Source organism: Heterocephalus glaber, unplaced genomic scaffold (genome assembly GCF_053883595.1).
Source record: "Heterocephalus glaber isolate CG9 unplaced genomic scaffold, H.glaber_assembly_v1.0 deba00001773, whole genome shotgun sequence".
Classification (NCBI taxonomy): domain Eukaryota; kingdom Metazoa; phylum Chordata; class Mammalia; order Rodentia; family Bathyergidae; genus Heterocephalus; species Heterocephalus glaber.
The window spans coordinates 2,303,301-2,375,389 of NW_028258463.1; the positions used below are offsets into that span (position 1 = coordinate 2,303,301).

General features: G+C 40.3%; 1 protein-coding gene across 2 annotated transcripts; it reads left to right on the forward strand.

Annotated features, from left to right (window-relative positions):
• The first annotated feature begins 25,866 nt into the window (after positions 1-25,866).
• Mmd (monocyte to macrophage differentiation associated) lies at positions 25,867-54,859 on the forward strand. Of its 2 annotated transcripts, none has more exons than XM_004859781.3 (7): positions 25,867-26,155; positions 33,178-33,259; positions 36,010-36,170; positions 39,218-39,292; positions 40,941-41,042; positions 42,877-42,946; positions 52,944-54,859. In XM_004859781.3, exons 1-7 carry the CDS (start codon positions 26,130-26,132, stop codon positions 53,142-53,144), a joined length of 717 nt encoding a protein of 238 aa, XP_004859838.1. In that variant the 5' UTR covers positions 25,867-26,129; the 3' UTR covers positions 53,145-54,859. The 2 variants fall into 2 exon arrangements, with proteins under 2 accessions (XP_004859838.1, XP_087058742.1); XM_087202616.1 differs by having other exon boundaries at positions 25,924-26,199; positions 52,944-54,518.
• Positions 54,860-72,089: the final 17,230 nt, after the last annotated feature.

Here is a 72,089-nt window from a genome sequence, read left to right on the forward strand (position 1 = left end):
AGCAGATGCTTCAGCTAACAAATATTCTTAGGCCTAGGGACATACAACCAATTGGATGCCTATTTCCATCTTCCACCATCATCCTGTCCACCTCCACAACATCCCCTTCCTTGAACCTCCAAGCATACTATCAGAAAACTTCCTCCCATAAAGGAAGAGCCACATTGTTAATTAGCAAGAATATAACAAAAAACCGTAAGAGGCACAGGAGGAGGAAAAAACTTATCCTGACCTCTTCACATTCCCTTACTTGAGCCTCTAAGGAAATACATGAACTTTGATACCAAGGAAAAAGGAAGAGTATTAGTTGAGCACCTACAATACACCAAGTCTTTTCCTATCTTCACAACAACCCTGTGAAATAGACATTATCAACTTCTTTAAAGATAGGGATACTACAGCCAAAAGGTGGAAACAACACAAATGTCCACTGACAAAGTATATACATACAATGGAATAGTATTCAACTGTAAAAAGGCATAAAGTTCTGACATGACCTGGGTGAAACATAAGACACTATGCTGGAATGAAGTGAATCGGACACAAAGGGACCGATATTATATGATTCTGCTTATGCGAGTTTTCTGGAACAAGCCAAATTCCATAGACAGAAAGAAGAGCGATTATTGGGACCTGGGGTGACTGGGCGATGAGACGTGTTCATGAAATGGGTAGTTTTTATTCAGCATTCCAAACCCATTCCAGAAATGGACAGTGATGATGGACAGCATCATGAAGGTATTAATGCTACTAAGCTGTACAATTAAAAATAGCTCAAATGCTACATTTGCTGTCATATCTATTTTACCATAATAAAACAGAAGGCTGTGTAAAGGGAGGGATTGATTGTCCAAAGCCACACACAGCTCTGTGAAGGGCAGCCAGGGTCTGAAGCCATCTGTGTGTTCAACACGTAATAAGTCCTCATAGGAGGAAGAAACCAGAAGTGATAAGATGAACCTCCAGGTGCAGTAGAGGGTGCCGTGCAATCACCAGATCCTGTTCATTCTGACCCCAGGCTGATTTCCTGGCCAGAAATTGTTTTTCAGATGACTATTGACTGAGTGGGTGGACTGTGTTCATTGAGCATTACCTAACCACATCCTCAGAAGCTGCTTCTGCAGATGGCCTCGTCTGCTACTTCCCCCTTGTGCTACCTCTGTTTGAACTTTGAGAATAATTAATGAACTAAAACAAAGATAAACATGGCTCCTAAAACCTACACACAATAGCAAAAAGAAAAAAAGAGAGAGAGAGAGAGTAAATATCGTGAATCCATTCTGGCAGGGTCACAGAATTTTCAGGTGACTAAGGGCAAACATGCACATCATGTTTTCTCCCATTCCCAGATGTAAGGCATAGTGACAGGACAATGTCAATATCTGGGATTTTTACTGAATTTTGAAAATTTAACTCCAACTGACAGCAGATTCTTTGCTAGTGTATATATTGAATAATCTTAAGTCTCCAATGGAAATCAGCCATCTAAGATTTTTTATTTTTATTTCCCTCTACTACCTCCACAATTACACACAGACATGAACTCTCATTTTTGGCACCATGCCCTGGGCATATTTAGTGAAAGGCCGCTTAAAACAGATTAAATATTCTACCTTTCCATGGTGATAATAATTGATAATATTAATGGAATTTGTGCTATGTGCCAGGCAATGTTCTAATTTTTTATATCAGCAGCTCATTTAATCTCCACAACAACTGCATGAGATAAATATTAATATTCTTCTCACTTGAGGAAATTGAAGAAGTTTGCTCTGGATCCCACAGTAGTTGAGGCAAACTGTCATTTCTGGCCACTTTGTATTTACTCGGTATTCCATCACACAGTATGGATCTCCCGAAGAAAGAACATGAGGTCATTCCAAGGCCAGTTTTAGAAGGCCTGCATTGAATTATTTCACTTCCAAGGAATGCCAAAACCAGATGTAGGGTACAAAGTCGGAATGAAAACCCCACCTGAATTCTGGATTACTTAGTGCTCTCCTGATCCATGCAACTCACCCGTCTCTTTATATCCCTTAAATATTCATGAATGTGGCTACTACAGTTGCTGACCCTCCACCTCCTAGGAAGTTGTGTAACAAGATGACTTAATTCTGCCAGAATATTGTTTCTAATTTAGAGGTCAACTCATTCTATCTTGATAGCAGGAAGGGAAAGCAGTGGAGAGGCCTCCGCAAACTCGGCCTTTTTTTCTCTCTCTCTCCAGCTAACAGCTGCAGGACCTAAGGGACTTACATTTACCTCTCCGGGCTCTTTCCTTGTGAAATCAAGAGAAGTTTTCAGCCACAGAAACTAAAAGATTTTTTCCAACTTACACTTGCTGTAACCAGCACTTAGAATAATCAGTTTCACAACCAATCTGTTCTATTTTGTTCAGTTATGGAATTTTTTAAAGAAAGTTTCTCAAGTCACTTTCCATCTAAAGTTTTGTGGTTCTATTTTAGAAGTGTCTTCAGTGGCCTCCTTTTACCCACAGGAACCTGTGCCTGTGATAACCAAGTGAGGAGACCCTGTGGGACCCAAAGCAGAAAGGTTTCAAAAACTGAAGGTTTAGGGGAGTGTTTTAAAAACAAGTCTGTCCTTCAGGCCAGAAATGGTGGAGACTGGCCTAGTAAGGTCAGGCCTCTATCTTCTTGACTTTCTAAATTTCTTTTTCCAACAACAGAAGGAAGTGCACCATAAGTCTTACGTGATCTACAGATTAACAAAAGTCAGGTTGGTTAAGGAGTGAGCAAAAATCGTGCTTGAACTGGTTCAGTCCCCAAAACTGTATCAGCCAAAATCTTTGCCACCAAGACTGATGCCTCCCAGCAGTTGCAGTTGACGAGGATCCTAATCCTCTCACTGAATGGTGGGAAGTCGGGCCTCAGTTTGGTTTCCATGTCTTCCATGCAGGGCCACAATGACCCTGTATTTCATGGAGAAGTTTACCATGAGGCAGTTTTCAGCACAGCAGACCTCCCTTGAACTGGGTAGTAAGGGCAGCAGAGCAGAATGCACCCTCCAGTCCGCTTCCCAGTGTCCTCCTGGCCCCAAACAGTGGTTGCTTGACATTTTCTCCCTAGAGAAAGCACCTTAACAACTTTGCATTGTGATTGATCTTTCACCTGTATTTTATGGAAAAACTAAACTGCTCAAAAATATTTTCACTGAGGGCACTTCAAACTTCTTCTGGGTGGATTGAGCATTGCCCACATTGTTTATTGTCATGGGTTAGTTTTGAAAATATAGCAAGTGTATATATCTGTATATACTTCAGTATGTAGCACTAAACCCGAAGAACCCACCAAAATGGCAGCATCCTTGAGCCACTGTCACCAGAACAGCAGCCACAGGAAATTGGTGGAAGGGACTCCCTGCTCCAGTTTTAGTACAACCTTTTCTCAGAGGCTGATCCCCCACCCTTGTTGCCCAAGGCTTCCAGCAGCAGTATGTCTAAATCAGGACCAAAGGCAACAAAGTGTAAACTCTACATTCCATTCCTTATGTAAGAAAGCCCTGTGAAAATTCCTTTCCTGGCAAGGTGGGACAGTAGAGGAGCTCTGGGGATTTGCCAAAGGACTGTACGTTTTAAAGGCAAATTCTCCTGTCTTCCCTTGGAAAGAGACTTTAAATGGAGGCTGGTTAGGGTTGTATATCATCTCCCAAAGCATCATGTTCAGAACAATTTCAGTTTTAAATAAGATTAGGGAGTAACACACATTCATTCTCTTGGAAGTCTCTCTGCTTGTTAACATGTTAAAGGTTCTGAGAAAGAACTGTAAAGAATCCTTCATGCCAGATTTCCAAAAAGCTATTTGACCATACATTCTTGTTTCTTTCTTTTATGTAACGCTATTAACAACTGTTCTGAGGACTGCACACTGGGAAATACTGGAATAATGGAAAATCCTGACCTTTGAAGTCAGCAAACCTAGGATGATATAGTACCTGATCCCTTATTAGGCAATTTACTTAATCTTGCTCAATCTCTGTTTTGCCATCTTCAAAATTAAGCTAGTAATTGTCAGTTTCATAAGGTGTGAGTTTGAAATCAGCAAGCCTGTTACTTGACACATGATCAGAGCCAGATAAATGGTCATTGTGATTAATAAAAACGACATCTTATGGAGTAGTTTGTCAGGCACTTCCCACATCCCTCTTCTGAAGTAAAGCAAGGATTTGTTCCCTCAGCTGCTGGAAATGCTGCAGGAAGACAGCCCTTAGTTCTCAGTCCTCTTCAGGAATTGCCTGAATTCAGGAAGAAGCACCTGGCCCCAGGCCACACCCCATCCTCAAGGCTGCGGTGGAGGGAGCAACAGTTCCACAGGTCCAGCTCCCTTGCTCTGCCTGGGGATTCAGCTTTAGAGAATCCACTGGGTTGTCTCAGGCCTTCTTGAGAATGTATTTTAGTCTATCTTCTGCTCTCTCCCCATCCTCTTTTTCCCTTTCCCTTTACTTCTCCTTCAAATCCTTTTTTTAAATTAATTTTATTTGTACATTTTAGGTACACAGTATAAAGACATTCATCATTGGAGATTTGTACCTTTACATAATATATCTTGATCCTTATTTTTTCCCATTCCCCCACCTTCAACCCCTCCAACCTTCCCTATTTACAAAGACTTTGCTTCCATTTTTTCATTATCTCATATGAATTCCATTCTCTTTTTTCCTTTCCCCTGCCCCTCCCACTTCCCCTTTGCAACTTTTCTTATTTCATATTATTTATTATACATTTTGATCCTTATTTACACTTTCAGTTTCTCACACCAGAGAAATTATTTGGTATTTACACGTGTGTGTCCTATTTATTTCACTTAAAAGTATCACCTCAATGTGCATCCATTTAGCTATGAATGTCTCTAGTTTATCATTCTTTATAGCTGAGTAGTACTCCATTTTATTTTTTTAAAAAAACCCACATTTTCTTTATCCAGTCTCCAGTTCATGGGCAATTGGGCTGTTTCCAAGTTTTAGCTAGTACAAACTATGGCACTATGAACATGGGTGCACATATATGTCTGTGGTATGATTCTTTTAATTCTTTTGGGAAGATACCCATTTGGGTTTCAACCTGCCAAAGATTAAAACTAGAGCCATGTCTCTCACTATGCACTAAACTAAAATCTAAATGGATTAAAGATCTAAATATTAAATCAGAAACACTAAACCTGCTGAAAGAGAGGTTAGGTAGAACTCTTGAAGATATTGGTGTAGGAAAAGATTTCATGAACAAAATCTGTTGCCCATGAACTAGCACAAACAATCAACAAGTGGGATCTCTTCTTATTAAAAAGCTTCTGCACAGCAAGAGAAACCACCAACAGCGTGAAGAGACAACCACAATGTGGGAAAAATTTTTTAAGAGCTGTTTCTCTGCCAAATTCTTAGCCCTTCCCCACTGGGTGTTAATAAAAGAGACTCCTATAAATAAATAAATAAATAAATAAATAAATAAATAAATATATAGGGCCGGGGATTTAGCTCAGTGGTTCCAGCACCTGCCTCACAAGCACAAGGTCCCTAGTTCGATCCCCCGTACAAAAAAAAAAAAAAAATATATATATATATATATATATATATAAAATAAAAGAGACTTCTGCAAGCAAATTCCCTAGGGACTCATCTGATACCATGTTGATCCTCAGAGCCTACCTGTCATCTGGACTTTGAAAGGCAGGGAAGAAAGACCTGCAGGGCTCAGAGGGGTTCCGTAAGATCCAGGCTTATGCATTAAAGTATAAATGAATTCCTTAAAGAAATGCATCACATACTAGAAAAGTGTCTTCCCCATCAAGGAACAGTTCCCTCACTAAGGCAGGGAGGGGCTGGCTTTGCTCCTCACAGTGTGGCTCTTCAATGGAGCGTTCCAGGTTCACCCCAATTGTCCTAAGAGTCAGTCTCAGACAACACTGGGAATCAGCATGTATTGCAAACCTCCAAGTGATGCTAATACAAGCTAACCTTGAATCACCCTTAGAAAACCAGCACTGCAAACCTTTTCTATAAAGGACAGACAACAAATAGGTTAGGACTGGCAAGCCATATAATCTGTCACAGTTTTCAACTCTGCTGTCATAGCACGAAAGCAGCCATAGACAATAGATTAGATGAATAAATGTTCTGTCTTCTGATAAACTTGCGTCATTTGTAGGAATATGGATGCACCTTGAGACCATAATGTTAAATGAAATAAATCAGACACACAAGCTGAAATATCACATGGTTTGTCTTGTATGAGAACTCAAAATATAAAGAGCAAAATAAAAGATAGATGATGGGAAATAGGGAGATAGATCACTTGCAAAAGGGAAGGAGAACAAAAGATAGAGGGAGGAAGAAGGGAAGAGAAGGGAAGGAGATGAAAAATAATGAAGGTGTGTCATGCACAGGTACCAACACCTCACAAGAAGCAATATGTACCGCGAACATGTACCAATAAAATAAAATGTGCAGCATTCCAATAACACTGTATCTACAGAAAGGGCAGAGGGGCAGATTTTGCCTTAGGTCATGCTTTGCCAGCCCCTGTCTTAGTCCCTTGCTGTTCAAGCTTGGTCTTAGGTCTATCAGCATCACCTGGGACCATGCTAATTATGCCAAATCTCAAGCCAGGCTCCCAAACTGTGAAGTCAGAATCTGTAATTCAGCAAGATCCTCAGGTGATTTCTAGTACATTTGAGTTTGAGAAGCAATGCCATATGGTGTCCCCTGGGACATGGCCACAGATCAATATCACCGTGAGCCACTTAGCTTCTCTGCTTGGTGATTACAGAGGAAAGCTCGCAACGGAGGCTGCACCAGCTGTCTTGGAAAAGTGCTAAACAGAGCAGGCTGTGTTCATGTTCCCCTGCATGGGCCAAACTGAGTTCCGTTCTGACTAACTGGAGGCCAGTGAATAATTACTAGGAAGGATGCACATTTGTAAAGAGATGCAATCAAACTGATATGGGGGGGGGGCTTTCTTCTCTTGCAGAGGAGTAGGGTGGAAGAGAGAGTCTCAGTTGCCAGGCACTGGAACTTATCTTCCTGATTCACACCAGCCTGTTTTCCCAGTACAGACTCTGCAATATTGCATTAGTCAAATGATTCTGCAACATTGTTTGAAGGACATAAGGTCTCTGCTTGTGTCTGAGCATGATTCTGAGGGCGGACTTGTGCCAACCCATCTGGTTCCACAGTTAATTCTATTAGAAACTCAAAAACAACAGGCTGGCTTTGACATGATGACCCTGGCAAGTGGACATAAAAGGACGGTGTGCCCAAAGATACATCATGTCCTCTCCTCCGCCCATGCCCGTGAAAAGCCCCACAGATGCGCTCTTGCTTGGACTTATGAACCACTGTGTCTTCTAAAGTGTTGGTCAGATTTCTCAGATAAAGAAGTTAAAGCAGCAAATAAACATGTGAAAAAATGTCCAACATCACTGGTCATTGGAGAGATGCAGATGAAAACAACACTGAGATTCCACCTCCCCACAGAAAGAATGGCTGCAATGATGAAATCAACCCATAACAAATACTGGCAGGGTCGTGGGGAGAAAGGAACCCTTCTCCATTGCTGGTGGAAGAGCAGACTGGTGCAACCACTGTGGAAATCCATGTGGAGATACCTCAAAGAACTAGGACTAGAGGTCACATTTGACCCCGCTATTCCTCTGCTGGGGATCTTCCCAAAAGAATTAAAAGCATCATACCACAGTGATATATGCGTATCCATGTTTATAGCAGCACAGTTTGTAAAAGCTAAAACTTGGAAACAGCCCAATTGCCCATCAACTGGGGACTGGATAAAGAAGGTGTGGTTTTTAATAAAATGGAGTACTATTCAGCCATAAAGAATGAGAAACTAGAGACATTTATAGCTAAGTGGATGGATGCACATTGAGGCCATACTCTTAAGTGAAATAAATAGGACAAATGTGTAAATACCGAATAGTTTCTCTTGTGTGAAAAACTAAAAGTGTAAATAAGGATCGAAATGTATAATTGATAATTGAAATAGGAAGAAAAGTTCAAAAGGAGTAGGGGAATTGGGAGGAGTAGGGGAAAGGAAAGAAGGGAAAAGAAAAAAATGAGAAAAGGAAAAAATGGAAACAAAGTCTTTGTAAGTAGGGAAGGGTGGAGGGGGTGAAGGGAGGGCAAGGAAATGGGGAAAAAATAAGAACCAAGATGCATCATGTACAGGTACAAGATCTCAATGATGAATGTAACTGTATTGTATACCTAAAATGTACCAATAAACTTAATGGAAAAAGTAATAAAGTGTTGGTCAGCAAACTGTTTCTAGAAAGGGCCAGGTAGAAAATGTAGGAGAGGTAAAACTATCCTCTGAAGAGCCCTGGCTGGGTCACAGAGTTAAATTGACATGGGATAGAGTAACAGGAGAGAAGCATAGCCATTTAATGTGAGTTTTCCATAACATGAAAACCCTCATAAGGAAATGAGAGCTCAAAGACATGCTGAAAACTACAGACTTTTAGATTATGTTGAAAATTGTGGAAAAGTAACTCAACTATGTGAAGAAGCTAAAGGAAGATAAGGAGTATTGTAACAGCATCCGTTTGTGCAGAATTCTCTGGACTATCACTCCCAACCAAAGGACATTTCTTTTCTCCTGGTTCAGGGAGGGCATCTTTCACAGGGGAGTTTTAATCTCTTTTCAGGGGAGGAAAAGGAAAGATTGGCATGTCCTTCTTGCATCTACTATCTTTCTGATGCCTTTAGCTCCAAGTAATCTTTATGTCAAAGCAGCATATTTCAGAATGACTCATTCTGCCAGCCTTTGTAAATATTTTAGGCTTTGTCAGCTATTAGACCAGTTACAGCTACTCATTTCGGCCACTGTAGCCCCAAAGCAGCCATAGACAATCTGCAAAAAACTGGGTGTGTTTCTGTTCAGTAAAACTTCATTCACCAAAGCAGGCAGTCAGCTGGATGGAGTTGGCCTCTGGGTTTTACTTCACTCACTCCTGCTCTAGAGTCTGATCCAGGCCTTTGCTTGTCAAATCTTAGAAGTGACCAGGGTACCTTGTTAAGATACAGATTCTGGTTCCATGGATGGAGCTTGGGATTCTGCCTTTTTATCACGTTCTTGTGTGATGATGACAATGATGGTCCAAGAAACACATTTTGAGGTGCATGAATGATGTTTAAACCAATAATCTTCAACCTCGGGTGCAGTCTAGAATCACCAGGTGAGCTTTAAAACTACCAATGCCTGGTTCTCACTCTCCCTACCCCCAGTCCCCAGATTATGATTTCATTATTCTCTGATATGGCCTAAGCACCAGGAGTTTCTAAAGCTCCCCAGGTGAGTCTGATACGCAGATAAATTAAGAACACTACAGCAGATGAATGAAAGATTTAGAAGTTTCTTTCAGAGGGATTAAATTCACTACTTAAGTTTCTAAAATGGAACATTTGGTCAGATCATAATTATTCTTTAAGGAAAGAAAATATTTCTACTCAAGAGAAACAACACCATTTTTTTTATGTGTAAAATAATCAGGTCCTCAAATTAGCCAAACAGGATTGGATTTAAAGCCCAAGTAGATGAATATGCCTTTATAGAAGGGAACAGCCAGTTGCTCTGAAATTGGGGAAAAAAGAGAAACAGAGATTTCATTAGGGTACAGTCTAGAAGTTGGGTGTTCAGGGCATCTGTTTAGTAAAGGAAAAGATAGCCAGCAAACACTTTCTGAGCACTTACCCTGGCCCAGAGGAGGTCATCTGCTCAGCGTGGGACATGGAAGTAGAGTAAAAGACTTGAAAAGAATAGTGAAATTTTAGAATAAGCTCTATGAACACTAGGGAAAGATGCTGAGCAGGGCACAAATGGATCTCCCAGTGCTGTTGTGGGTCAGCTGCAGTTAGAGACACTTTTCAACTGAATAAAAGGAGGAATTTGCAGACAGTGAAATTGTCCAAAGTTGTCCTGGGTTTCCATTGGAAATGGGAGACTCCCAGTAGCAGCATATCAGCTACAGGTGAGATCAGCAGTTTTCATTCAAAAAAATCCCTGCGTGTTAAGAACAGCCAGGTGGTGCGTTACTAGGACATTTGGCTAGTAATGGTTAAATTGCCAACCTTTGCTTTAAAAATACACTTTCACAATACAATCAAGGGTTTCTCTGTAATAGCATCCTTCTTAATTAGCTGCATTATTGCTTCACTTTGAGTGGAAGAAGAAGGCAAGGCAAGGGTGCCAGGAATTGCTTATACCCCACAATCTCTTTTCTCACCAGCAGAGGTAATGGATTTCACAAATGAATATTATTCACTGAGTTTGGAGGAGGGCATTAAGAGGGCGGGGAACTGCTGAGGAGGTGATGGGAAGCACGGTGGAGCTGGTAACTGAATGTGGAGAGGGGATGTGGAATTGAACAACAGTTCAAAGTCCTTCCAACTCTAATACTCTGTGATTCTAAGAAAACACCCGGGCTTCTGGATGGTCTTTTGGTTTGAAAGTAAAAGCTTCATACAAGAGAGAATGAGTCACCACAGAAATTATTCAGAGCTTGAAATCCTTTAGAGAATTGCTGTCTGGTCTCTGATTGAGTCAAAGATCTTCTTATCCCTAGTCTGGTCTCTTACATCTAGAGAAAGGCCACAGGTAATTAGGTCCTAAGCATTATCCTCCCCCCTCTCCCTGCCCTCTTGTTTCATTATGATCATCAAAAGCATCCTTTCCAACATAGCTTACAATAAATTCTTTTCCTCAAAGCCCAGAATTGTTGTGTGATCTAGATTTGGTGGATTTCATAGCAGGATTACACAGCAGTATGTCTGAGTTTAGCTATCAGCTTTACCACATTCTAGTCAGTGTCCTTAGATAGGGTGATTTTTGCTTAGTGTTAAGCTTGTCATTGATAAAATAAAGGTAGCCACTCCTCCAAGGGTTATGAGACCATAATACATGCCAAATACTTACCACCTAGGTATAAACGTGAGCTTCAGCTTTGTTAGTTGAACAATTCCCACCTCCTAGGCTCTGGAAGAAAGATAGATGCACATACTTTTACAGCACATGCAGCCAACAAAATAAGCATAAAACAAGCACAAAATTATCCAAGCATCTTATTACTTTTCTTCTGGAGATTCTCCTTGTTTATAAAATTAGGCACTGTTATGCCTTGTGTCTAGAGGTCCTCAAAGCCTCATGTGGTCATAGTAGGCTTTTTCAGAGGTGGCTGGATCTAAAGTGTGTGATGCTGGGATTAAGGATGTATGATTAGTAAATTAGTTCACTGATTGGTTTAGCATAGTTCTGGGTCGGATTAAAGGTGCCTCATCCTGGATGTGGTAGCCTGGAGAAAAATATAAGGGGCAGAAAGAGGGCTAGTGTGGTCATTTGTCACTAGTAGCTCACTTTCTTGGTGCCTTCTTCCCTCTGTCCTCTGCCCACCATGAGCTGTTTCTCCTCTGTGATGCCCCTCTGTCTTGCCACCCTGCCTTGGAGACAGCTGATTATAGACTGAAACCTCCACAAACTGTGAGCCAAAATAAACCTTTCCTCCTTTAATTTGGGGTGCTGGGTATTTTGTCTTGGCAATGAGAGAAGTAACCAAGGCAGGCACAAACTCTTTAGCTTGGCATCAAAGTCCTTCATAATAGGATGCCGCTGTGTCTACACACATACTAAACCCTTCCCCCTTAAGGAAATAACCTACACTTGAACCAAGCCAGACCATTTGTTCTGGTCCCTATGGACACCATACCTCCCCATTTCTGGAAGCCCATTCATGATATTCATTCCCCCGTAACATGCAATATACTTTTCATTCATTTTTGTGGGTATCTTCCTATCTTTCACTCTCCAGGCTAGATTACTTTCTCCATGAGATTTTAAGTGCCTTAAAAGTCAAAAACTGTTCCTTTCTCATCATTATATCCCATCCTCTTCCCAAACCCACCATCGCCACTCCCACAATGTGCCCAGTGCAGGCCATGGTGCCTCATATACTGCAGGCATTTGATCATCTGGGCTGGGGATAGAAATGTCTGCCGTAAGAAAGTATGTAGTTAAAATGGGGAGTAAGAGCTCTTTAGACCAAGTGGGAGAAATAAATGAATAAAAGCAGGTGAGTATAACCTAGGAGCTGTGTGCACTTTTTAAGATTAGATATTTAATGTCTGAGAACAAATTCTTGCATACACTTACTATTAGGCATCTGTCAGAGCTCAGAAAATGATAATGCAAAGCAAGGCATTTTGACACACTGACTATTTTGAATGTAAAAGAAAATCTTATCAAAGCCAGTTTATCTTAGCTAACTCAATGATCAAACCCACATATGGCAGAAGGCAAGGTGCTTCTGGCCTACAAAGCTGCTATTAGACCCAGTAAGGAAACTGAACATAGTTAAATCTGGAGTCAAAGTCAAGCCATCTATCTCCAGTCTATGTTCTTAACCACTGTGCAGAAACACATTCCCCAGGAAGGGCAGGCCAAAATGAAACATCCTGAAGGTTTGAATGCAGAACCCCTTTGAGGGCAAATAACAAGCCATGGAGTAAGCAGAAGAAGCCAGTCTACAAAGGAAAAAACAACTCCCAGGGAGAAGCAAAGCAGAAACATAAATGAAAGATTAAGAAGCCACAGCAAGACATGAAACAGCCCCATTTTCCTGCTGGCTATAAAATTCCCAGGGTTTTTTTTTTTTATTGCAATATTGTGTTCCCTGACTTAGGATTTTGTGAACCCTACTGAGTATGATAAACTGACCTTTGCACCATCTAAAAAATGGTGCAGTGAAAAGAAGCCATGTATGCACTTGCTGCAAGCCTACAAGATCATATTTATACTGGACGCGGAAGTCATGCTCATGCATGGTCCTCACCTTCTGGCAGGTAAACCAGACGGCTTTGAACTGGTCCTTAATGTGTTTGAACCTCAGCAGCTTCGTGTAAAACATGATCCTGGGGAAAAGGGATAGCTGGTAAGAAAATATTTCCTCTGCCTCCAGCCAAGAGTTGTGGGCGCAGCTCAGTTAAAACTGAGTGGGTATGCAAATTAAACTGAGTGGAGGGCTGGTGATTTAGTTCAGTGGTTCCACTGCCTGCCTCGCAATCCCAAGGTCCCAAGTTCGATCCCTGGTACCAAAAAAAAAAAAACAAACAAATGGAGTGACTATGCAAATATGGAGTTTTTGTTTTTGTTTTTAATTAAAGGTAGATTTCCTTGGGGCTTGTGTATGAACCATGGCTGTTATCAGTGTTACTGGGCCAGTCACTAAAGCCAAAGGTAATGTTATCCATCCCCAGTAGTATTTCCCTCTCAGTCTCTGTTTACAAAGTCACAGGTACTGCCAGAAAATACTCACATTCCTTTGTTTACCCTAATGCGTCAAGTCTGGAAGCACCAGTCACTTAATCAGTGAAAGATCTATTTTTCCACAGCTCTGTTTGTTCATCAACAAAAACACTTCCCTGGGCGGGGTGTCTGCTTTTTGGCAGTAAGTCTTCCTCTAAACCAGATCTACTTCTCTCCTTCTTTGAACCTAGCAGTGCCTCTTTCTTCTCCCTTCCCCTCATAGACCAGGAGAATCATAATAGGTAGATTGCTGGAGGAGAAGCTAAATTTACCACAGAAGTGGATCAGATAGATACCAATTTGAGTTCAGCTAATTGTCTGACTCCCTCATACAGTTAAGTTTACAAGCACGGAAATGTAATATTGAATTTTGTAGTGGATTCATTTGTAAGTGAACCATGCATCCCTCACAATACTACTTATATAAGGTTGCTCTCAACTTCAGAAAGGTTTTGTGTCTTATCAAAGTCATAAAATTCCTTAGCCATGGTTTTCCTATCTTGGAATGCATGATGACAAACTCCCACAAATATACTATGAGATAGTTGAAGCTTCCGTTACTAAGTTATGGAGTGGGAAGGATCTTCCGGAGCAGAGTTCTGGGTAACAATTGGCACATAAAGTACAGGATGCTGAGTTAAATTTTAATTTCAGATAAGTAATGAGTTAACAACCAATATTCCATTGGGTGGACATACTAAAAAATATGTATTGTTAATTGAAATTCAGATTTTGTTACAGGAAATAATACTGGGGATGAAATATGAAATATTATCTCTCCCAACCTGTTAAATGTATGATACACTGAGTTCTTGTTCTCTAGAAATCAAAGAATGAGTCCTAGGAACAACGGAGGTTAAGAGTACGAAGATATTTATTGATAGGAAAGCTCCTGAGGGGCAGAAGGGGTCCCGAGTGGGTAGCCCAGGGACCCCACTTTACTGAGAGGAGTTTTACAGGGTGAAACCCATGTGGGTACAACGGGGGCCACAGCCATGAACATCCAATAAGGTTACAGTATAGTCACTTAGGTAACAGCGGTCCAACCGGGAAACGAGTCACGTAACATGTGTGGATGGAAAGAACAAAGATTCTCCTAGGAAGTGGTGGGTCCAGAGGTCTCTGGTCACCCACCGGGGTGGCTGATGTGTGTCTAGACTTCATTAGGCCCAGTGTTTGTTCTTTGACGAAGTATGTAGGTCTGGTCATCTCGTTTTTATCTTGAGGCCTGGTTTTCAGCTTATGTGTTTCCAGTGCAGCTGTGGTGTGTTTCACCCTTGTCCTGACCCGCTGGAGAAACTAGCCCTATCTGACTGCTTATACTATTTCTACCTAGATCATCTATCTATGATAATCCCAGCCACTCAGGAGGATTGCAAGTTCATGGCCAGCCCAGGCATCATGAGCTCGTGTCGTAAAATAAAGATTTTTCCCTCTTGAGTACTGGGAACTAACTCAGGGCTCTTTCACTGAGCTACATTTTCAGTCATTTATTTATTCGTTCTTTTATTTTGAGACAGAATCTTACTAAGCCGCTATGTTGCCCAGGTTGGACTCAAATTTGCCATCCTTTTGCCTCAGCCTCTCAAAAGAAAAGATTTTTTAAAGGTTGGGAATATAGCTGAGTGGTAGAGTGCTTGCTGCTCTGGGTTCAATCTCCAGTAAAGGAGAAGAAGAAGGGGAGTTGGGGGGAAGAGGGACAGGACAGAGAAGAAGGAGAAAAAGAGGAGGAGGAGGAGAAAGAGGAGGAGGAAAAGGAAGAGGAAGGAGGAGGAGGGGAAAAGAAAAACTATAAGATGAAAAGGCTACACAAGAGGAATCCTAAGGTTTCTTTTTTTTTTCACGTACCGTGGATCGAACTCAGGTCCTTGCGCTCCTAAGGTTTCTTAAAGCTCAATAATTACGTAACTCAGCGACTTAAATACTAAGGAGTTACAAGTGTGACACTGGGTAAGTTATTTAATCTCTTGATGTATCAATTTCCTTATTTTCAAAATAAGGATGACAAAGCCCATGGCACAGAGCAATTGGCTGAATGGACCTGACTCATGTCTCTGTCACAGATAAACAAAGCTGAACATTAGTGACAAAAGTGAAGATGGATTTTATTTGGTAACTCCCGACCATGAGGGAAAGAACTGAGCTGCAAGTGAATTTGTATAGGGATGCTGGGTATTTTAAGGGTGAATGAGGAGGTGGAGAGCAGGAGCATGCTGAGCAGAGCCAGAGAAGGGAACAATTACAGCAGGCTGATCAGAGTGACTGTGATTAGCGCAGCTGTGATGCTAGCCAGAAACTATGGAAGTAGAGAGAAGGACCCAGGCCCTGTCCTTCCTGATGACTGCATTTCAAAGGAATGGTTTGCAGATCCTGGGGCAAGACTCAGTGTTAGGAGATACATGTATGTCTCAAGGGAACAGGGAAAGGACTTATAGCTCTGAGCCCTTTCTAAATACATCGGGAGCAAAGACAGGTAAATGACCCATTGTTAGTTGTTGGGTAGAGCTAACTTCAGTTCTTCTGACACCTTGAACACAAAGGGTGACTGGGTTGTCCCAGAATGCCACCTCAGGCTGCTAAAAACCACGCTAAGGGGCCAGTCTCAGTGCAAGGGTTTAGACTGGTTCTTACCTGCTAAGGGTTCTTTGCAGTTCCAAACTTCAAAGTTCTTGGCATGGGTCACTTAATAAATCATCATTCATTTTTTTTTCATTCACAATGCAGTAAGATCCTACATATTCAAGCTAAATCTAACAACAGTTTTTTATTACTTAATTCTGTATGGAAGAAGCAAATTGGGTACAAATTTTGAATATTAAAATAGAAAAGCTGCCTAACTTGCTTAAATAATATTGCCAACTTCTTGCTGCAGATTAAAATCTTATTTTTTCACTAAGGCACTTCTTAAAACTTATCAGTCCTTTTGTTGATATTGAATTGGTGATTTAAAGGCAAAAAAATGTATGTATTTAAGTTATCCTAGGGTTTGAATGTTAGCTCTCAGCTTGCCTTCCCCTTGAGTGGTCTAAAATAAAAGATTTCTCAGTTTCTGAATAGGTTAGGACTCTATATTGTTTTAATTATGCCTATACTGCAGCAGACCTGAGCTGGATCTGAGGAAAAGTATTGCGTCCTATTTTTGTTTCTCTTTACTCATTAGATTTCTATTTTTAAATGGTACTAAATTGCAAGTTGAGTACAAAGCCACAGAAGCAGTCATGGATGGAATTGACTTCCTCTTTGGCTCTAACGTGTTTCCACAGATTTATGCTTTGTACAAAGAACTCCTTCACTTCTTTCAGTGCTATAGTTTGAAACTTGAATGTTCCTCAAAGTTCCAAGTGTTGGAGGTTTGGTCCCCAGCCTATGGTGCTATTGAAAGGTGAGGCCTACTGGAAGGAAATTAGGACAATGGGGGTGAACCCTTGAAGAAGATATAGGGGCCCCAGAACCTTCCTGTGTCTCCCTTTACTTCCCAGTCACCATGAGATGAGCAGTATCCTTTATCACATAACCTCCATAGCATGATATGCTGCCTCACCATGGGTCTAAAGGCAACTGGGCCAAGTGACCATGGTCTGAAATCTCTGAAACCATGAGCCAAAACAAGACTTTTCTCTACATTAATTGATTACCTTAGGTATTTTGTCACAGTGATGGAAAGCTGACTAACAGACTCAGATTATCTCCCTTTTCTCCACTGCATTGATGTTGGTTTAGTTCTGGCCTTCATCACCTCTTGCCTAGGCTATTGTAATCCTTTGTAACCATTTCCTCTTCTTCCAACTTTACTCACAGTGTTTGTTAGGATGAATTGTATGTGACAGAATAAGAGTGGTATGAATGATATGGAAATGTGCTTCTCTCTTATTTAAAAGTATAAGGTGGCATCACAGCTCTGGGCCAGTGTCACTGGGGCCCAGGTTCTTTCCATGTCATTGCTCTGCCATGCCAGAGAGTTACCCTTGTCCATCACATCCAGATGCCTAAGTTCCATGCCCACATTTTTTTGTTTGTTTGTTTTTGTGGTTGTTGTTTTTTTATTGGTATATTTTAGGTATACAATTCATTTACATTTATCATTGGGTGTTTGTACCTGTACATGATATATCTTGGTTCTTATTTTTTTCCCCATTACCTGTTCACCCTTCACCCCCTCCACCCTTCCCTATTTACACAGATTTCGTTTCCATTTTTTTTTCTTTTCTCATAGTTTTTCCTTTCCCTCTTTTCCTTTCCCCTTCCCCTCCCTTCACTCCTTCGTCTTTGCACCTTTTTTCCTATTTCAAATTATCAATTATTCATTTTAATCATTTTAACCCTTGTTTACACTATCAGTTTCTCACACTAGAGAAACTATTCAGTATTTACACATGTGTGTCCTATTTATTTCACTTAAGAGTATGGCCTCGGTATGCATCCATTTAGCTATAAATGACTCTAGTTTTTCGTTCTTTATGGCTCAGTAGTACTCCATTTTATAAAAAAAAAAACACACACACATTTTCTTTATCCAGTTTCCAGTTGATGGGCACTTGGTCTGTTTCCAAGCTTTAGCTATTACAAACTGTGCCGCTATGAACATGGGTGCACATATATCACTGTAGTATGATTCTTTTAATTCTTTGGGGAAGATACCCAGCAGGGGAATAGCTGGGTCAAATGGTACCTCTAGCCTTAGTTCTTTGAGGTATCTCCATACTGACTTCCACAGTGGTTGCACCAGTCTGCACTCCCACCAGCAATGGAGAAGGGTTCCTTTCTCCCCACAACCCCGTCAGCATTTGTTATTTGTTGATTTCATGACAGCAGCCATTCTTTCTGGGGGGAGGTGGAATCTCAGTGTTGTTTTCATCTGCATCTCTCAAATGATGAGTGATGTTGAACATTTTTTCATATATTTGTTTGCTGCTTTTACTTCTTTGTCTGAGAAATGTCTGTTCATTTCAGATGCCCATTTTTGAATTGGGTCTTTGAATTTGGAGGGTCTGATTTTTTTCAATTCTTTATGTATTCTAGATAGTAGTCCTTTGTCTGAGGTACAGCTGCTAAAATTTTTTTCCCATATTGTAGGTTGTCTGTTAGCTCTGTTGGTGGTTTCTTTTGCAGTGCAGAAGCTTTTTAATAAGATGAGATCCCAGTTGTTGATTCTTTCTGCTAGTTCCCGTGATGATGAGGTTTTGTTCATGAAGTCTTTTCCTATGCCAATGTCTTCAAGAGTTCTACCTAACTTATCTTCCAGCAAGTTTAGTGTTTCTGTCTTAATATTTAGATCTTTAATCCACTTCAATCTTAGTTTAGTGCATGGTGATAGGTATGGGTCTAGTTTTAATCTTTGGCAGGTTGAAATCCAGTTTTTCCAATACCATTTATTAAATAGGCTATCTTTCCTCCAATGATGGTGGTTGGCTCCTTTGTCAAAGATGAGGTAGCTGAGCATGTCTGGAGTTGTTTCTGCATCTTCTAATCTATTCCACTGATCCTCAGGTCTGTTCCTTTGCCAGTACCATGCCGATCTTATCACAGTAGCTTTGTAGTATAGTTTCAAGTTGGGGATTATGATACCCTCAGCCATGTCTCTGTTGCTTAGAATCATTTTAGCTATTCTAGGTCTCTTATGGTTCCAAATGAATTTTTGGATTGTTTTCTCTAGTTCTGTGAAGTATATTGTTGGAATTTCAATTGGCATTGCATTGAATCTATATAGTAGTTTTGGAAGTATGGCCATTTTCACTATATTTGTTCTTCCTACCCAGGAGCAAGGGATGTCTTTCCATTTTCTTGTATCCTCTTTGATCTCTTTTTTCAGAGTGCTGTAGTTTTCAGTGTAGAGGTCTTCTGCTTCCTTTGTTAGATTGATTCCTAGATATTTCATTTCTTTGGATGCTATTGTAAAAGGAATTGTTTCCCTAATTTCTCTCTCAGTGAGTCTGTTATTTGTGTACAAGAAGGCTATTGTTTTTTGAATGTTGACCTTATATCCATCTACTCTACTGAATCTGTCAATTAAGTCTAGACGTCTTTCGCCATGCCCACATTTTAACCTGTCCAGAAAGAGAAGTAGACAAGGGGACTTACCTTTAAAGTTATGACCCAGAAATTGCATTTCAGCTCAAAGCCCCTCATCCAGAACTTAGTTCAGTGGCCACACCTACTTGTAAAAAGGTTGAAAATATGATCTTTACTTTGAGAAGTCATGGTTTCAGCTAAAAACTTGGAGTTTCCTTTAGTATAAATAAAGAGAAAAAGGACATAGAACTGTGCTGCCCTATATGGTAGCCAGTATTCACATATGGCTTATCTAAATTTAAATTTATTAAAACTAAATAATAGTAAAAATTCAGTTCCTCATGAGACAGACTAAGGATGTATTGCATCCTACCCCCACTCCACCAAAGCTTTGTGTTTTCTAGGTAACTATGTTACAATCACCAACTTCCTTCTAAGCTTATAAAGAGACTTTTCTATAACCATCACATCTGCGGAATGCCTGGCTTTGACTACTACACTGCCGCATAACTTCCTGGGATGGCAGTCGTAAGCACAGGCAGACCCAGAATGCATGAGCAGATCGCCATGTCAAGTACGAACCTTGGTTCTGAGAGCAAAAGACAGACGCTATGTGCACAGAAATCCTGGAATGTGTGCTACAGCCGTCAAGTACACCTGCACAGCACAGTAGCAGGGTTATAAAAGCTCTGTCTAGGGCCAGGGATTTAGCTCAGTGGTTCCACTGCCTTCCTTGCAAGCCTAAGGACCCGAGTTTGATCCCCGGTACCAAAAAAACCCCAAAAACCAAAAAACAAAAAAACATCTGTTTGCAGTTGCCTTCTGCAGGGCTTGGGTATCAAAACTGCCAAACATCTTCTGAGACAAAGAAGATAAAAGCTTTGTCTAAAGCCTCCACCAAGAGCCAATCTGAGAACCCTGTCTTGTGTGCTGATTCCCTTGTGTGTGACTATAAACCGTCAAAGCCTCTTTCGGTTGGTATTGTTCGCCTATTTGTGAATTCTACCTGAATTGAGCAAAAGAACACCGGGGTGAATCTAGGCGTGGTGACATTTTCCTGTAATCCCAACACTCTGGGAGGCAGAAGCAGGGGGATCATAAGTTCAAGCCTAGCCTGGGCAATTCAATGTCTTAGTGAAACCCTGTCCCAAAAATGAAAACTTTTAAAAAATGGCTGAGGATGTAGCTCAGTATGAAGGTCCTGGGATCAATCTGCAGTACCAAAAAAACAACCAGTCAACCAACCAACCAAACAAACTCTGTGCTGATTGATAACACTCATAGCACTTTTCAATGGCTTAAAGGCCACAAGTGGCAATGCAGATAGAGAACATATCAATCATCATTAAAAGCTCTACTGCTAGAGCTGATATAGACAATTCAACCAACAAATTCACCTGTACTCTTTCAAGCCACTCTTCATATAAAGTTTTGCTTTTTTTAATTTTTCTTTTTATTAGTACATGTTTGCAGTATGTAATGATTACATTCATCCTGGTGAGATGGTACTTGTACATAACACATCTTAATTCTCGCTTCATACACATTCAATCAGGGAGGTCTTTCTAAATATAAAACTGATCACCTTATTTTATGTTTTAAGCATTTCAGTGGATCGCTCCTACTTTCAATATAAACTCTGTATCTCCTTAGTGTAGTAACAATCCACATTACTTATTTGTGTCTTGAGTATCATTTAGGTTTGTGTTTCTTTCAAGTCAAGTTGTCCCTTGATATCTATGCAGAACTGGTTCCAAGGGTCCCAAACTCCATAATCTGAGGATACTCAAGTCCCTTATATAAAATGACAGCATAATTGCAAACAACTTATGTACATCCTTCTTTATATTTTAAATCATCTCTAAATTACTTACAATATCTAATATGATGCTTACCCCTCATATCACTTGTCTGGATTCAGTGTAGTCCTCAGTGCACACCAAATTCTAGTTTTGCTTTATGGAATTTTCTGGAATTAAAAAAGTATTCAATCCACAGTTGCTTGAATCTGCAGTTACAGAGCCCATGGATACAGAGAATCACTACTGTATCAGGAAAGTGCAAGGTCTTGTCCCAGCAAGTGCCCCGTGCCCCGTTGAACTTGAATTACAAGTGAGTGGTGATACATTGTATCTGGATGATCTATAATAACAGGTGAAGTTTCAGGATAGAATCTTTCAGTGTGTGCAAGTTTAGAAACATGCATGGACATTCCCAGCATGCTCTGGTTTTTTCTCTTCAAGAAGAATTATGCTTCGTCTTTGCCATCACTGCTTATTTATCATGAGCAAAGAGAATATCTGAGACCACTTTTCCATTCATGGTTGGCTTTGGCAGAATAAAAGAATCAAGGTTGACTACCTCCACTGGTTTCCCATTTCTTCTACCTTAAAAAGTAAGAAACATCAGGAGCAGAAGGATTAAGCAGTCATGAGGCAGTCAATATCCTACATTCAAATAATGCTAACTTTGGGGAAAGCAGATGTGGGGGAAATAACAAGCACAGCCAACAGAATGTCGCTTATTGATTGTCCACTGAGAATAGAGCACTGCTTTGTGCAGTGAGATATGACACAGCCACAGAGGAGATGAGGACGGGAGGAAAGGCAATGATCTCAAAGTCAGAAAACCTGGGATCAGAGCTTGGCTTTTTCACTTACACTTAGAAATTTAAGCAACTCCCAAAACTCCTTAAGTTTTCACTTCCTTGTCTATAAAATAGACACAGCGTTATCTACCTCACAGGATGATTTTAAGGATAAAGTGAAATCATGGGTATAAAAGTTTTAGGACCATGGTAGGCACTCAGAAAGTACATCTGTGGATTCACTTTCCATTGTGTCCCCCTTCCATGTGGTCTCATGCCAGAAAGGAGTTAACTTTCAAATCAGCACAACCAAGCAACTGAGAATAATAATACTTTTTTTTTAAAAAAGGACTTATACTTTATTTGTTGGAAAATACTAGAGCATCTGATATATACTCTTGGTAAAATACACATACTCTCAGTAAAGCACAACTACTTTCATTTTCTTCTCGTGCTTCTCAGTCCACGTTCTATGAATCATCTTCCTTTGCTAAATCCCTTCCCTCATTTCTTCCCCCAGATCTTTTTTCTCTTCCCATTGTTTTCTCCAATTATTTTCATCATGAAAGTCTAGAAACTGGAACGTTTAGGAACTCACAGCTCAGCAATGTGGGCAAAAGACCAAATAGGAAGAGACAACATTCTTCCTTTGAGGAAAGGAGGAAACGCTGGGAGCATCTACATTCAAATACTTATTTTATCGTATTTGGAATAGTTGCTTTATCATATTTGTAACGGGACAGATTGAGAGCCAGCAACAGTCTGAGATCAAAAGATTAGTTAACTTTCCCAGGGAGTCTAGAGTCCAAGTTGGGAACAGATCTGCTATTTTCTGATTGGCTGGTCACAGACAGGTGATCAGGTCCCAGGTGTTTCCTAGAATGGTCAGCATCTTGTCCAGGAACTTGGTGAGCAGAGCAGGTGCTCTCCCCCTGCACCTGGTGTCTGCTCCATTACAAATCCTTTCTTAAAGGCACAGTCTTTTGTTCATGCAAATGTGTGTCTGCAGTTTTGCAGGAAGTACTCCAGCTCTGAACTTTATAAAAAGGTCACATTTTGCTAATGAAAAAAACTTTCCACTGTCTTCTGCTCCCACGACTTCAGATCTCTAGATTGACTCTAGTACCTCTTTTCTGCAAATATACTTGAGATTCCTCTCCAGAAACAGATGGAAAGGGACACCTCACTAAAAAAGTGTGGCAGGTGCTTACACGATACATTTATTCAAATCTGTCTCTTGTGTTTTGTTTCTGTCTTTTGAGGCTTGGTTTTACCTGGGAAAGTGAGATTCAGGAACAATGAGGCTAATTTAATTTGTGATCAGATTTGTTTAAATAAGCCACTTTCAGTTAATAGTCCTGCATTTCTGCGGAACACTGTGGGTCAAGGCACTTTATTCTATCCTATTTAAATTTGATCTTTTTTAAATCTCACTATTTTTTCTTGAGTAAATATCAGTGACATGGCTGCTTCTAAACCCAGGTAACCTTTCATATTTTTCCTGTACTGATCACTTCTCATCTTCTTGCAAGCCATTCTTCGTGTGTGAAAGGATATGCCAAGTTGTGCCTGTCATTCTGTTCAAAATCTGTCTCTTGATTTCCTTCTTTCTAGTAGTCTTTTCCCTAATTATCCCCATCTCACTGGGGTCACTTTTTATCTCTCCATATTCCTAAATTGACAGGATATGGCCAGGTGTCTGTTGATTCATCGTGTTGTTATTTTCAGGGTTTTTTAAAAACCAGATTAATGTGAATAACTATTTCTTGAGTGCCAACTACAGTATGTGTGTGGTTCTTAACATTTTTTAAGAAGCACAAACAAGAATAAGATCATCTCCATACTCCAGACATTTTAATCTGTTTCAGTTTTGGTTGTTTTACAAAAACTGGTGTTGGTCAAAAAATTCTTGACAGCCTTATTGTGACATAATTCATATACTACACAATTCACTCATTTAAAGTGTATTATTATTTTTTAAAGTGTATTATTAATGGCTTATAGGTCCCTTTCCATAATTTTACAACATTTTCATTAGCCCTCCAAAGAAACTGTACTTCTAAGCCGTCTTCTACCCCTCATCTCTTCCTTCTCCCTTTTCCTAGGCAACCACTACTCTGTTTTCTGTGTCTATAGATTTGCCTAGTCTGGATATTTTGTTTAAATATAACAGTCCAATCTGTATCTGGTTTCTTTAATTTAACACAATGTTTTCAAGGTTCATCCGTGTTTTAGCATGTATTAGTACTTCATTTCTTTCTTTTTTTAAGACAATTTTCGAGCAGTTTTAGGTTCACAGCAAAATTGAGAGGGAAGTACAGGGGTTTCCCATACACCTCTTGTTCCCACCCATATATAGCCTTTCCATTATCAACATCCCTCAATGGAGTGATACATTTATTACAACTGAAGTTTTTAAACCTTATGTTGTTTCATATGGCTAATTTTCATCTACTTTTTTTGTATGTGTGTGCCAGGGATCGAACCCAAGACCTTGTGCTTGGAAGGCAGGCATGGTGCCGCTGAACTAAATCCCCAGGCCAATTTTAATCTACTTTTATTAATTACTTCCTTTGTTACCTTTCCATTCCCCATTGATCATTCGGCTCAGGTGTCCCAAGTAACCAATTAATCATAGTCTTTCAACTCTTTTTTTCATTGTCCTACTTAATGGGGGGGGGCAGTGAAGTGTCTCTTTTAAAAGACTTGTACTACTTTAAAACTTGGGGAGAGGCAATCTGTGTACTGAAAAGATTCAGGACTTTAATGTTAGAATGCTAAATAGGAATTTTAGTTTTGCATTTGGCAAGTTTCTTAACCTCTAAAAGCCTCCTTATCTGTGAGAAAAATAACACGATGTCTATCTGGAAGAGTTACTGGCAAGACTAATGCAATCTTCAAGGAAAGCACCCCTCTAAATTCTGGCACTTGGAGGTGAAAAAAAGAGGAAACTAGAATCACAGGAGACAATTCTCTAGCTTTCCAATGCTTCATTACAAGCAAACACTGTGAAGAGGCGGGCCTAAAGTTTGCCTTTGAGTCTCAAGTTTGAGGAGTGGGAGTATGGACAGGGTAGGACATGGTGGTGATGCCTCAATTCCAGGAAGGATTTACTGAAAGGGTCAAGAAACTAATAATTTCATGCATTTTCCTCTTCCCTTCTTTTACAAGAGCGCCCTGACTCAAGTCTACTTTTTCATTTACTTGGAAGCAGGGACCAGAATTTTAGCTCAGTGTTTCTGCCGCCTGCATTGCAACCACAAGGACCTGAGTTCGATCCCTGGTACCAAAAAAAAAAAAGTTTGCTCATTTACTTGGAAGCTGCTTGGACTTTTTTTAAAATGGAAAATAACATAAAAGGGTACCTGCAGAGGATTCCACCTTTGGTGGTTCTCACTAAATCTCGGGTCTACATCATGCCGTAGACGGAGATTTCAACACCTTCATATGTCAGACAAGCAAAGATTTTAAAATCTGCTCTGGAACCTCTGGCAATGGGCAAAGTGATGAAAGAATAAATGAATGGAAGACTGGAGAAATAAATGACGAGGGATGAATGAATGACAGTCTAGACAAGAAGGCAGACAGGGATCCTTCTTTGCTGCTGTTTCCTCTACAATTTCATTTAAGAGCCTTGGTCTGTCTCCTATATAATTCATCTCCCCTTCCTCTGTCTCTGTTCACTCCATCTTGACGCTTCATTGAAAGCACCGCCCTTTCAGCGCTCCTCCCCTTTCCTCTGGCCCCGCCCCCCAGAGCGAGGCCCCGCCTCGCTGTCCCCCCTCCTCCTGAATGAATGGCCGTGCCCCTGCCTGCCGCTCCAGGCGCTGATTGGCCGCTCGGAGCGATGACGCGCCGCTGCTGCGGGCGGACGCAGGCGGGTGAGGCGGCTGGGCGGGGCGGGCGGGGAGGGGCCGAGTTGCGGGGCGGGGCTAGAGCTGCCGGGGGCGGAGGAGCCGGGAGGCGGGAGGCGGGAGGCGGGAGGCGGGAGGTGCCGGGGCCGTTTAAGCGGCCTCCCTCCCGCCCCCAGCCGCCGGGTCTGGCCCCGGCCCTGTCCCGACCCCCGGCGTGGCCCACTCCGGCCCTCCCGGGTAGAGCAGCTCTGCCGGGCTCGCAGGCGGCCGCCGGAGCAGCCCAAGCCCATGAGGGCCGCGCGCCCCGCCACCGGCGCTGACGAGACGGAGCTCCGGGGCCGCGCGGAGGAGCGGAGGATCAATGCGGTTCCAGAGTCGATTCCAGCGGTGAGGGAGCGCCGCGAGCCAGGAGCCGGTCCCGGGGCGCCTGTGCGAGCGTGGGGCCCGCTGCTCGCCCGGCCCGTCCCCGTGGGTCCCGGGGTTCCCGCCGGCTGCCCCGGGCGATCCCCCTCCTCGAGGAGCGCGCTGCGCACCCGGACCCCGCGCCTGCTTTTCCTTCTTGGCTCCCCCCCCCCCCCCGCCGGCTCGGTCCCCCGACCCCGACCCGGATCCAGGCGGGCCTCGTGCTAGATCTGAAGACCCGAGCTCCAGCTTAGCGCCGCCCCCGAGTCCTCGGACCTAAACCCTGGCCTCCATCCTTTCACCCCAGGGTTGGGGGGTCTCTCAGGGGTCGCTACAGCGCCCTGCGAGATCTGTCGTAAAGCAGGGGGCAAGATGGTCCGGGCCTTTTCGGTGCTTCTTCTGGGAACCGCCCTCGCAACGGGGAAACTGAGTCACGCACTTCCTGGCCCAGCCTTGCCTGAGGTGTAGGGGTCTCGCTAGGCTCAGGCTTAGAGTCCCAGGGCGGTGCTATTTTGGGCTTTGCCAAGGAGCAAGCTAGCATTCCGGTGGAGAGACCTGCTCTTGGGGCGCCTGGGTTAGGAAACCAAGCGGAGGAGGATCCTCGGAGGCGCCACCAGAAGGCCCGCAGGTCGAAGGAGAGCTGGTGGGAACCGCAGGACGGGTCCCCCAGGGCCTCGACCGCCTCCAGTTCTCTGCCCACCAGCGGTGGATGGAGGCTGCTGGCTGGGCTTCCCAGAGGAAGCTCTGCGCTTTTCTGTTCCACTTAAGTAGGTGAAAGTTCACCTCTCCTGTGTTTGTGGGAACTCTCCATCCCTTTGTCTGAACCAGGCGGATGTCTCACTTCCAGACCTTCACCACCAGCAGGCTTCCTGTTCGGGGGCGAGGAATTTGGAAGAAATGCATGAAATCTTCCGAGGGGGTTATTGTTGAGTTTTTTGACACTGCCTTTTATTTCAAAGTGCATATTTTTTTCTTTCCACTCCGTCTGCTTAACTGCCCACTCACTCACTATGTGTATCTCATTCCGCCTCCAGTCTCCAAAGGTGAAAGAGCCAACAGAAAGGTAGAGGCTTGGTGCTCCGAGCTGTCAGGGGGATCAGCCTGCAGACTTGGACTGACATCTGAATATTGCTCATCTTTGGGAGTGTTGAACGCCTGGCACTCTTCCTCAAGGAGGAAGTTCAGACCAGTACTGTTAAGGGAACCATGGCGTCCAGGGTTTAGAACCTGTTGTCAGGACTGAGACTGGAGGGTCTTAACGCAGAATGGAACATTCCGTCAGGCAGGATCAGTGAGGCTTTGTGCGTGCGGTTTGTTTGATTTGGTATTACTTGTCTGCACATCTGTGCTCTTCCTGTTTTTAGAGAACAGTGGCTATCTTGGGTGAAATTACCCCTTCCCTAGTTGATTGAGGGCCGGGGATTTAGCTCAGTGGTTTCGCCGCCTGCTGCGCAAGCTCAAGGACCCGAGTTCGATCCCCGGTACCAAAAAAAAAAAAGTTTTCATTTCTCTTCTACCCATTTGAATTCTTGTATGAAAAGAAAAAGCCTGCTTTATTGTTTTTGCACAAACATTAAAACAGTGCTAAAAGAAAGGGAAACAATTACCATCTCAGCCAATTGCACTGTCTTCTTTTTGCTGGACAGTAATCTCTCTAGTCCTTATTAGCACTATAGTAATGTGATTTGAGACTATCAGACATTTTCTTTGGGTGTAGCAAAGACTAATTTTCTCAGTGGCTGTACATTATTGCACTGCATGGATATTTACCAGTTTTTATTGGTGACATCTAGATCTAACCTGATTTTTGTTTGAAGATTTGCGTGATCCCATAATTTCTTATTTCTCTAAAATAGGTTAGATTGGAAAGCTATTTCTAAGCATCAATTTGATCTTGTAAATAAAGCCTGCAAATAAAAAGTAATAGGACGAGAAAGTCCTGACTTTTGTGGTTCACATGTTAAAATGTTGAAAATACTATTCTATACCTTGTCAGGCTGTGTTCATTACACACCCTTCTGAGCATTCACTGTAGTTGCAGGTAGGCAAATTACACAGACACTATTGGAAGAGACACACTGCCTTTGAACCGATGTGCTCTTTCCCCTCATGCGTGTATCAGTACTCGATTGAGGAGTACTTGATTGCAGTAAAAGCATTTTATTAGGCCATACTTTGTAGCTATGTCCAAATTACAAGAACACCTTGCTGGTGTGTTCATAATGGAAATTTGGTGGTTATTGTGGCTTTGGGTCAGCATCCAGAGTTCTGCCATTTTTATCGAGAAAAGCTGTAAAACAACCTGCTATCCTAAGTGGAGGGCTTTATACAATCAAAGCTTCTCAAGAAGCTTAGGGTGTGAAAAGTTCCACTGTGACACAGCATATTTTCTTTCTTTCTTTCTTTGTCCTTTTCACAGTTGAGTCTCCCAGGACACCTAAACACACATACACACATAAACAGTCATTCTTTCCTTTCACAGCATTTCTGCCTGATGATAATAACAGCAGCATTCATGAAAGCCTGTTTATGCCAGGACACTGGATTGGGTACCTGTGTATTACTCATCTTGTCCTTAACTGTAATCCTGAAAGATATAAATTTAATATCCATTTAATAGAAGAACAAGTTTAAAGAGTAACAGGCCTCTAGTCACACAGCTAGGACAGGGCAGGCTCAAGAGTTCAGTTTCACGTCTCCCTCTCCCACCCTGATTACTACTTCACCTTTTTTTTCTTCCTGCGGACACTATACCTCTGTGTTCAAGGGAAAGGATGCTGTCCCTCAGCTCCAGATGTATGACTGGTGGTTTGCTTTAAATTTGAATATATGGGAAAGCATCTAGTTTAAAACATTGGGAAGTCTTCCAGAGCTGTGTATTGTCTTTTTAGTGTGTTCTTAGAACAACTAATCATAGTTGTAGTCTCTTGGTGGGAGTCTACCAACATATAACATATTATATTACCCTTTAATATAATAATTGTCAAGTGTGCCACTGTTGGCACTGGACACTTCCTGAACTAGTATCTTGCTTAGTCCTAAAGGGGCACTAATAGTAAGGACCCGTGTACAGGGTAGCTTAAGTTGCAACATCAAGTAATGAAGGGCCCTTGGGATAGCTATTGACTTGGCCTTTGAGTTTTCTTATGAGATTCAGAGCCCTTGGACTCTAAGACAAAACCTGCTGAATCCCAGTAAAACTAAATTGACTGGAATAGCTCTCCGTTGAAATAGTTCAGCAGTCACTGGAATGTCTTTTTTGATTCATTCATTCATTCATTCATCAATTATTTACTAAGCTTCACCAATAAGCTGGGCATTGGGCTTGGTATTGGAAAGGAAATGGTGAACAAAACAGCCTTCATGGACTTCATATTACAGTGGGGAAGATGAAATACAAAAACAAGCTTAAAAAAAATTGTTACTAATTATGATAAGGATTCTGGTTGGACGGGGAGGGATGAAATCATAATTTAGCTAGGAGAGCCTGAGAAATCTCTGAGCAGGTGACTTTTGATCTAAGCTTGAATGGGTAAGAGGAGAGCTGAGGATGCTGGGGAAGAGGGCACTAGGCAGAAATAAACAGCTTGCGCCTTGACATAGGTAAGACCTTGACTTGTAGACTGAGCAGAAAGGAGGTGGCATAGCTGGAGGATAGGGGAGAGGAAGGTGGCATCCTGAAGAATAGTGAGAGCCAGCCCACTAAGGGTGTGTGGGCCATGGATGGGGCACAGTGCTTCCTTAAGCACTGTGGGCTAGGGCTGTGTGAGGTGCTGTGTGTGGCAGGGGGTTGTTTCTGATACTGACCATTGCTTGTGCATACTAGGCAAGTGCTCTACTACTGAGCTATACCACCAGCCCATTTTTATTTTATTTGAAATTTTGAAATTTTGAGATGGTCTGATTTTCCCAGGGTGGTCTTGAACTTAGGATCTTCCTGCTTGAGCCTCTGATTAGAGGTTTTACAGGTAAGTGCTACCATGCCTGGCATGAGCTGGTTTTAATAGACTCTTGGAGCTGTATAAAGAAGAGAGTCTGCACGGGGACAAAGCCCCAAAGCCAGTTAAGAGGTTCTATCTTCACAGAATTGAGATGTTGGCATCTTGATCTGAAGTAGGAACTGTGGAGTAAAGAGCAACAGACTGATTTGGAAGCTAGGGTCGAAAATACTTGCACTAGGGGAAAGAAGAACACAGAGGAATCAAGGAGCAGCGCAGGATTTGGTCTGATCGTAGCCTCTGCGGCCTGTTGGTGGGTTACTTAGGCTCATCCTAACTGCTGGACGCTAGGCAAGGGGGACACAGAGAGAATGTTGAAAGTGAGGTGAATGAACAAACCCTGTCTACCTAATAGCTTTATTAAGCACGGTTTCTATTCCCAGGACTGAATCACTTTTGTTTAGGTCCTCTACGGCAAGCTGGTTACCCTTTTCGGAGCACTAGGTAGCCACTAGGTTACTCCACCTGAAGTGGAGATGACTTCCATAAATAGCATGTGAACTTTTCCCTTTTTTTGCGGGGTGGGAGGGACTTTAGGCTCCTGTGTGGGAGTTTATTTGCATTTTACATCTGCTCTTCCATTTCGGTCTTAGAAGAGATTTCTTCAGAAAGCTGTGGAGGAGGCTTGATTGCACGCTGGCAGATCAGAGAGAAATGGAAAAATTGCGTTATAATTTCCCAGAAGAACAGTTATGCTGTCTATCCCACTGAGCCCCAGACATTAAAATGTTGCGGGATAGTTGCTGTCACCTTTCTTTATGGCCCAAGTCTTGCACCATCCATCAAGAGACACTGCCTTAAGTCACTAGAATGGGCCGTTTTTGTTTTTTTGTTTTTTGACAACTTCTTACTTTGTTTAACCTAAATTGGTTCAGGTGGGCAGTGACTAAGCTGCCAGAAACCCAACCAACCAGCTTCTTCGCTTGCGGGAGAAAATGTGAAAGTCTGTCCCTGTTGCTGTGTAATGGCCTGGCTATTTTTAGATTGGCCTGCCAGAGATATAAATTGCTATTTTAGTCTGCAGCCTGGTAGTGGGTAGAGAAATCCTCCTTACTGTATCCTCCACAGAGCACTTTGAGTTTAATCCAGCTTCAACCATTTTTGGAGACTCACCCTTTACTCTGACATTCCCGCTAGGCTATGCTGTCCATAGGATTGTTGTTATGTCTCAAGGTATCGATTTGGTCGATCCTTCAGTGCTTGGAGCACTTATAAAGCATTCTTCCCAAGAGGGTAATTATTTTTCTTTTTACTAATAAGGACTGTATAGCAACATTCTCATCCCTTAGGAAATTAGTGAAATTATTTAGAAGATTATCAAGGGAGAAAGGATGATGCTTAAAATTATTTATCTATGTACAAAAATAACTTGGATAAATTCAGAAGCTGCTAGCTGCATATTTCTCTAGACAGTTTCAAGTCATTTGTTGGATTACACTCAGTAAATAGTTATTTTTTTCTTATTTTATTTTGGTTATCTAAGCCATTGGTAGCCCCAGAGAAATATCTTCACTGTCCCAAATTTATCCTGTAGATATTCCACCCAAACCATTTATGGGGTTAACAAGCACTGCCATTTACTTCTTATTTATTTGATCGAAGGATAACAGCCCCTTCTTAATCAGGGAGGTAGTGTTAGCCTTACGCTCATAAACCTGGGTTTGTTCAGAATTGCTCGTTTGTGGGTTTTAGCCAACTTTGGGCAGCACAGCTCTGCCATTTTGTCGGCCTGGTACTATTGCCCATCATATCAGTAAATAGTGTGTGACTAATCGAGAAATCATCAGTAGTAAAAAGCACCCCCCTCCTCCAAATCAGTTTGAGCAAAAGGATAATTTATTGTGCAAAGTCTGCTGACAGGATGGCCGCTGGAGACCTGAGTGCTGTCAAGGTTCTTTAACCTGTTTGTTTCTCTGCATCTGCTTCTTTGCTCTTTTATTTAGACAGCTGCTTTTCTGCACCTCCTTAGAGCAGTCAGACTGATCCAGAATCCCCCAGGAGACCCAGTGTGGGTGTGAGTGTGGGTATGCAATGGGGGAGGCATTCTCACCTGAAATAAGACTGCTGCCGTTTCGTTTAATCCTGTGGCATTCAGGTTTCCATTCTGTTGCTGACTAGGAAAAAGTTAGCCCCAGGGAAAGTATGGAATATGGGCATGGGCCTGTGTATGGGACAGGTGTTGATATTTCAATACAGACATTCATTTGTGTGTACATGGGAAACTTATAGACACAATATCAGCCTCTCATACATGTTTGATTTCTGAAGCAAACCCTTTTAATTCAGGAAGAATGAAAGTGAAAATATACCTCCTTGCTTAGGTGGCCTAGAGGTAGCCAGGTATCACGGTAGTGGTGTGGTGCTGGAACAGGTAATACAGTATAGGGAAACTAGTCGGACAGGCCTCTTCATCATGGACATTGATTTTTAATATCTGCATAAGTAAAGCTTTATGCATTCTGAGAGAGAAAATGGAAACCTTTCAAGCGCAGTGTATACCTTTTTCGTTTAATGACAGTGGCTAATGTGCAGAAGAATTCCCTTTTTTAATCTGTTAAGATATAAAGGCTAGGATGTAGCTCAGTGGTAGAGCATGTGCCTAGCACATGCAAGGCCATGGGTTCAGTCCCCAGCACTGTACACACATAAAAAGGATTTCAGATTTGGTTGTGGCTTTTTTTTTTTATTTGTTTCTTTCTTTTTATGATTGCACGGGTACCAGTGAAATAATCGGATATAGTTTTTGATTGCTTTTGGGTGGTGTAAGGTTATCTTTTGAGTAAATGGAAACAATACTTTATCTAATAAAGCAGAACATTTATTTTGCTTTAGAACCATTGCTGCTGACCCAGTCTATAACTTTTTAATGGCTTTAGTTTTCTTCTGGTAAGGAGATATTTTCAGTAGTGACCCCTTTATTTAGAAAAGACCAAACAACCATTGCAGGCTTCTGCATTGTTCTTCACAGGCTTTAAGCATTTCTCACATGATGGCTTTTTGTTTCTGCAGTTTCATGAACCACCGGGCCCCAGCTAATGGCCGCTACAAACCAACTTGTTATGAACATGCTGCTAACTGTTACACACATGCAGTGAGTATAAGTTTTCTGCTATTGCTGTTCTTCCCACAGGGATTCAGCAGGAGGAAGGGGTTATTGTCTCCAGGGTCCTCAGCACAATTAGTTGGTGACCTTAGCTACCAGACCCAGTGGTGGTCCTGTCAACAGGAGTGGTGAACATGTCGAATGCTTTGTGTTCTGACCTGCTCTGTTCTGTCCTGGGCTTGCCTTCCACAAACAAGTCTCCTTTAAAAGAGTACAAAGACCTGTGTACCCTGGATATAAGACAACAAGAGAAACTTGTTTATGAAGATTGTTACCCCTCAAATGAAATAACTATCCACTGTGCATTTGGCAAGGAGAGTTCACAATTGGTTGAAAAAGATGTTTTTTTGCTAGGTGAACTTCTGAAATAGGAAACTACGTCCTCTCACCCTCACAGTAGCCCTTGCTTCTTGGAACATGTTATTCCATATTACCAAATAAAATGGTTTTTTGTTGTTGTTGTTGTTTTTTATTAAATTCTTTCATTGGTACATTGTAGGTATACAAGACAATTACATTTCTCATTGGAATTGTACCTTTACATAATGCATCTTGGTTCCCATTTTTTCCCCATTCCCAGCCCTCCCTTCACCCCCTCCACCCTTCCCTATTTACAAAGACTTTATTTCCATTTTTTTCCATTTCTCATCATTTTTTTCCTTTCCCTTCTTTCCTTTCCCCTGCCCCTCCCACTACCCCTACCCCTTTGGACCTTTTCTTCCTGTTTTACATTATCGATTATTCATTCTAATCACTGGTACATTTTAGGTATACAATATAATGACATTCATCATTGGAAATTTGCACCTTTACATAATCTCTCTTGGTTCTTATTTTTCACCCTTGCCCAGCCCTCCCTTCAACCCCTCCAGTCCTCCCTATTTACAAAGATTTTGTTCCCATTTTTCCATTTTCTCATATTAATCCCATTCCCTTCTGTTGCTATTCCACTGCTGGGGATCTTCCCCAAATAAAATGTTGATATGATCCCTAAGCTCTTGATGAGTTTCTTCTTATAAAAGCAAAACATGCTCATGATAAGAAATTTGAAAAATACTGGCAAATATGTAAGCAAACAGAATGACCCAGAAATAGACTGGTAACACTTTGGTACATTTCTTCCTTTTGTGTGTATAGTATTTGTCTATATATTATTATTATTCATAGGGTTCCTATTAATGTCACATAATTGGCATTTTTTTCTTACATGATCATAAATTCCACTTTGGTTTTATTATTTTCTTGAAAGTTACATTGTGTGAGACTTCTGAGAAGAAAATGGTGGCTGAGATATAGTCTGGAAACAATAGAGAAGACAATTTATTCCATTAGTGGCAAGTGTTTAGAAGAAGCCAGTGTGGTTACCATGGATAGTATTGGTGCAGTATAATGATTTGGATATTGAGATACGCAGCTCACGTTTAGGAATAATATTTGTTTAGGATGGACCCAAATAATCTTGGTATCTTCACAGGTTAAGGAACACTTTTATAAACAAATTCAGGAAAAGCTGATCATGCTAATTTTTTAGAACAGAAAATATAGTCTTATTAAACTATATCCCAGATTTTTGGATTTTAGGCACCAAAATTGGTTCATCATTATTTCATTTAAAAGAAGATACTTTAACATAAATAAAATAGAAAGGACATAGTTTCAAAACATTTTCTTAAATCAAATGGGTTTTGTTGTATAAGAAAGTTACATTATTTTCCTTGCTGTTCTCATTTTGTTCTGGGCCAATGAAAACTTTGGCATCAAGAGAGTTGTACCTGTCCCATCAGGGTAATTTAATATTCCATTGCAAGAGGGCAAAAGAGATGTTGGGGACCAAAAAAAGAAAATCGTGATGCTAAAATTTTCATTCTTTTCCAGGTATACATATTTTAATATTTAATAGAGTAGTCTATTTCTCCTGGGGAATTTCTGTATTATAAAATGTTTACTTGTCACAGTCATACTCACGGCTAGACATTGAATTTGTGTCCATATGTACTCTTTATGTATAGTACAGATAGCAAAATTTTTCTTAAAATTTCTGGTTTCTTGAATGGGTGGGCCTTGGGAATGGGTTATTCTTGCTTACTTAAAAGGTACTACTAAAAATTAAATAATCCCCAAATGCTTTTACTCTGAAAATAGCTCCCAAACTGGTGGAATGAAGAGATCCAAACTAATGAGCAGAACATATCTTAGATAATTGATATTGTGTGTGTGTGTGTGTGTGTGTGTGTGTGTATGTGTGTGTTGGGGGTGTTGTATACATTGTATTACTCATTGATTTATTCCTTTATTCTTCCGGAAATATTGGAATTTCAGTAGCTGGTGGGGGCAATAGGACAGAATATTTTTAAATGAGGATCTCACTGGGAAATCTGAATAGATGCTTCATATTTGATTATTTGAAATACCTACTCGAAATCAGGTTAGAGAGTAGACTGAAATGTGCCCTTATTTAATGAAATCAGAATAAAAAACATCTGTTTTGCAACAGTTGAGAAATGTTGCGTCTTTGCCTGTTTGCGTGTCTGTTGATTGGCACTCCTGTGGGCCGCGAACAGCAGTGCTCACTTCCAGTCCTCCAACTAACAGCTTCATCTGGCTCTCAGGATGATTCAAGGCAAATATTTGTTTCAAAATTGTTTTGTTCGTATTGTAAACCTCTATATATTTAGGAAAAAAACAACTCTCTTTTCCATAAAAGCCAGGATATTCATTTCTCTTTACCTTTCACTCAGTTCCTCATTGTTCCGGCCATTGTGGGCAGCGCTCTCCTCCATCGGCTGTCTGATGACTGCTGGGAAAAGATAACAGCTTGGATTTATGGAATGGGTCTCTGTGCCCTCTTCATCGTTTCCACAGTGTTTCACATTGTGTCATGGAAAAAGAGCCACTTAAGGTACAGTGGATGGCATGCTGTTTCGACAGATCAAAATAGGTGGCTCAGTGTTAACCTCCCAAACTGATATATTTCAGTCAGGTGGGGCAAAGGATGGACATTTTCCTGCCGTTAGGCTTTAGTGCTATCCCATAATTCAGGATATTTTCTTTGGGTTAGACAGAGTTTGAGGACTCCTCTTCCCATATGCATCTAGGAAAGCAGGCCTCTCTAAGTAGCCAGAAGCCAATACTTTAGTGGTTTCCCAGGATTTAAAATTTGAAATCTTGAGAGCAGTTTTCTGATTCTCTCAAGCATACTAAGGATAAGAGAGCAGTAACTGTGGATTAGTGGCAAAGTGCACTGAACTTGGAGCTAGCAAGTGGCCTTTGCATCTCTGTCCTGCTGCTTAACCTTGGCTTCCTGGAACTTCACTTTCTTTATCACAAAAATGAGGATTGTAATATCTGACTCACAGGATCATTGTGATAGATAAGATAATGTATGTGAAAATGATCTGAAAATTATGGAAGACTAGGATTATGTGATACAAGGAGGTGAACTACAGTTTGGGTTTACTGTTTTGTGAAGCTGAACTTTCAGAATGAAGTTCTGTATCTGTTATTCAAACAAATTAATATATTTTGTAATTGTCAGGCACTTTCCAAACGATACTGTGGCCCTTGGCCTACCAATAGGGAGGATGTAAAAGCATTCCTCTTCCATGTGAAGGATTCATTTGGGAGAGTACAGAGGAAGCCTCACACCATTTGGTGGGAATGGGTTGCATGTGAAATAGATTCTGCAGTGACTTACTAGATTAAAGGCAAAAGGGTGAAAGTTCTCAAAAAAGGAGGATTCAGAGCCAAATAATCATGACTTAAAGTAATACTCGAAAATATCTTTTGCATTTATAAAGTGTCCAAAAATAATCAGACAATCTCATTTTTAAAAGATATGCTTAATTTACAACCAGGATGTGGGATTTATGAGATGAATACTGGTTTCATCATATGTAGAATCATGGAGTTTTAGAGCTAGACTGGTACTTAGAGATCATACAGTCCAAACTCTTGACTTTTAGTTGAGGAAACTGTAGCTCAGACAAATGCCTGCCTTGCCTAAGTCAGTGATACGAGCGGTATTGGATCCTCCCAGGACCTCTGGCTCCAGCCCTGTGTTTCCTTTCTACCTTATCTTTCATAATACTACATGTAATTTGTAGTCAGCTCCCCTTTGCTATAAGGTGACAGTTCCCTGGGCTTAAAATAAAACCACAGCATTGAATCACAAGGGCACCTTGGGACACACAAGAGGACCTCAGGAGTACCTGTCCTGGCTCCTCAGGGCATACGGTCACAGAGGCCAGAGGCCAGCCAGGAAGCGGAGCACTTCATTATCTTCTTGGCACAAGATGACGCTTGTGGTAGCCTCAGCGGACTCGGCTTTGATGTCTAGATTTCTGAATCAATAAAGAGTTGTAGATGCCTAGTTCAGTATTCAGGGCCTCCCTGCCAGGAGCTGGAGAAGGTGTAATAGAAACCAGACTCTGCTCAACCTTGAAATAGCATTTCTAGAATGGTAAGCCACATGTAGATTTTTGTTCTGCCTTAGCTTTTTAAGTATTCAAATAAAACCTCAATTTAAGTCGAAAAAAGGAAATGGCATTTATTATCTACTAGATACTGTGCTAAATACATAGTCCACACTATCACATTTAATGTTCCACCTGCTCTTGAGAAAGATTTCCATTTTACTTGTAAAGAAAATGAGAGTCTGTCAGGTGTGTGGCAGATCTTCAGTAAAATTCTAAGTCTGTGTGTTCTGACACTGTCTAACAATTGAGAAAGAATTACAAAAGCCTCAAAGCTTGCTAGAAATCACAGTCATTCCCGGAGTTTAAAAAAAGAAGAAGCAATTTCTCCTCTTTTCTCTACTTTCTGTCCCATCTTCAGTCCCTTGTTATAGAATCTTCTAGGCTGGAGTCCCTGGTTACATTTTATAAGCTCCCCAGATGATTGTAATATGTAGTCATTTGAGAAGCACTGATGTACTGTTTGCTTCTTTAGACATATGGGATCAGTTGTTATCTAGGAGTAAGTTGTAGCTTCTGACTAGTAGATTAAAACTATTTTTTCTTACAAATGTATTTTTCGCTTCACTAACACAAGTCCTCATCAGTCTGCTTTGGCCAACAATGTGTGTGTGTGTGTGTGTGTGTGTGTGTGTGTGTGTGTGTTTATGATGGGGCAAAGCCTGATAGCTGTAGCTCTATCAAATCATAGCTGTGACCCTTTGGAGAGTGAAAATAGGCGAGACAATGCTATGCATTTGTACTTTTTAATCACATGAGTAAGGGGCAATTCTGACTAGCCTTTTTTTTTTGAAGCAACCTCAGAGACAGAGACATATCTTTCTTTTTTTTTTTTTTATTTTATTTTATGAGACATAGCTTTCTACATAGACTTCCTGACTTTTTGACGTCAGAAGAAGGGAGTTGCTTACAAACCCGAGTGTACCCTCTTGCAGCAAATGCACCTTCTTGTTTATTTTTGTTATCATTATTTTTAAATTACTGAATTTCTTTTATTAAAACCTATTGTCTGCATGAGGGTATTTATAGTAAAAGAGTCTTTAAAGACATTCTGCAAAGACTTGTGGAATGTGACCTTGCTTAGGGCTTGTTTACTGAGAATGGGGACTTTGCATCCTGCACTGCGATAGAAGCTCAGGGATGATCTCCCCTTAAGGGATTTTGACCTTCTGTTAGGTAGGCTGCAAAAGAAATGGAAACTATCAAAAACGATGGGTTGTGCTTGCTTTAACCACTCTAAGCTTCCTAACTATGAGAATATCTGTTGTGCGTACAATCTAAAAAATAATATAAAGCATTTACCTGTGGCTTCATATCATTTAAAAAGAACACAATCTGGCTTTGAAGGGCGAGTTACAAATGCCACGATAAACTAGAACAGGAATGGAAATTGCAGCATTGCGGACTGATAACTCATACTTCTGAAAACAATCTGTAATAATTTATCTAACTTGTTTTCTTCCCCCCTCTCTAGGACAGTGGAACATTGTTTTCACATGTGTGATAGAATGGTTATCTATTTTTTCATTGCTGCTTCTTACGCTCCATGGTAAGATAAAATGTTTCTGTCCTTGAAGAACGCATTTCTATTGTTAGGATTCCTTCTTCCTCGTTCCTTCCTTCCTTCCCTGCTCTCTTGTCCCTGCCCCAGGCCTCATGCATGCAACCACCCCTCGCTCCCAAACACATACTTGCATGCATTTTTTTACCAGTGTGATTTACTTGGGTCACAAGAAAGGAACAAGGGACAGAAGGGAAAAACACTGCTTGGAGTAAATATCTGGGCATTGGATTGTTTAAGAAGAAACACTATTAACTTGGGTTTAGATCTCATGCTTCTTTTGAAACATATAAGCTTTGTCCCTCCAACCCTCAGTATTCTCTCCATGCATACCTGCTTTTCAGAATAGTTAGAAATTGGGGAAATGCTGTAAATGTATACAGAATGAAGAAAATAAGCTTCCTTTGGGAATTTATACTGTTTGTCTTCTCTGTTTATAGTACAGTAGCTACTATGCACTGGCACATTTCTATTGATTTTGCTGAGTTAGGCTAACTAATCAAATCTGTTAACCTAGCATTCTGCTTAGTTTCCTTTGTCTTACTGCCTGCCCTTTTGGTACAGAGCGAATATAATCTTTTGTTGAACTGAAACCTATGACTAAAGATACATTAATTTTCCTCTATCAAGACATGGTCCGGTTTGAAACCCTCAGAAGTTTGTGTTATGTCATCACCTGCTGTAGTCCTTGAAAACAGCAGGCCTCTAGATTCTGGGAAAGCAGCCTCATTCAAAAGAAACATAATTATCTGTTAGAATAAAAAGTAAGTGCTAGCTCTCCTCAGTACCTCTGACTAAATTATAGGTCTGATTCATATTGGAGCAAAAATGCTTGAAGACTTTTGTGAAGTACACTTCAATTTAAAATAAGCAAATAAGTAATAAAAATATTTAAATTGAGCTGAGGAATCAAATATCAAAGTAGGCAATTTGTTCGCATACAGTGTTAGACATGCAAGTAGTACCTTTTCCATTTGGGAATTTTAATTTGTAGCGACAGCCAATCAGAACATTTGGGCTTTTTCCTCTATATTTATTTGTATTAGGACATTAGTATAAATGAATCTACAGCATTTTAAAATTTAGACCTTACAAAACTCCACATTTAAATTCTAGCAAAGCATCCTCCACACACGTTGGGATCATTCTTGTTGTGTTCGGTCTTGGCAGAGAGGTCAGTAATGGATATGTGTGCTCTGGGTACTAGGTATGTGCTATGACTATGTGATCCTGGCTCAGGATTTTCTTAGGAGTTCTCATTAAGCTGTGTAAGCAGTGTGCTCCCAAATTCATGGTCAGAGATAAAAAAGGCAAGCAGTCTTTACCTCCCTCTGCCTTGCCTTGCCAGGGAAAGTCAGGCATGACAGGTATGTTGGGACTCACTTCTACATGTCTGTTTTTAGCTGGTTCTATTTTTAAACCACGCAGAAACTAATTCTAAGTCTTAAAGGTCGACTGACAATTTTATCTTTGAGTTACTAATTTTACTCAAATTTTCATCTTCTGTGTTGAGTGCCTTTTCTTCCTGATTGTATCCTAGCATTTTCTTAGTTTTCAGGGACTAGAGGAAAACACAATTTCTGTGAATTTCTTTCATTATCCCGTCTGTTCTTTGTTATCATGCTTTCATTGGTAGGTTAAATCTCCGAGAACTTGGACCACTGGCAGCTCATATGCGTTGGTTTATCTGGCTCATGGCGGCTGGAGGAACGATTTATGTATTTCTCTACCATGAAAAGTAAGAAAAAATAATTTACATTTGATAGTTTTAAAATTAGTTGCCTAAATTTTGTCTGGTTCACAATCTAATTTCTTTCCTATTTTTCTCTTCAAAATAGTAGAAATACATAGATAGAATAAATATTACTTTAAATAAACCTTTGAAAGCATTTAGTATTCATCATTTGTGGACAGATTGCTGTGGGACTGAGTGAAAGGCACATGTGTGGTACAGTGTGGATGAGAGACGGGATGGCTTAGTCACTTTGAGTCAGTAGGACCTCATGTCTCATTCTGAGGCAAGCTAGCCTTACCCTCTGAGATTCACTCACCACCCGATACAGGTAACCCTTTGTAATGTTTCTGTGAAGGTGACAGATATTAAGTGCCCAGCATATTTACCTAGTTAAGAAACTAGAGAGTGTTTGTTCCAAATAGGCTTCCCTGAGAAAAGGGCCACGTGAAAGGACATCTAAACCCTTAATATTTTAGCCCTGGTACACAGTTCTTTACCACTTATTTGTAGCTCATTTTCATAAGTGTTTAGTAATATTTTAGAAAAGGCTCATTGAAACTTATCATCTTGGTCCTACAGAAGCTTCAAGGTCAATTTCAGAACTTTCATGTTATGCATCAAATAAGTGACTCACCTGGAAAGTAGAGTCTAAGTGTCCCGGTTCCTCTTCTATAGCTTTTTATTATCTCATATGCTTGAATTTGAGAAACTCACCACCATGAAATCATTGTCATTAGATTGATTAAATCACAGTTTATTAAATTCGTTATTATGGTTGGCAGAGTGGCTTTCCAAATTGAACATAATTTGTATTTGTCACTGTATTATTTTCTCCTTTCAGAAGAAAATGGTAGTTTTCACTAATTTTCTCTGATTTTGAAATTAACTTAAACACCCTGTGATCATAATTGGCAATGCTGAGTGATATTATGCAGCATATGTAAATTCAAGGGAACAGTTTGCTTCTTGCACTCAAACCCCTAAATTACACCCTTGGATAAAAATAGGAAATAAAATAAGGCAGCTATTTCTCTTATTCCAGGCCTTCTCATGTAAACCAAACCCTTGAACCTATTCTCCTGATGTTGTTGCTTCTTGGTATCTTGGTAGGTTTTGAGTATAAAATATTGAGACTGAAGTGTGAGTCACGTTGGCCATTTAGTTCGGCAGAAATGAAGAAGTACTAATTGTGTCAGGTGCTATTCTAGGCTCTGCCGATCCAAATGTCAGTAAAACTAGGTGCCTGCCTTTGAGGCTTATAGTATAGTTGGATTGGGCAAAAATGTAAGTTGAATTTTAATACAGTGTGTTTCTTAGAGTTTTCATATCTTTCATGTATTTCACAATGTGATGACCCTCGGAAATTGTAGTTTGTACAAATGCAAAATGAAGAGACGAAGCTGTCTCCTCACGACTGCTGTTCCTTTACCCCTGACCAAACGAGCCCCCAAGCTGCATTTCCATCTGTCTTCAGCTTCACTTCAGCATAGCTCTAGATTGAAAAGACAGGAAAGGGAAGGAAACACACTAAGACTGGAAAGGGAAAGACATAGGGTGAATTTAATTCCATTTAACTACAGTACTTTTGGCAGAAAACATTTTCTAGGTAGCATGTGGAGTTTCATGCCTTTTTAGTCCTGGCAGAAATGCTGGCCCATTGTTAACTCAATCAGGGTATGATGGGTGGAGGCCTAGTGGTCTCCTACTGAGAAATGCATTTCATTTGAGTAGTTAAAAGTTTATATTTCTCTTTTAAAATAAAAATGGAAAAGCTGGCATGTAAATGATCTAACTATTAAATACATAAACCAAATTAGCTGTATTTCTGTTCTTGCAGGTATAAAGTGGTTGAGCTCTTTTTCTATCTCACAATGGGGTTTTCTCCAGCCTTGGTGGTGACGTCAATGGTAAGAAGTAACTTCATAATTTTAGTCATTTTGTTTTTAATTGGGGAGAATCTTACATGATTGTACTTTTTTGAAGTTGGGACATGTCCATTAGCTAGCTAGAGACTAAAAGCAAAAGCACGAAGAATACAGAGTGCCAGCAACTTGCAGTAGGTACTAAGATTGGGAAGACTGTACACCTGAGTATGTTCTCCCCTTTTTATATTCTTCAGTATTTATTTATTTCTTTTGGATAATCTGTTTTTCATCCCGCCACCCTCTCAACCCTTCTCCCAAAGAGGTATGTGATGACATGAAGGTGGATATTTCTGCTTCAACTGCTTGGCTTCTCAATCCGAATTCTCTGGAAGGGCAAATTTGGAGGTATCTTAAAATGAAAGAAAAAAAAATACAAATTACCAACTTGCAGAGTCTCAACAATTAAAAGGACATTGAAAGGCATCAGCTTCAGCATTCTATTGGATATCTTTCAGATCTCTTTCCTGTTAATATTTCTTTCACTTGCTTTTAAGTCATACTTTCTTCCCAATGAAAGTATTGTTTTTTTTTAACTTTGCTCAAACTACCTTTTGAGAACTTCTTTAGTAGCCAGTGTAGATTTTGAATTCCTTTTCACATTGAATTATTGTTTAAAAACCTATGCGTGTCTGCCACTTTGAAACATATTTGAAACATAATATGTAGTATTATGAGTTCAATGATAATACTTGGTTACTTGGGCCTTTAGTTTATGTACTCCAGTGTCTTATGTTCTGATTTCTTTGTCACTAACCACTGTAATAATTAAAGAGTCTTCCATGTGTTTAGTTTGAACTCTCTTTCCACCTGCAATGGTCAGAAAAGCTGTATCTGTGATTTTGCTCCTGAACTCATAGGAGCAACATAAGGACATAATTACACTATATATAGCACACTTGCCTTGGTCACAAATGTACCTGTAGGAGTTAAACCTGATTCTGTTCTGGTTTTTTTTCTTTTTTTCAGGGACTGTGCCTTATGAATATGTAACAAAATGTGTTTTCTTTGACATAGGAGGTTTACAAAGGCTTTAGTAATTACGTAGTATCAAAAGTACATATGAGTTAGTTGGTAAAGGTAGCAGAGAATGGTGAGGAGAGAGAGAGAAACTGCTGAAATGAGAAAGTGGCCACGATAGCAGTATAATTAGAGGGTAATTCAGGACAGCCAGAGCAATATAAGCAAAGTCTATCTAGATAAGTTACTAATTATTAGAATAGAATTTCAGGTAAATTCCCTTTGGGTATTATAAGAGCAGGTTTGTCTAGTATGTTTACTGTACCAAACCTTTAATTGGCATTTTCATAAGTGGTAGATGACTGATGTTTGTGATAACCCAACAGGATAATCCCCACACTGCCTTCAACAGGCAGATACAATTCGTACTGGATAAGAGGCCATAATAAAATTTTATAATGTCTTTGGGGAAAGTTCAGGCTGTTATGGGAACACAAAACCAAAGTAAGTATAAAGGCGATGGCTGAGCTGATTTGGAAAGACGAGTATGAGCTAAGAGATGGTCAGAGGAAAGCAAGTGCTGGGGAATAGAGCACCGAGAAGCCGGGGCTGGGGGACGCGGAGTCCACAAGAGACGATCAAGATACATGCTCTTTAAATTGAAAATGTGTTACAAATATGTCGTGAATGTTTAACTAAAAATGCTTATTACATTGAAAGGCATATTGCCATCACTCCCCTCAAAGTACCGCCCCCATTTTAAACACTTGTCCCTTTCTTCTTGCCACTTTCTGAAAGAGTTTTAGAAGTTCTCTGGAATGAATGTCTCTGTGAGGCGTGATCAGAAATAACAGTGCTGCTGCTGACTGCCATCCAGTGGAGAGGCAGGCTTGTGTCCTCATTCACTTCATGCACTGGGCCTGGCACTGTGTGACTTGGTTCTTTCCTCAAGTCAAAACAACTATGAAAGGTAAAGGTTTTGAATGGGCTCGGGTCATCGAGGCAGCCACAGCAGCACAACTGAAGACATTCACGAAAAGGACTTCCGGAACTGCTTCAAAAAGTGACAAGGGGGATGGAATGAATAAGTGTATTCAGAGTAAGGGGAGTATTTTGAAGGGAATCAATGGCAATATGTCTTTTACAGTAATACATATTTGCTATATTTTTTTTAATCACTTCACGTATATTCTGTGCATGTGTAGGGTGGGTAGTATGCAAGTGGCATAAACCTTGTGGTAAAGTTGGAGAGCTAGACAGAGTCCAACTCAGAAAGGATCGCATAAGCCATCTGAACCAACAGTACCAGTGCGAATGAAGACTCAGAACTCTGTTTCTGGTCAGATTCATGGCCATTAGGCTTTTAACCCATGTGCCACAAAGAACTATAAAACTGGAAGGAGTCAAAGGAACTATTTCTTGGCATAGGACACAGACAGAGACGGTTCAGGACTATGATCTTGCGGGAAGAGTAACCAAAAATAAACTTCAAGTTCTAACTAGTTGCTTCCCTGGACACTTTCCAAATAGCCACAAAAGGAAATGGAGGCCAGAAAGTGGAAGAAGAAACAGAAATTGGCATTTCCGACTAAGACAGCTGCAGTTTGTGGCATGAGGGAGATGGAGAGAAGGGAGCTACTTAGGGGACCAGCTCCAGAAATCTATACAACAGTTTCCTTGGCCAGATTTGAGCAAGGCTCTGCAAGCTCTGGTTGAAAATAACTATTTGAAGGCCCTGAGACAAATAGAGATTCCAGAATATGCTCAGTGCTAGGAGGCATTGGCATTTCAACCAGTCATGCTGAGCATCGCAGGCATTCAGGTGACCATACCAAAGCCACACCTTGGAGGCAGTGCTACCCTAGCTCGAGACTGATGGCTGGTCTAGAACTGTCATAACTATGGCCCAGACCAACCTCAAAATGGTCAGATTGATCCTTCAGTAAATAAACCATCTGCCAGAACAAAACCATCCACAGAGGAAGACAACAAAATCTACACTCTACAAACTTGGCAGCCTCCATCTAAATAAACACCCCCAGATAGGCAAGAAACAGGAAAATGACACATACCGAAGGAAAGAAAAGTCAAGAGAAACAGACCCAAACATGACAGAGGTGTTGAAATTTGTATGCAAGGATGTTACAACATAATGAGCAAACAGATGAGGAATCTCAGGAAATGAATGGAGACTAAAAGCAAACCAAATAGAAACTCTAAGTCTTAAGAACTGTACTGTCTTGCAGAGAAAAAATGTGTTAAAGAGGTTTAACAACAGATTGGTTACTATAGAAGAAAGGGTCAATGAACTTGAAGCCAAGTCCATAGAAACTACACAAACTGAAACACAAGGGAAATAAGAGTAGTTAAAGAATGAGTAGCGCCTTAGTAACATGTTAGACAATATCAAGTTGTCTAATGAAGTTTAAGAGTAATAATGATTGAAACTTCCAAAAGTGGTGAAAAATCTCAAGCCACAGATCCACAAAGCGCAATGAAGCTTGAGCAGGATACACATAAAAAGAAATAGACTGAAGGGTGAAGAAGGAAATCTTAAAATCAGCTGGAGGAAAAGAGCAGAGAGAAGAATGACCATAGCATCTCAGCAGAATTGGGGAGCAAGAATACAGTGTAATGGCACCTTAAAACAATGAAAGGAAAAACCTTACCAACTGCAGGCTGAAACTCAACTCATAACACTACTGTTAAAAATAAATCAAAAGTGCTGAAAATGATACATTTGTGAGTGAATACAAAAGACTTTTTCATATCTTAATTTCTTCAGAAGGTAAGTGAAGAGTTACAACACGAAGAAGTAAAATATATGACAACAAAGGTGGAAATAGAGAAAGTGAAGTACACTGCTGTAAAGGCCTCATCCTTGTGTGAGACGACATATAATAATAAAGGTATACAAGAGCTGACATTTAAATTTTTAAAATTATAATAAAAGATGCATTGCATTTAATCCAACTTAGCATACTCTCCCTTCATTCAAACGCACTTACTTATCTTACTGTTAATGCCACTTTCTGTTTTTATTGTTTTGCTTGTTTTTGAGACGGGGTCTTGCTTTGTAGCCCAGGCTGGCCTCAACTTGTAGCAATCCTCTTGCCTCAGCCTCCCAAGTGCTGGGATTACAGGCATGTGGCAGGTGCCACCACGCCGGCCTCTTGCCACTTTCTGACGCTGTTCTGAATATCCTCTTTAATGAATGTCTTTATGACATATGATAAAAAATACAGTGACTGCTGCTGTCGAGTACGATCCAACGGAAAAGGAGGCTCATAAAAACATTGCAGTGTGTGCTCAGCCACCTTATTCACCAAATCTGACATTGTGCAACACTCTTCCCCAAAATCAAAATGACCTGAAAGGTAAACATTTTGAGATGATTCCGGACACAGAGGCAGCCATGGCAGCTCAACTAAAGCTGCTCACAAAAGAGGACTTCTAGAACTGCTTCAGAAAGTGGCAAGAATAAAATGTTCGAACTAAGGGGGATTAATGGAAATGTGTCTTTTTACTGTAATAAGTTTAAAAATTTTAAATACTTTATATATGTTGTATTATGATAAGGATGTACTTTGTCATCCACCAAATAACTGTAAATAAAAAAACATAGCAAATAGGTAAATAGTATAGCTAAATAGCCAAGAAAAAAGATAAAATAGAATACTCAATTTAATCTAAGAAGTCAGGATAAGAGGAACATAGGAACAAAAAGCATAGATGAAACAAAATAGAAAACAAATTGTAAGATGAGAGTCGTAAAAGCAGCTATCAATAATTACCTGTATTATATAGAATAATAGTTATATGATAATGAACTAAACACTTCAATTAAAAAGCAATGATTTTCAGACTGGATTTTAAAAAAGCAAGACTGCTGTTTAAAGTGAAACACTTTAAATATGAAGAGACAGGTTAAAAGTCAAAGGATAGAAAAGAAAACATTGTGAAAAAACTATTATAAGAAAACATAAATGGCTATTTAATGTCAGTCAGAGCAGATTTGAAGACAAAGACTTTTAACGGAGGTGAAGAAGGGCATTTCATAATAAAGGGCTGTTCCATCTGCAGTGGTGTGTCACCTAGCAAGGAAGCTTCAAACACATGGAACAAAATCTAGAAGTAAAACAGAAACAAATCCACAATACAATTGGAGATTTTAACAATCCTCTCAGTAATTGAATGAGCAATTAAAAACAAGGATAAATGAAGTAGTAAGAGATTTGCATAACAAAATCCATGGGACTAACCTAATTGGCATGTCAGAATACTCCACCCAAAACTACAGTGCACAAATTCTTTTGATCAAAATAGATAATAAATGGGGCCAGGGATTTAGCTCAGTGGTTTCGCGGAGCAAGTACCTTAGTTCGATCCCTGGTACCAAAAAAAAAAAAATAGATAATATACTAAGCCATAAAATAATCTTCAGTGAATGTCAGAGAATTAAAATTGTACAACAAAAAAGATGTGGAGAATTCCCAAATATTTGAAAATTAAACAGTGCATTTGTAACTAAAAATCAGTCTCTGGACGGAATGATAATAAAAATGCAACCTGACGGTGAGCTGCAGCCTGAGGAGTGCTAGTAAGAAAATGAACTGCCCTAGATGCATCTGTTGTCATAACTAATTTTGTCAGCTTGGCTAGGCCATGGGTACCCAGATATTTGTCAAGTACCAGTTGAGATGCTGTGAAGGTACTTTTTAGGTGAGATTATTATTTAACTCAGTAGATGCTGCATGAAGCAGATTATGCTCCATAATGTGGGTAGACCTCAAGGAATTAAAAAGCATTCGGAGAAAAAGACAGGTCCTCCTAAGGAGGGTTTTTGCTTCTAGACTGTCATCTTTAGATTTGGGCTGCAACATCAGCCCTTTCCTGGGCCTTCAGCCTGCAGCCCGCTCTGGAGAATTCAGACTTGCTGTTCCATAATTGCATGAGCCCCTCCCTCCCTTCCTTCCTTCCTTCTCCTCTCTCTCTCTTTTTTTCTGAAACAGATTCTCACTATGTATCCTAGGCTGGCCTTGAACGCACAGTGATCCTGCTACCTCAGCCTCCCGAGTGCTGAGATTATTGGCGTGTCCTACCACACCTTGTACATGAACCAATTTCTTAAAATAAAACAATACACACACTCTCACACATACAAAGATGTATGCATATCCTATTGGTTCTATTTCTCTGAAGAACTCTGACTAACACAATTAGAAAAGAAGAGAAATTCTACTGTATGCTATTAAGAAAGAACAAATTAACCCCAAAATAAATAGCAGTAAGGAAATTAAGAATGGAAATCAGTGAAATAGAAAATGAATAAACTGATAGAAGTAGAAATTCTTTGAAAATACTACAGTTGGTAAAACTTAGGTAGACTAAGAAACACAGAAAACATAAAATACCATTGTGAAGAATAAAACAGGGAGCATCACTATAGATCCTACAGATATTAAAAGGATAAAAAAGAAGATATATTAAATCAACTTCTTTTTTTTTTGTTAAATTCTTTTATTGGTACATTTTAGATATACAACACAATTACATTTCTCATTGGGAATTGTACCTTTACATAATGCACCTTGGTTCTTATTTTTTCCCCATTCCTAGCCCTCCCTTCACCCCCTCCACCCTACCCTATTTACAAAGACTTTATTTCCATTTTTTCCCCTTCTCAGCATTTTTCCTTTCCCTTCTTTCCTTTAAAGTCAACTTTCTACCCCAAAAATTTGCAACTTAGATGAAATGGACAAATTTTTTGAAAGACAGTTTTCCCTACAGAAGACTCAAGAAGAAAGGAGATCTGGCTAGTCATATATCTTTTAAAGAAATTAAATCCATAACAAAACACTTCCTACAAAGATAACCCCAGGCCTTGATTGGTTCGCCGATAAAGTCTATCAAACATTTAAGGTAAAAATAATACTGTGTATGTATATAGGAAATCTTAAGAGACCTACAAAAAGTTACTAGAACCAAGGCAAATTTAGCAAGGTGGGAGGATACAAGGTTAAAAGAAGTAATTACATTTGCATATATTTAGAATTAAAGTAATTCAACGGGAGATTGGAAGTTTTTTCCAGAAATGGTATGGAACAAATAATGAACTTCAATTTCACACCATACACAAACATCAATTTGAGTAGCTCAAAGACCTAACTATAAAGCCAAAACTATAAAGATTCTAGAAAACATAGAAACTTTAGGAAACATAGGAGCATCATATTATCCCAGTTTTGGGATAAGTATGTGTTTCTTGGGCCACAAAAGTACCCTAAGTTGGACTTTAAAAGTTTTGCTCATCCTTAAAGACACCCTTAAAATGAGTAGGCACACTGGAATCAGGGAGGAAGTATTCACTCTTGTTATACATGACAAGGAACACAATCTTTAAAACTCTGTGCGTGTTTGTGTGCTTTACGTATATATCTCCAAATCAATAATAAAAGGACAATCCTATAAAAATGATTAAAATATTTGAACATTTCACAAAGGAAGATACACAAGCATCCAGTAGACCTTTGAAAAGACGCTCAGTACCATCAGCCATCAGGATAATGAAAATTATAACCCCAGTGAGCTACCACTGTACACCCTGGAGAATGATTACGATTAAAAAGACAGAACACTCCAGTACTAGCAAGGGTGTGAAGTAACGGAAACCTCCTAATATATTGTTGGGCCAAATATAAAACATAACTATTTCAGAAAATTGCTTAATTATAACAATTACACATATATTTATTCAGTGAGTCAATAGGCAGTACCCAACAAAAGAAAACATGCATCTACAAAAAGACTTGCAAAATAATGTAAACATTTTATTCATAGTAGGCCCCAAAGAGAAAGAATTAATAAATTATATTGAATAAATCAATGGACTACTAAGCAATAAAGTGAGATGCATGAGTATACAATAGTATATGCATGAATCTCCAAAAATGTTAGACTGAGGAGAAGAGAAGCCAGTCGCAGAAATGCGTATATGGTGTATGTTAGGTGAAGTTCTAAAACAGATGGACTTGGTCTGGGCTGACAGTGATAAAAACAGTGGTTACCTTGGGCCCTGGGGGTGTCCAGCGGTGGGAAGGGATTCCAAAGAACTTTAGGGGTGTTGGGGTTACAGGGATGTGTACATTTATCAAAAGTCATGTTATTCCCTTGAGATCTGTGCATTACTCTTTCAATCAGTCATCAACTTTTTAATACCTTTCCCCCAGCCCCACCAAATAAAAGTTCAGGAACCAGACAGACCGCCTTAATTCAAATCTTGATTCTGTCCCTTGGAAGCTATGTGTCCTTGAGCACATTACTTAACCTCTCTATGTTTTTGTTTTTTGCATCTGTAAAATGGAGATAATAACAGGACCTAATTAAGGTTGTTGTGGAAATTAAAATGAGTAGATACAGGGAAGTGCTACAAATGTTACTAACAATAATGACATGGATAATGGAGAGAAACTATTTTACAAATAAATAACTCTTAGTCTTTGAAAGTTGGTCAGGTATCTCAGTGAACTATTAACAGCTTGTGTGTGTGTCAAAACCAACTTGTGTACTTGGTTTGGTCTCCTGCTTCTTTTAACAAACAAAAAGTGGTGTCTGTCAAAACCTAGCCAGAATCACAGGGGTGCCTCTCAAAGCAAGAGCGGGACGGTGACCCTTTGTGACTTTGCTCAGCTCACTTCACTGCTCTGGTCCAAGTTTCCTCCTCTTTGCAATAAAATGGTTGTGTTAGTAAATCGCTCTTATTACTTTGAGTCCTGCACCCCTTGGAGAATCTGATGAAAACCTTAATCTTCTCCTAGAAATGTGTTCCTGATGTGCATGGAGAATTTTGTGTAATAGATATTTGTTGCTCTATTACCTTTAGGAAGTAATAAATGTCTGTGATACATTAATTTTTTTGTTTCTTTTTTTTAAAAATCTGGCTGAAATCCATTGTTGTTAAGGATAAGAAATCTGATCAGTCAACATGGGTTGGCTCCTTCCCCTTCTTTTGTTCTTACAAAATCCTTGTTACCTTTAAGATGCATGTTAAAAATAAGACAGATCCTCACACCTCGTCCTTTGCTCATGCTCCTCCATTGTTATCATTGCTTTCAGCCCAGGCCCATGGCCCATTTGAAGCATATGGCTGAGTTCAGCTCCCCTTTGCTCTTGCTAGGCTTGGTCACAGGACCTGCTGTGAGGCTCACAAGGCTGCTGTAGTCAGTACCCAGGCCGGCAGATCCTGTGGCCTTTCTGTTGCTAGTCCTTGGAGATCAGGGCACTGACTTGTTTCTTTGTCAGCTTCCAAGCACTGCCTCTTTTCTTTGCACTCTCATTCATACAAGCCACTTTAATCTTATAGGTGGACCTAGATTCCGAAAACCAAGAACAGCCTGAAAAAATTCTTTTTGTCAAAAAACACATCAGACTGTTCATGTTAACGTCCTGCTCAGCTCAAAGACAAAAAGGCCTGGAGGAATCCAGGAGTTAGGGAAATACCTATGGCCTTGGATGTCCCTTTCGAGCTATAATTTTCCTGTGTCAGCCATAAGGAAGCTATATGCTCACACAAGCCAGGAAGTCTGAAAAAGCCATGGTCATAGAACAGCGGTTGAAGAGGTCCAAGGGAAGTAAAAACCCCAGCTGAGAGGTAGATTATAAGTGGAGTAGTTTGGGCCTGCCTGCCTAGGGGAGGAAGCTTTTAAAGGGGAAGATGAGAAGCAAGAATTGCACTTCGTTAAAGTGATCTTCTAAGCCTCTGTTGATTGCAGTCTGCTTAAGCATGCATTAAATGAGCAGAACGTGCTGCTTTGTGGTGTGTGGCTGTAATGTTCGATGTGATCCAGACCAATTGAGAGGGTAATCCAGGTCAAAAACAAGAGACTTTGTCTGGTTGGTTGATATTTTCAGATTAGCATTCTGGCCACACTGAGCTGAAATTCAGGAGCAGAAGGAATGCCAGTTACCGCTGCAGCTTGTCACATCACAATAACTTCAAACTTCTATTTCTTCCTCTTGACAGAACAACACCGACGGTCTTCACGAACTTGCCTGTGGGGGCCTAATTTACTGCTTGGGAGTTGTGTTCTTCAAGAGCGACGGCATCATTCCATTTGCCCACGCCATCTGGCACCTGTTCGTGGCCACGGCAGCTGCAGTGCACTACTACGCCATTTGGAAATACCTGTACCGAAGTCCCGCAGACTTCATGCGCCATCTGTGACCAGTCCGTGCTAGGTCTCCAGGCCAGTATCATCTCAGCTGTGGCACTTAGGAGTGGGGCAAGAGGTGAAGATTGCACAGGGGAAAAAAATGAAGCAACTGCACTGACTTTCTTTATGTCTTTTGAATAGAATTACTGTGAAAGTATAAAAGCTTGTTCTGGGATTGCCCACCCCCACCCCTCCCAGCTAACAAATAAGTAGAGAATCAATTATTCATTCCATCCCACATCCCACTGTTATGAAGGACTCTGGATAGATTTGGCCAGCTGATGTTTACAAACCAGAATTTTGTATTTTAATTTTACAGATTTTACTACATGATTTTTCTAAATTTCTAGGTGAGGTTGTAAAAGTCAGTGCAATAAGAAAATTTCCTTTTTAAGAGGAAAAATTGTTTTTATCACTTTCCCATTCACTGTGTAAAGAATCGTGGACAGAACTCACACAACTCTTTACCATGTTTCATCTCGGCATAACATGGTTGTTTTTTAAATAGTAGCTTTAGGGTTTTGTAAATTTAAAAAAATATACTTCATTGAAGCAAATCTCTGTGGTTACTCATGCATGTTGTGAATTTCACAGCAACCTATCAACATTCCACAAGTGAACAAACATTATACCTCTTCTGACAGTTTTATTAAATATGGAGAAATTGCCAATTTTCAAACACTGCAGTTTTCCAAACTTCTGCCAACCTCTAACTCTGAATTCAGTGCTGCTTTGGGCCATATACAGGACCTAGTTTGGTTTACCAATGATGGAAAAGTATTTTGATATCATTCACTTTTTCAAAAGATCCAACTTTTCTCTATGCCTTTGCCATGTTTTCTTCAGGGTCTCTTTCAATAGGGGATGAGTAATCCATCTGTATTACGATAGTCTTATTGGGGTAGCCATCTGCTGAGCATTGAGAGTCGCAGTGAATAATTGCTTTTTTGCCTGCTTGGTGCCCAGTGGTGAAGTCATTGTCACTTGGCTTTGTAGTACCTGTTTGATAATCATTTTAAATTGTGGGGCTAGATGTATAAATTCACATTCCTACCTTTCTTCTGCATCTCTCAGTATATTGCTTTTTGTTTTGTTTGTATAACAGAAAAATATTTAAAACACTGACAAGTAGAAACTCATGTCTATAGTCCATGAGTTATATTCTGACTCAGTGGAGTGGTATTTATATATGTATATATCATTTTTGGTTTTGCCCCTATTGTCTTATATTAAGATTAACAAATTAGTGGCTTTATTGATTAATCGCTCTTGTTGGTGTTTTAAGAAATGAAATAACCTTGCCTTTAGATCAGGTGCCCATATTGCCTGTTTTTCTAGTAATGGGCTTGCTCACTGGACTTGCCAGTCAACAATAAGCTTATTAACTGAAAAATTATACTGATGCAGCTTTAAAAGATAATTTATTTGATGTGTATGTTTAGAATGCTGTTTGGTGAGTTGTAGGGGAATGAGGAGCAGAAGAACTGACACTTCCTGGTGAATTCTTAAAAAGGCAAGATACCTAGTGATGACACTAGTCACATCAGCCCTGTATGCATGATTCTGAACATCTGGGTACCTGTTGTTTTATTGTGCATATTTTCCTGTTAATATGTTAAGTTTTGTGGATTCATTGAAAGTCTACTCGAAAGTAACACTATCAATACCACTCAAATGTATGTAAAATATTGTGCTGTAGAGTAAAATAAAATTTTACTTGGATTTATTCCACTGTGTCTCAATCAGATGACTGGAAATAATATGCATATTTGAGAACTTGAATTCATCTAGCATTTATATACTAATTTTTTTAAAAAATCAGAATGGAAAGAAAAACAAATGCACCCTTTCATTTGTAATGTGCTGTTCTGCTTTTAATAATTGAAATGCCAGAGCCAGTTCAAGACAGACACATTATCAAATTAAAACATGGGAGTCAGGCCGGAAGATTTTCAATGTAGTAGATGATGTGTCCCTACCAAGAGAAGCCTTTTGGTTTAGCTTATATGATAAACTGTAAGACTGAGTTAGAGGATTTATATAGCCAACCAGACGTACATCCTGCTGTAACCCTAACCACTCTGAGTGTCAGCTGTTAGCATCCCTCTTCCACAGTGCAGGAGACAAGGGCCAGCGATTTAACTGCCTCATCCTGAACCAGAGGGCTGGGACAGGAATCAAGGTCTCACCAATTTCAAAGCCTCCCTGTTATACTGCATTTCTAAACACAAAGCAAAAGTAAAAATACTTGAACTGAAAATTCACCTGGTATCGACATGGAAAAGAAAACACTTCATACAGTTTAGACCCTCAGACAAATCTCCATCCAATCTGATTTTGAGGACTGACTATTATTATTCCCAAGAATTCTGTCCTGTAGTTCACCAGGGTGACATTATCCATGTCTAGAGCATCCTCCCTCTGTGTGCGGTCACCTCTTTCCTTATTGGTAGTGGCAGTCTAAAACTATGTCTAAGATCAAATCCTTTTAATCAAGTGCTTAAATGCCTTCAGGCACATTTTCTCGTCCTATATAATCTGAGTTCATTATCTTTTTCTATTCCATCACCAAGTCCATTTCTCTAACATTTCTCATCTTAGTAGCATGGCCACAGCCATCCAACCTTGATTTTTCTTCTCTTGTTCCCCAGATCCAACAAGTCAGCCAGAGCTGTCACCTCTGCCTTTGTGATGACTCCCTGAGAACATCCCTCACTTCCTTTTCCACTGCAAGGCCCTAAAAAGCCCTTATTAGCAATATGCAGACTACTGCAGCTACCTCCTATTTGTATCCCTGCCACCACTTACCCCGCATACAAGCTCATCTTTCACATCACTACTAGCATTGTCTTCCTAATATGAAACCGGTGTCTTCCCTGCTTCAAAACTTCCATTGCCTGTTATCCTATGAAACTGCTACATGCCTCAGTGTGGACTCTTCACATGGTGATTACTTGTGATGTCCACTCTGTCCAACTGGACCCACACACACACCTTTGACACCAGCCCTGCTGAAGTTTCTCATCCACCTTCCTAGTACCCTGTGCCCTCGCATTGCCTTAACTGTCCTTGTGTACCTGCTGTTGCTCAGGTACAAAATATTCTTAACCTAAATCTCTCCCTTACCTGGCCAACCTGCTCATTCCAGATCTCTGTCCTTTGCCAAATCCCTGTGCTGTGCTAGTGACCGAAGCCCCACGCATGATTAGTGGCCTTCCCCTTTGATTCCATGGTGTTGATATTCCTTTTTACTGTCTCCCTCTGTGACTCTGGGACCCAACTCTTCCAAGTATGGATGAGTCTTGCCCACTTCTTTTCCCAGCTTCTAGCATAGCACTGGGATAAGGGGAAAGATAGTTTGGTAGATGAAAAGAGAGCGAAGTAGGGAGGCTGTTAAGGAGACCGACCAAGTTCATCTTGTGCATCGTGAGCACCGGCCTGGGCTCTTACTGGCTAGCTGGATCAAGACTCAGCCTTTTTGGAACATTTGTAGCAACCACAAGAAAGTTGATGAAAAACTAGGGTGTGAATGTTAGATATTATGCTCTAACTAAAGAAAAGTCGAGCTTATTTATTGAAGCTTTTATAAAATCAACTATCAATTTAGAAGCTTGGAAAATTACTTTGCTTATCCTATTTTCCTCTAGTTGTGCTTTTCTGAACATAAGCTAAACAGAAATGGCACTCAGTTCTGGCTCCCTTGAGCCTTAAAGCAGATTATACTAAAAAAGCAATAACTTTAAAATAATTTTAATATCATTTCACACATTTTACCCTAAAAATTATAAAATTCTTTGGGAAATAGAGAAAAGAAAATTAAGAATTGCCAGTTAATTCATCCTAGTATGTTTTCATATACTTCTTGTTCATCTTTTCTCCCCCTATTTATAGGTCATGGTTTTAAAAAGTTTTAAAGATGCCTTTCAGGGCCAGAGGTTTAGCTCCGTGGTGCCTGGCAAGCGCAAGGTCCTGAGTTCGATCCCTGGTTCCGCAAAAAAATAAAAAATAAAAAAAATAAAGATGCCTTTCATAATAAGGTAAGCTAAAAAAAATAAAAGGCAGAAAGGTGACAATGAAAGGGCTCTTCATCAGCCTTCTCAGCTGTCTACCATGTCTTTCTCGGGTCCCGGGGCTTCCTGTTGAGCACTGCCTATTGGTATTTTTTTTTTCCTGGAGCCTCTTGGGGTTGATTTTCTAATGTTAGCTTGCTTCCTCCCATCACCTTATTTGGTTCTGGTATTATGATAATTTTGGGCTCAAGTTGCTATGTGATTCATAGTTGCTAAGTGACGTATCCAGACTTTTTAAACCCTCCATAACTTCCCTCTGTATGTATGTTACAGGTCCCTAGATATAAAGATATTTGGGGTAAATTTTTAGTGAAGTCCTGCTGTTGTGTACAGCTCCTTTTCCTTCTTTCTTGATCTGTTGAAGTTTGGGCTAGCGATGTGCCAGGAACAAGGACACTTATTCCAGACATGAGCAACAGATTTCTACATGACTAACAGGGCTGCCCGGACTAGTTGATTGATGAAAAACAGAGTACAGCTGCTCCCCCTGGAGAGTTCCAATTCTAGGGTAACAGGGAAGAGCTGCCAAGTGCGGGTGATTCTGACTCTGGGATAACAGGGAAAATCTGCCACCCTGGGCAGTTCTGACCCTGGGAAACTGGGAAGGCTACACACATGGGTGACCCCAACATTAGGCGGGCTGTGCACATAGCCTGACCTCACTGATCTAAATAGGATCCTCACTTTTCTCTTTTTTCTTTTTCTCTCTTTCCAAAAGTACACAGGGGAGCTCTTAAAGGCATGGTGTACATCTTTAACTGTTATCTGTTAACATTCTACAAGAATTTGAATTCTAAGACAAAGGTAAAAATAAACAACAACAACAAAAAACAACAGCAGTTCTCTGGCTATACTTTGTATTTCAAAGTGCTTGATGTCCAGATGAAATTATGACACTGTTCCCAATTCAATACTGGTGTAACTGACCTCCTGGATGTTCAACAACTAAAACTAAGTCCTGGAGATCAAAGCTAAAAAAAGATGACTAAGAGGACAGCCAATATTTGGCCTTTGCCCCCCAAGGTCAAACAGGACCCAGGGCATGATGGGACCCCTCTAAAAAGATTCTACAACTCTGATGAGTTATCCAACCTCCTAGGCAGGTAGATTGTTGGACCCCAGAGGACAAGAGTCAACCAGTGTACACTGCAAAAAGGAGGGTCACTAAAAAGTGGAACGTCCCCATGCTTCCAAGGAAAACCATATGGTCAAGCAAGACTGTGACTCGTCCTGGCAGAAGACCCTGATAAAACAAAAACACTATAGAGGAGCTAAGAGGCTCCTCCTATGGCCACAAAAATAACCCCTGAGGAGGCTTAGCTGTCCTTCACAAATAGAGAAATTAATTTCAATTAACGTAAGTCTCACTTTAATCTAGTCTTAAAACACCCAGCAAAAACACATAACCGAAATTTCATAGTTAGATAGGAATAGGAATACTAAATTAAAAGCTAGGCTAGCTATAAAAAGGGGCTCCAAATAGTACACCAGCCCATGCTGGCAGTCTCCAGCTGCTCCTATAACTTAACAGCTGCAACAAATTTTGATTACCGGTCTCACTAGCTATTCCAAAAATCTATCCTTCCACCTCTCTTAATATATTCCCATTATGGTATTTGAGTATACTTTCAAGTCCCACTCAGGTAAAGATTTAGCTTTATGTATAGGTATGTCTATAAAATAAAAATGGCAATATAAATATTCTAGCTACTAATCATTATTATTTTTGTGTTATTAATTTTGTTACCTACTTCAGACTTTATACATTTACATTATCTAGGGCCAATCATTACAAAAGGTCTTCAGGTCTACGAAATAAAGCCCTATAATAAAAATTTTAATGGCCAAATGGTCAAGAAAATAGATATTTTTATTTATTATATTCATTCACCATTGTTATAATTAAAATAGAAAGACATTTAGTTTTTTATTGACAAAATAGGGAGGAGTCTGTATTCCTAAACTCCATCTGTTACATTTAGAAAACATCTCAATAAGAAGAGGTTAATGTTAAAGATAAAAGGGTTATGCCAAATGCTACTGACTTCAACCATTTTTTTTAGAGCCACTATTCATCAATATTCTATTAATTTCTGTCCCCAACCTGTTAAACCAGGGTATAAAACAAAGCTTAAGTGTCAATGACTTGCTAATGTCTTTGTCCTCTTTTCCAGACTATGAAAAGATGATCCTTCATCAAACAACAAATCCATTTCCTTTGTCTTCTTTTAATCAGTCAGGGTGAGACTTTTGATCCCTGGCTAGTGCCCCTCCTCAGCCTAAAGCAATTACAAGAAGACAAAATGTCAGGCCTTTTGCACTCCTTAAGAATAGGATTAATGTCAGGTGGGGACAGGGGAGGGGGTTGAGGTAGAATAACCAAAAAAAATTAGGCAGAAAGGAGACCAGGACAATCAAATTTAAAATGAAAACTACAGCTTCAGGACACTAGCCTAGTTTAATTTTTTTTTCTGTCTCCTCCCAGAACAAAATAAGCCTGGGCAATTTCCGTTCACCTATAAACAGACCACCTTCTCCCCTGTAAGTTAAGATTTTCTCTGTAAATGTAATCTTGCCTTGAGGGTGGCGAGGGTGTAGAAGAAGGGTTATCATTTCTCTCAAACAATGATCTAGGCAAAACTGAAACACGTGGTCACCCTAAGCTTCCCCACCAAACCAAGACCACAGATTTCTACCATCGAAGACATGTAATGAGCCTGGCGTGGCCGTGCAAGCCTATAACCCCAATACTTGGGAGGCTGAGGTAGGAGGGCTGATGCAAATTTGAGTCCAGCCTAAACTACATAACAAAATCCTATCTCAAAAACCAAAAAACAGAATATCCACACAATGATTCCAAGTTTCAAATTACACTGCCTCTCTTTTCTCTGAGCACCTGCATTCCACTCTTGAGTGTATGCTAGAGTCGTTGCCTAATAAACCCTTTCCATGCCTCTTACCGACACATCCTAAAAATTCTTTTTTCACTATGGGAGCCAGCAAACATTCAAGCTTTCCATGTTTAAGGGGTGTTAAATTCTTCCTCTCAGCTTCAGGAACCCCTCAAAGCAGTACTAGTTTTATATCTCTAATTTTAAATAGTACTGTTTTCCCCCACTTATTATAAGAATTTTAAAATACAATTTCATAGCCAGATTTTTATTTCTTTTTCTTTTTCTGTTCTTTCTTTCATCTCTTTTCTTTTCTTTTGCTTTTGCTAAAGTTGAAGGCAGGGCCTCATCCACACTAGCAACTTAGCCAGAATTTTGAATAGTTCCATTATTTTTCAGAACTGAAAATACAGCTTATTTTGCTTAATCATTCACTTAAGTTTAAATTTTTAGAATTTTTTTAGCTTTACTATTAGAAAGCTTAGAGCTTTGCTCATATTTATGATTGGGTTTTAGGAGTTATAATAAACAATTGAGTGTTTCTTCTGTATCAGGCACTGTGCTAGTTTACGTGGGTTATCTGATTTAATCTCTACAGAACACCTTATAGGTCGGTAATTATCCTCCCTCATTTTACAGATGAAGACTCAAGGAAACAAAATGGGTTTCCTTGCCCAAAGTCTGTAGAAGAGCCTGACTGAACTCAGGCAGCCTAAATTCTATTTTCATTCTCAATTTCTGCATCAAAGGTTCATTAGTAAGTCTACCCAGAGAAGATCTTTTAAAAACACAGCTCATTCCAAACCTCTACATTTTATCTAGGTGTCTTTGGGCTATGGCTTCCCTTCCCATGTACCAATTAGCAAGCCGAATAGAAACATTTCCAACTGCAACTGACCTCAAAGAAGTTGGTTCACCTCTTCCTTGTGAAGAGAACTACAGTTTCCCAGGAGGACCTGGGGAATGTCTTTAGTTTAAAAGGGTTAGAATTACTGCATTCATTTCTTTCTGTTGCTTTTGCTGTTTTTAAATAGACAGTGCCGATGCGTTCTTACATTCTGTGCCATTGCCACCTACACCCCTGCTATGTCTCGGTGGTGGTATTTTTCCAAGAAACAGTGCCACTGTGCACTCTAGCTGCTTTGAAAGAGGAGGAGTTGGGCTGTTCTCATCAGGGGCCTGCTCAGTGCAATAGAACACAGTCTCATTCTGTTACACAGCTCATTATCACTTAGTCTTTCACTGCAGTCAGAAGCCATTAAGTCCAAGCAGACTACTGGCTAGGCTTAAGGGAGACTTGGGAAAATAGGCTTCGGAGCCTTCGCCAGTCTCCTAGGAGAGACCACAGTTCTTTGCTCTCCTGTTTCAGGCCACTCTTACTACACCTGATCCATATTGGCCAATGAAGAGGTCAGGAAAATGTTTTCTCTGGAAGTATTTGATTCTCTGAAAATCCTACCAGTGTTTTCTGAATCCCATTGGTGAGCTGCATGTCAGGTCATTGTGGAATCAGGGAACTTGTAACAAATAGGCTGCGGGAGCTTCAGGAAGTTATGTGTTACCTTTGATCTTCTGTTCCTGTCTGTAGAAGGGGTGTGTCATTTTGCTCTAAAATGATCATAATCTATACTGAAAGTGTGTAGTTTATGCAGTCTGGCACTAGATGAAATATTCAAGTGTTTTCCTTCCCCACTGGGTGGGATGGGGGAGGTTTTTCTTGCTGAGTAACCTGAAGGAACTCTTTAAAAACCCTTTGTGCATTGTTTAGCTCTTAAAAATGGTCCTGGATCAAACAGTGATAAAGAAAACTGAAGCATGTGTTCACCCTAAGCTCTCTAATATTTTTCTAATAAGCAAAAGTTCTTTAACTATTCAATAGTTCCTTAGACAAGAAGCTGAGTATTCAAGGAGAAAGGAGAAAGCTTCAGCCCTTCTTTTGTCCCCAGGTGGGAGCTGCATATTCTACTTCCTGAAACAAAAGGCCTGGAGTTAACCAGACCCACACTCTGTCAAACGAGACACTTTGGTCACCAGCTATTGTTCCCTGAGCGTGTCTCTTGGGGTCTTCCATCCAACCAACGCTTAGTGGCTTATTAAAGAATTCCACCCAACTACACTACTAGTTATGTCTCTTCCATCTTGTTTCTTCTCCAGTGATGTCATAGGGTCCCTTATTGGCTCATTCATTCAACAGCTATTTAGTGGGTATCAACTATGTTCCAGGGAAGGGTCCAGTCATTTGGGATGCTATAACGAAAGAATAAAAACCCAACTGCCTGTGCTCAGTGAGATGCTTCCCTGCCTCCACTCCTTTAATCTATATTGGACACCTTGCTGAGCTTCTGTAGATCTTTGTTAGCATTGTATAGATGAATACCTGTGGCTTGTGGATACACTAGTGTGTGTGTAGGCAAGTAGCAAGCACTGCAAACTTACCTACCTTTTGAGCATAGGAGCTTCCTTTTGGCAATATGTTTGTGCATCTTCTAGGCTGAGTTCAAATTACCTGTCTGAAAACTGGCTCTTGCTTTTGAGAGTGCCAAAGTGACTGATTACTTAAAGGCACCTGTAATGAATTCTGCCCTCAAGTGAATAACCCCCATGCATGAATGAATCACCCTCTACTTTAGCTGCTCTTTTGAGTAAGTGTGTCAGGTTCATTGGAAGTAAAGTTCACTTATCCTCCCAGGCAAGGGATGATGAAGGAGAAACACCTACCTGAGCAGAGCTGTTTACCTTGGTGTCTGGAAGGCCTATAGTCCCTCTGTCATCCTCCCCATCCTGCTATGTGTCATAATTGTGGTAGTGACTGAATAAGGTAAGTCTCTGCTCCCCAGGTTCCTATAGTTTCCTAGGGAGAAGGATGTGGGAACAAATTAACAATTATAATGCAATGTTTGTATTGGATGCTGTTGGCGCAGAAGGGAGTGATTGACTCTGCCCAGGGGAACCAGAAGTCCTCCCTGCAGAAGCAGTATTTCAGCTGAGACTTGAAATGTGAGTGAGCCATTACCAAGGAGACAAGAAGTGAGGGGGCAGCAGGCAGCAGCAGGGTTGTGGAAGAGGACATTCCAGGCACAGGGAGCAGCGGAGTTCTGGAACAGCATGGGGTACACTTGCAAAAGTACTGTGTATAATGTCAGAAATGGGAGATAATAATAACAGCTAATACTGATTGAGTTCCTGCTGGGGGCATGGCCCCATTCTTCATGTTTTACATGCACATTGACCTATCTGATATTAGGGAGTGAAGATGATGGGTGATCTTCTATACATGTGAATTATTTTGCAAGCAACTGAATCCTAGAAAGATATCCTTGTCTGAATATTGTGGGAGTGCCTCTGCCTCTTATCTACCCATTAAAACCATGAAACTCCATGATATTTTTATAGAAGACAAACATTTTGTGGTTCATCCGAATGAATACCTTTCTTACTATATTGAGAAAAAGCACAGTTAAATATGTTTTGAGTGGGTTGGATGGGTCATCCGTAATTGGGAATTATTATCCTTTGCTGTTGACATAATCAGAACTTGAGGGTATTTATAGAGACCTTCATTCAGGGATCCAATTCATTCAAAGAGTGAGCTCCCAGAAGGAAGCTCCCCCGCCATCCCAAGCTTGTAGGGCAGAGACGGTGAGCTGCTCGGGTGCCAGAAGCACACATCCCCCTCCCCGTGGAAATGAGAAGACCCATAAACAAGCCTCAAAAACAGACTTCTGGATCACCTACAGCAATCCCAAAGGGAAATGAGATGGAACAATCTGCTACTCAACCACCTGGACTCTCTGAACTGGCAACAAAAGAGGATCTGGGAAAAATGAAATCAGAAATAATTACTCAGATAACAGCAAAGATTGTGCTCATGGTGCAAGACATGATTAATAAATCTAGAGAGGACACAGAGTAAAAAATAGAGGAGCTGAGGAACATGATGGAATCCCAACATAGGAAACAAATGGAATCTATAAAACAGATGCAAACAGATTTCCAGGAGATTAAAAGCTCCATTAAAAGTCTGCACAGCAGAATGAACCAATGTGAGGGTAGATTTTCTCATATAGATGATAAGATTGCAATTAGTGACCAGGAAAAGAAAAATTGCTTTAAAATTGTAAGGGAACATGAGAAATCAATCCAGCAGCTGCTAGACGATGCAAAGAAGAATAACATAAGACTGATTGGAGTCAATGAAGAAGCAGGAGAGAGTGCAGATGACATAAAAAAAACTCTTCACAGAAGTGATGGCAGAAAACTTCCCAAGGAGGGGAAAAGAACTTGACATACAGATCAGTGAGACATATAGGACTCCAGCTAGCCTTGATCAAAAAGAATCTACACATAGGCATATAATAGTTAGGATTCCAGAAACCCAACAGAAGAACAAAATTCTACAAGCAGTGAGAGAAAAGAAACAAATCACATACAAAGGAAAGACCATCAGAATGACAGCAGACTTCTCAATGCAAACCCTCAAGGCAAGAAGAGCTTGGAGTGATGTATTTCAAGACCTAAAGGAAAACAGCCTCCAACCCAGACTGATGTACCCTGCAAAGCTGTCTTTCAAAATTGATGTAGAAATAAGATACTTTCATGATAAAGAGCACCTCAGGAACTTCATGAATATCAAACCAGCACTCCAAAAAATTTTAGACAATACCCTAGGAAAAGACAATGAGGATCACAACCCCAGGAAGACCAACAGAATGAATCCATTGGGCATGACAAATTAAACGCAAAGGGGGAGAATCCAACAAAAGGAAAAAGTCATGACAAGGCTTTAAAAACTTTTAACTTCATCTCCCTAATGAGTGTATAATTCAATCTTGTTATTGTACTGATTAGTATTTTTCTGATTCTAGAATTGCACACCTTTCCTTGTGCTATACTGGCTATCATCTTCTTATGTCTACTTTTTAATTGGGTTGTCTATTAATGAGCTGTAAGAATTCTTTATATATTCTGGTCATAGGTTATATGCATTGTACATATGGTCTGTTTAAGGACTACTTTTCATTTTAATGATGTCATTGAAATTTCTAAATTTTGATGGAATTTCATTTATCAATTTTTCTCTTTTATACATCATGTCTTTTGTATACTAGGTAGTTCTTGCCTACCCTGAATTCATAAACATTTTCTTTTATAATTTCTTCTTAAAGTTTTATACTTTTAGGCTTTCATATTTAGGTTCATAGATGCCTTCAAGTTATTTTCATGTATGGAAATAAAGGGTTGAGGTTAATTTTTTATATACGGATACCAGGTGTTCTAGTGCCATTTGCTGAAAATACTCTTTTCCTCTGCTCTTGAATTGAGTTTATATTCTATAAATGTTAATGTTAAATATTCTTTCAAAACTCAGTGGGCCATATATGTGTGGTTCTATTTCCAGATTCTCTGTTTTATTCCAGTGATCTATATGTCTTTCCTTACAGCAACACTGCCTTGATTACTGTAGCTTTAGAGGAAGTCTTAAAATTAGGTACTAAACATCTTACAACACTGTTTTTTTTTTCTTTTTCTTTTTACTTTTCTAGGTCCTTTGTACTCCTACATAACTTTTAAATTTTAATATCCAATTCCTCATTTATAGCAAGTATACACAGACCTAAATTTTTATATATACCTTGTGGTGTCTAATCCCGCTAAAGTCAAATACAAGTTCTAGGGACTCCTAGAGATTTCTTAGTATTGTCTCTGTAGTTGATCATTTCATCTACATATAAAGATTTTGCTTCTACCTTGCCAGTCCTATCCTAATTGTGTCATTTTATTGCCAGACTATTTTGGTGGGGCCTAGGTTTCAAAGTTTAATGGACAGATAAAGAGTAGGCATATCTGCCCTTGTTCCCCACCTTAAGGGGAAAGCATTATATCTTCTCCATTCACACAAGGCATTTTTGCTAGAAGTATGGAGTACATGTCTTTAATCTGTTGAGAAGGTTCTGTTCTACTTCTAGTCTCCTGATAGCTTTTACCATGAACAGCTGTGGAATTTAGTCCAGTACTTTTTCTCTAACTAGTGACAGGATCATATGGCTTTTTCCTTTCCTCTGTTAAATGACTTTTGGGGGTGGATCTTCCAATGCTGAACCAACACTGCCATCCCTATAATAAAACCAGTTTCTACATACTGCCAGATCTGACTTCTAATAGGTTGTTTTGTTAAACAAATTTCTATCTATGTTCATACTTTCTTCTTCTATTATCTTTATCCAGTTTTAGGATTAGCACAATGTTGAGTTCCTAAAATGAGGGGAGAAGTGTTCCTTCTTTTTTCTGCTTTAATTGTTTGATATAATTTATCAGTTAAAATGTATATGAGCCTGTTGTTGTCATATACGTAGGTTTTCAAGCTAGGAATATACTTTCTTTAATAGGTGCTCTTCAAATTTTATATTTCCTCCAGAGTTAGTTTCATTAAATTGTCTTCCAAGGTACTTCTTAGAAGTTGTCAAATTTATTTCAAAACAGATTTTTGAAATATGCTTTCTGTATCCTTTTAAATTCTGTAAAATCTGTGGAAATATCTCCTAGATCTTGATATTGTAATTTTAAAAATGTATAATTGATATTGTGTAACAAGTAGAAAAGGTCTAAAGGAGCAGGGGAAGTGGGAGGGGTAGGGGAAAGGAAAGGAGGAAAAGAAAAATATGAGAAAAGGAAAAAAATGGAAACAAAGTCTTTGCAAATAGGGAAGGGTGGAGAGGGTGAAGGGAGGGCAGAGGAAGGGGAAAAAAGATAAGAGCCAAGGTACTCATGTAATGGTACAAGATCCTAATGGTGAATGTATCTGTATTTTATACCTAAAATGTACCAATAAACTTAATGGGAAAAAAGAAAAAGAGTGAGCTCCTCCAACATGCCAGATGCTCTGCCAGGTGTTGGAGTTAGGGCAATGAACAAAACCAACATAAGTCCTTGTCTCAAGGGAAAGACATTCTAGATAGGAGGGAACAGATAATAAACAAAAGTAGAAGGATAGCACAGTATGTTAGACGGTGATGAATTGTAAGAGAAGAATCAATATGGAAAAAGCCATGGGGAGTGCCGAAGGCAGGGATGGACATACGCTCCTAACCACAGCAACTTAGGAAAAGTCCCATGGAGAAGGGGTTATTTGAGTAAATACCTGAGAGGCAAAAACCCTGGTCATTCAGATCCCTTCTGTGAAAGTCCTTTGGGCAGAAGCCACAGGAAGAGCAAAAGCCCAGGCTGAAGAGAACCTGGTGCAGAAGGAGACCCTGAGTGTTGGGAGTGGGGTTGGGGTGACTGGGACTCTCTTTTTTCACCAGACTTGAGTCATGTTCTTCTGAGTCTCTCTATGGAGGCCTTGACCTTGGACTCTGTCATGCCATTTGGTCCAGTTTAGCTTCCTCACCCTTGACAGATGATTAAATTTCTTATTTTCCATTATGACTTCAGCATGAATCCCTCAGTCTTAATGTTTCCTCTTAGTAGTCTTTCCAAGCACTGACTCCCATGCTTCTCCTTGGTTATAAATCTTCACTTTTCCTCATGTTTGGAGTTCACTGTAATATTCCCCTTGAAGAAAAGTCTACCTTACCATCCCTAACAAAGTGCCATCAGTTACTTTTCCTTTAACAGGGATGGCAGGATACATAGGGCATCATAAGCCACCCAAAGTCCCACGGGTATATGTGTGGCAGGATTTGTGGAATCGTCATGCTCAGGTATTGTAAAGATCCCAATATCTGGATGCTGAACACTAAATTGAGTCCTCGCTCTCAAATGGCCAAGAGTACCTGGCCAAGCCCCCAATCCTCAGTTTATTTGTCATGAAATTCAGATTCTTCTAATAAGACCATCATCTGCATGGGGTAAAAAATTAATTATGACAATATTAATTTTTAAATGTTCATCAATCTTAAAGATAAAAGTGAACCAGTATATTCCCAAGAGCCTTGAAGAGTCTATTTTGGGGGGAAGTAGAGGGCAGATTAGCCATGTAGTAACTGAGAGGGAGCTGAAGTCATTCTGGGTAAATTTCCACCCCTTCTACACTGCCCCACCCCAGCTGTCTTTTGTTCCTTAGAAAGAATCCCTTGGCATGGTGTTGTATCTCCTCTGCCCGCTGATGCCACTGTCTTTGTGGATGCCTCTATTGTAGAGATGCATCTTACATTTGGCCCTGCATCTATTTTCATTTTTCCTTAGTGTTAGAGGTGTGAACTAGTGAGGCTTGAACAGCTCTCCACTGATTGTGAGCTGGTGACCCCTGGAGAACAAAGAAACCAGCAAGTGACTTGGCCATGCTGAGCCTTGCTTTTCTGGTCCTGAGAGGGAAGATTATGCTTCCAGCCTCAAAGGGCTGTAGTGAGATTATTTACATAAAGTATCTAGCATAGGACCTGACAGCCAGTACATGCTGAATTCCATCCCCAAATATTTTCTGCATCCGAGGTGCTGTAATAGACCTGAAAGAGCCCTTCCCTATGAATTGGGGCAAAGAGGTGCAGACAGATTGCTATCATCCTTCCTTTCTTCCATCTCATATTAGTGTAAAGCAGCCTTCCTCCTATTGAAGGCTTTTCTGCAAGTACATTAACTTTGTGCCGTCCTCTACCTGCCAATCCCTCTCTTGATTTTTGGCCTTTATCATACTTATCCTCTATCAAGCATTGTTTGCTCTCCCGTCTTAAATCTCCCCTCAATCCTGGCCTCCCTGGCCCAACCACTTCCTGGTTTTCCCTGTGTATTTCTACCCTTTTTTCCTGCCTTCTTACCTGGTTCCTTCTGCTCTATTAGTTCTAAAATACTGGTGCTCCCCAGGGCCTTCAGCTCTCTCGTTTTCTCTCCCTATCCAGTCTCTCTTGGTGATCTCACTGGCATCTGTGGTGAGAATCTCCAGCCCCAATCCCTCTCCTGACTTTCTGATCCTTCAACCCATTCATCTACTGGCTATCTCCATGTTGCTGTCCCACCATACCTGCCTCAAAGTCAATCTTTTCAAAATTAAGTAAGTTATCTCCCCCCTCTTCTGCTATAAATCCTATATAAACCAATAGTCTACCTATACAATCACCTAAGGCAGAAGAATTGAAGTTATTTTACTTCTCCTCCCTCCCCTCTATCCTCCACATTTCGTGGTTCTCAAGTCGCTTGTACTCTCTGCTCAGGTATCTCTCTAGGCCCTCACCTTCTCTGTAGACACTGCCTTGGCTCATATGCTGATGCATTTTCAGATTCTTATTCTGATAACTTCCAACAGGTCTTCCTGCTCCCCACCCCATTCCTTCAACCTCAAACACCTCTGATCTGTTCCCTACATTTCTGCCAGAGTGCTCTTTCTAAAATGAGAATCTGATTCACTTCTCTGAAGTGGTTCCTCTTCTCCTTCAGGCTAAACCCAATGTTGGACCTGGCACCAGATTACCTGCCTGAACTCGTTTCTTGTCACTCCAGTTTGCCCATGAAACTGCTTGCTCTTCCTCAAATATGCCACTGCTTTTCTTCACCTCCATGCTTTGTATGTATTCTACTCCCCATCCTAGAATGTTTTTTCTGCCTCCATGTTCACCTTTGTTGATCCATATTGAAAAATCATACATATCCTCCAAATCCAAGGTCAAACATCACCTCTTAGAAGTCTTTTCTGACCTCTCTGGGCTTAGGAAGGGCTCCTCCTTCTCATTTTCCTAAGACTTTCCATTATCCTGTCATGACTCACACTCTGTTTTACTCGCCTGTTTTCCACCATAGATGTCATCATTAAAGGATGTTTCTAATCTTTGTAGTCCTGATCCTTAAGAAGTTTTTGGCATATAGAAGTCACTTGGAATTTCCTTCTTGAATGAGTAAATGCATGACTGATTGGTGAAGACTTCACGGTCAATAGCCTCAAAGGGAACATACTTTGGATGAAGACCAGTGGTATCCAGAAGGCAAGAAACAGGGAAACTTAGCTATCTCATGAGCCACCAGAATGTCTACTGAAGTCCTCCAAAGTGACAGCAAAAAGAGGAAAATCGTGAGGCAGATTTAACTCCAGTTGACCTTTTCCCCCACCACCTAACATCTACCCAGGCCACCTCTCCTTTCCATCTTGCAAAGCTCAGCCCAAGAAAAACAAAATTAAGAAGATAAAATTTATTATTATTATTATGATGCTGAATTAAAATGATTCATACTCGTTGAGATGATTTGTTTTTTGAAATTGTTGTTTTACCATTTAGTATGGATAATCAAGGACTGACTGCATTTCTTTCCCAAAACACTCTTTCCTGATGCATCAGAGCAAACTGAAAGTAGGTTAGGAGATGAAAGTTGTGTCTAAATAAACAAATCAACCATGGTACATCTTGGAGAACCAGAAAGAACATGAGATGCTGAATATCTCCAATCCCTTCCCAGCCACACAGATCATCAAGGCCATGCCAGCTTTAATTCCAGGGCAGCCAATGGCCCTGGACAGTAGTAACCCACAACCCCAGGAGGTGTTGAGAAATGCTGCAATGATAACATCTCTGACCTAAGGCATCCCCCTTTGGAAATTTTCCAAGCACCTTCATGGATATCACCCTGTCATATTTTCTATTTTCTTGGGAGGCCATTGAGTGGGAAATGTTCTAAATCCTATGTTACAGTTGAGACTGAACCTCCCAGGAGGTTAATAACCCAGGATTGTGCTGTGAACTGGAGAACAAGCTAAGACCAGCAGAATAACTTAGGAAACACTGTTTTACTAAATTCTCTATGAGGAATCATCTGTTCTTTATTTAAGTCTGGGGAAAATTAAATTTGGGGGGAAAGAATAGAAGCATAATTAAAGGATCTGGCAAGAGAGCATAAAACCCAGAGGGAACAAGTCATTCCTTTGTGCCTTTTTTTTTTGTAAGCTGCTTGAGCATGCATATAATTTTTTGTATCCCCTATTCCCAAATGTTCCTTCTTCTTTTTTAAAGTCCCGAAGCTCCAACCCTTCAGCACTTGTCTTCCTTGGGGCTTGACCTTCCCTTGATTTGATCTATCAGGAGCTGACTAAGCAACAGAACTCTGGTTTTTTAAATTTCCAAAAACTTTATTATAGAAAACTTCATAAATATACAAAAGTTCACAGCAATTCAACTCTAAAGAGAGAGAAAAAAAAAACCAAAACAACAAAAAAACCTAGCCTGAAGGGGTTTTAGAAATTGTATCACCATCTCCAAACATTAGCCAGTTTTCCAACTGCATTGAGGTAAAATGAGCTCAAGAATTGGAGGAACAGATCTGCATCCAGCATTCCCTCTTCCTAACTGCCCAGTGTTTGAAAGGTGCCCTGAGGCTTGGTTTCTTCAATTACAGAATCGGAATAATCAAACTAATCTGCTTCACAGAATGGTTGTCACAGTGCAATCAAATGATGTCTGAGAACATACTCTGCAAGTTATAAAATACTCTTAATATGAGAACTGTTTATCATTTCACAGGGTGCTTGGAGTGTGGATGAGGCGCAGTGGGGTTACTGTGGGAAGCCACGTAGACGGGGCGCTCTGCCCGGCCACCTCCTATTTAGACTCAGCACTGAACCATTCACCTCATGCCATCTTGCTTTTCTCCCATTTGCCTACCAGTCTTCCTATCACTGCTGCTCTTCCTCTTTACTTCAAGGTCAATTCTTCCATCAGTCTCATCTTCCCAACTTTACCCTGTGGTCACCAGTCCTGTTTTCTACCCACATATACCAACATAGGCTGTTTAGTTAGATCTTTCACAAGGGGTATCTGTAGTTTTTTTATTCCAGAAAAATCCTAACTGGCAGCACCCCGTCCCAGTGGCCAGGACTCAGGAAGAAACCAATGTGGGCATAGAAGGAGGAGACCTTATAATAGGCTTAAATTCCTCTGTGGGCTAAGGAGGGGGACCCAGGCTCCTTAGAAAGTGGGTTGGGGATAAGTGGTGACCAAGATGAAGTCCATGACCCCATGAAACTTAGATTCTAGAGGGGCAGTGAGTATAAAGAAACAAACATATAAATAAGTAGCAA

What these genes read in the sequence shown, in the direction of transcription:
- Mmd (XM_087202616.1), top strand. Translation starts at nt 26,057, where the DNA reads ATGAGGGCCGCGCGCCCCGCCACCGGCGCTGACGAGACGGAGCTCCGG. An exon ending in GCCGGTCCCGGGGCGCCTGT is followed by an intron (nt 26,200 to 33,177) that starts GCGAGCGTGGGG and finishes TTGTTTCTGCAG; the next exon opens with TTTCATGAACCACCGGGCCC. An exon ending in GCTGCTTCTTACGCTCCATG is followed by an intron (nt 39,293 to 40,940) that starts GTAAGATAAAAT and finishes TTTCATTGGTAG; the next exon opens with GTTAAATCTCCGAGAACTTG.